Source organism: Arachis hypogaea, chromosome 10 (assembly GCF_003086295.3).
Source record: "Arachis hypogaea cultivar Tifrunner chromosome 10, arahy.Tifrunner.gnm2.J5K5, whole genome shotgun sequence".
In the NCBI taxonomy this organism is placed as follows: domain Eukaryota; kingdom Viridiplantae; phylum Streptophyta; class Magnoliopsida; order Fabales; family Fabaceae; genus Arachis; species Arachis hypogaea.
Window position 1 is genome coordinate 110,161,819 of NC_092045.1, and position 72,089 is coordinate 110,233,907.

At 34.5% G+C, this 72,089-nt stretch overlaps 3 protein-coding genes across 8 annotated transcripts; 2 read left to right on the forward strand and 1 right to left on the reverse strand.

Annotated features, from left to right (window-relative positions):
* Nucleotides 1-13,895: 13,895 nt before the first annotated feature.
* LOC112716505 (LRR receptor-like serine/threonine-protein kinase RPK2) lies at nucleotides 13,896-18,623 on the forward strand. Its single transcript, XM_025768427.3, has one exon. It carries the CDS (start codon nucleotides 14,215-14,217, stop codon nucleotides 17,644-17,646), a length of 3,432 nt encoding a protein of 1,143 aa, XP_025624212.1. The 5' UTR covers nucleotides 13,896-14,214; the 3' UTR covers nucleotides 17,647-18,623.
* Nucleotides 18,624-30,288: 11,665 nt separating this feature from the next.
* Nucleotides 30,289-48,101, reverse strand: LOC112716509 (malonyl-CoA:anthocyanidin 5-O-glucoside-6''-O-malonyltransferase-like). Of its 5 annotated transcripts, XM_072205423.1 has the most exons (4): nucleotides 47,964-48,101; nucleotides 36,834-36,967; nucleotides 34,038-34,171; nucleotides 30,289-31,977 (listed from the first exon to the last, which is right to left on the reverse strand). In XM_072205423.1, exon 4 carries the CDS (start codon nucleotides 31,888-31,890, stop codon nucleotides 30,511-30,513), a length of 1,380 nt encoding a protein of 459 aa, XP_072061524.1. In that variant the 5' UTR covers nucleotides 31,891-31,977; nucleotides 34,038-34,171; nucleotides 36,834-36,967; nucleotides 47,964-48,101; the 3' UTR covers nucleotides 30,289-30,510. The 5 variants fall into 5 exon arrangements, 1 of the variants encoding a protein (XP_072061524.1); XR_011866922.1 differs by lacking the exons at nucleotides 30,289-31,977; nucleotides 34,038-34,171; nucleotides 36,834-36,967 and adding exons at nucleotides 42,120-42,534; nucleotides 45,049-45,211 and having other exon boundaries at nucleotides 47,964-48,082; XR_011866924.1 differs by lacking the exons at nucleotides 30,289-31,977; nucleotides 34,038-34,171; nucleotides 36,834-36,967 and adding exons at nucleotides 42,120-42,487; nucleotides 45,049-45,211 and having other exon boundaries at nucleotides 47,964-48,069.
* A 3,206-nt stretch (nucleotides 48,102-51,307) lies between these two features.
* Nucleotides 51,308-55,225, forward strand: LOC112716510 (malonyl-CoA:anthocyanidin 5-O-glucoside-6''-O-malonyltransferase). 2 transcript variants are annotated; one of them, XM_025768431.3, is made up of 3 exons: nucleotides 51,308-54,041; nucleotides 54,163-54,308; nucleotides 54,817-55,225. In XM_025768431.3, the coding sequence occupies exon 1, from the start codon at nucleotides 51,688-51,690 to the stop codon at nucleotides 53,098-53,100; it is 1,413 nt and encodes a 470-aa protein (XP_025624216.1). In that variant the 5' UTR covers nucleotides 51,308-51,687; the 3' UTR covers nucleotides 53,101-54,041; nucleotides 54,163-54,308; nucleotides 54,817-55,225. The 2 variants fall into 2 exon arrangements, with proteins under 2 accessions (XP_025624216.1, XP_025624214.1); XM_025768429.3 differs by lacking the exon at nucleotides 54,163-54,308.
* Nucleotides 55,226-72,089: the final 16,864 nt, after the last annotated feature.

Genomic DNA, 72,089 nt, shown 5'->3' on the forward strand with positions numbered 1-72,089 from the left:
TCGTTGTCCTTTCGAAATAATTGTCAGGGATTGGATGAAATATTCACTCTAGTAGTTATTAATGACAAGCCATCATATGTATTGATTTTTTTGTAACAGTTCATTCACATTAATAACTTTTAAGATTAAATTAAAACAATAAATTTTATAAAATATGTTACGGATCTGGCACACGGATTCCACATTTAGAGCGGCTCCCAGCCCGACTATCCGAATTCGACCCGCTTTCTCTTTTTAGAATGTTCAAACCTATCTACTAGATTTTCTAACCAACATTCAAAACCAAATCCTCTTTTATTTTAGCCAAATAAAATAAGATAAAATAATTGTTATCACCTGTATAAAAGAGAACCCTAATTCATTCTGACTTAAATGTCGAAGTATTTTTGCAGGTTCCAAAAAATATGCCATGCAAGATTGATTTTAATTACCTTAATTACATGTTAACAGTTATTAATGACAAACTATCATATGTATAGATTTTTTTGTAACAATTTATTCACATTAATAACTTTTAAGATTAAATTAAAACAATAAATCTTATAAAACCAAATTGAATTATGTGATATCTTTGAAAAAACAATCTTATAAATAAGAGGCACTATTATATTTATGTACATAAAAAATTAACAATCAAATGAATCATACGACACACGTATAAAATATATATTAAAAATAAATTAAATATGACAGCATTTATATATATTAATTGATATATAATGATAATATCACTTTTATTTGATAATTAATATCACTTCTTTTTTTATAAGAAATACAGTAAAATTATATATATATATATATATATATGTTTAGTTAGGGTTATGATTTAATTAGAAATTAATAATCCATTTAACTTTTTATTGTTTTGGAAATTTTGTCAATGGTATATTACATTGTTTTGATATTTTTATACCTAATAATTATCCATACGAAAATTATGCTATTTAGATTTTAAAAAGATGTGCACAGAAAATTTTTTTTGTGTTAAACGGCACTCCTTTCAAATCCAACAAAAAACCATTTAAGGACTCATATTAGATGACAAAGAAAACCATGTAAGCCATAACCAGAAAAAGAAAATAAGAAAACCATGTAAGGGAAAAGAAAACGGAACAAGAAAAGAAGAATTAAAGAAGAATAATAATACAAAAGAAGAATAATAATACAAAGAAAAATCATATCATATCGTCATATTATGCTTAAGGTTAATGTTCATCTTAATTCTTAACAAAATTTATTTGTGGCATTTTGAGACAATATCCCACGTGGGATGGTTTTACAGAGCCATGTGTTTAACTTTTGTGGTATCTTTAAAGCCCTTTATCAACTTTAAGCCTACCAACCGATCGAGGGGCCATTAGCCCATTACAATAATAATACTAATATATATTAATATGAAACTTTTTAAGTTTGAACACATCATGCGTGTATCATCTGGGGTTGCACTTGTTTGACAAAATTAGAGAATGAGTCCACTTATGTACAAATTTTGTTAATTAACAAATATTAACATAAGTTGTTTATTCTGCATTACTTTCATTTCCGTGTAATATATGTTGGAGACATTAGGAGAGGTGAGGGGTAGAATAAAATATAATTTGGATTTAATTTTAATTTTAGGATTAAGTATAATTTTGGTTTTTAAGATATAAGTCGAAATTTTTTTTTGTTTTTAACTCTTTTTTTGTATACAAAATGGTTCTTAAAGTTTAACTTGATTTTAAAATCTTTCCTAAGGTTTAACTTGGTCTTAAATTTTTTGTGGCAAAAGCAGAGGTAAAGGTGGATTATAGACAGCTTCTTTTTCTTCTTCTCTTCTCTCTTTTTCTTTTTCCCTTTTCTCTTCGCAGGAGTAGAAACACTCTCCTTCTCTTTTTTTTCTGTTTTATATTTTTTGTTATGGATAATTTGGTCCAAAATTTTAAGATTTAAGTAAAAAGGACAATTTTAAAATTTGGTTTTAAACTTTAGAGACGATTTTGTATACAAAAAAAGGTTGGGGACAAAAAAAATTTTCGGTCTATACTTTAAGGACCAAATCGTACTTAACCCTTAATTCTATATGCGAATTAAAATTTTTATATAAAATTAACCTTACTCTATTTACAAGTTAAGAATACCCTAATCTTAATCCTAGCTGTTCTTAATATGCAAGAACCCGATTCTACTTGCAAATTACAAAAAAGATGTAACATTATTATATAACTTGACGATAATTTAGAGTGAACTACCAACTCGACTTCTGTCCATTTAAAATAGAACTAATTTTTATGTTAAAAAACGTATTAAATTATCAATTAATAATGATCTTATTTTAGTGAATAAGGATCTTTTGCATTTAGTGAGAGGTTTTTAATTAAACATCTATTTAAAATGTACTTTTATATAAGTATATTACTATATTATATAATATATGTGTATATAGGGTGCGGGTTAGTCGAGTAGAGTTGAGGTTCAACTCGCGCCCTATCCAATTCGCACAAAAATTCTACCCGTATTCTATCTTATCCACTGTGTATCAAATTGGCAACCTACTTCAATTGGATTAAATCCGAATAAGTAAGGTATATCTTGGGTCATAAAAATCTTAATATTTTTTGTTTTGTTTTCGAACAAATATTTTGAAACGAAAATAACATATATGATCTATTTTATTCTATAATTAAAAACATTAATTAAAAACTTTAAATTATTTTCAGATTATTCTTTTTCATAAATATTATATTTTAAAACTAAACATATAAACTTTAGTACTATACATTTTCTTATTTTTATAGTGTCTACTAGAAATGATAACATATGCGACTCCATTTTTTTGATATGGAAGGCTTGTGCGTGTCTTCGTTGGATATAAAATCATGGAATTTCATATCAATCTGTGGGATAGCTTTTTTGATAGTATTAGGTCCAAAAATTCGGACCGTTCGACTTGTTTGAGTTTTAGATTTGACTCAACAAATCGGTAGGTCTGATTTGGAGACGATGAAATTTTTGGATTTTCGGAGGGTGGTAATCGTACCCTCCAAATTGTTAGTAGTGTGTATTTTTTTTATGAATTGGGTTATGAAATCGGAGGGTGCAATTTTAGTATTTTATAATTTTTTTGAACGAACTAAACCTAATCGCAGGGTCCGAATTGTTTGTGACTTTAAATAAAAGTGGGTGAATGCTGGATCAGAACAAATCGCATCTTCTTCTCCTTCTTCAACGGTTCTTTCTTCTACGGTTCTTTCTTCTGATTTCTTGTTTCTCTATTTCTTACTTGCTTGACATGATAGCTAAAAATCTAGTACTCAAGTTTATGATCTTGTTTATGTGATTGAGAGAAATGAGTGACAGAGTTTTATTGAAAGTGTATTATTTTGGTCAGATTTTGTTACAAACATCTGAATGAGTAACATTTGTTTGTGAAAATTCGTTAGATGTTATGATTCCTTTCACAATCTCATTTGAAGAGTTCAAAGGTGTGATCTGTGAAAAGATTCATTCTGAGAGGGTAAGAAGAATATCCTGTATGTATTATATATAGATATCCTATAGAAGTGTTTGGTGGATTCATCCAGTTTCAAACCAAATATGTAACGAACGAAGCGAGCATGCAAGAGATGTTTTCAATGTATATTGAAAATCGGAGTCAACTCCCGTTCATCGAGCTGTATGTTGAGTTTGAGCAATCTGAGGCCGACCGGAATATTCTACGGAAAGATTACAATAGTGACAGTGAAGAAGAGTTTGAAAGCAACTACGAAGTTATTGGTCCAGATGGAGATGAAGATCAAGGTGACGAACCTATAGCTCCGGATGTGTCAGATGTGGCAAATACACTGGCAAACGAAGTGCCGTTTGAGGAGTCATCATTCATGCGAATTTTGGATTTGGAAGCCATGCATGTTCCGAAGTTTCTGGATTATATCAGTGCAGGTACGTAATTCTCTGTATTTATGAAAAAGGATTAGAATTTTTTAATAATTTATCTTGATAGTTGGACCAACTAGCTAAGTGAAGTATGAAAATATACTCGATTAGTATTTATTTTTGTTTACCTGTTTGTGTATTTATGTTTAAGATAGTAAATTTTTTAGGGAGTTATTGAATTAGTTGAATATAAATTAGAATTTATTGGTAAATTAGTAAATTAGTCAAATATCAATTAATATTTACGAGTTAATTTAGTAAATTAAGTAAATATAAATTAGTATATATTAGTAAATTAGTAAATTAGATTAATATAAATTAGTATTTATTAGTATAAAATAGTAAACTAGTAAATTAGTTAAATATAAATTAGTATCTGTTAGTAAATTACTTGAATATAAATAAGTATTTGTTAGTAAATTAGTAAATTAGTTAAATATAAATAGTTTGGATTTATATCATAATTGATGCAGTAAAAATTGATTTACCTTTATTTTTGATGTTTAAATATTTGTGTATTAAATATTTTTTGTATGGCTGTCCTGGTGGCAGAAATTTCTTTTATCGCAGATGGTGAATTTGCTGTTGGGATGGAATTCAGTTCTAGAGAAGCTGTTATTAAGGCGATAAAAGAGTATACCATACGAAGAAGCGTAGACTACCGGGTATATGAGTTTGAGCCGTTGACATTTTATGCGAAGTGTACACAGTATGGGTCAGGGTGTGATTGGCTTATCCAGGTTAGCATGATCAGCTGGAAGTACTGTTGGGTTATAAGGAGGTATAATGGCAGTCACACATATACCAGAGCCACAATTTCTCAGGATCATTCAAAGCTGGATTCGACCACAATTGCAGAAGTAATAAAGTTGTTGGTTGAGGCTGACCCCGCCTTAAAGATAAAATTGGTTATAGCAGAGGTGCAATCGAAGTTCAACTACACCGTTAGTTATCAAAAAGCATGATTGGCTAAGTAAAAGGCAATAGAAAAAATATTTGGAGGCTAGGAAGCATCATATGAAGCCTTGCCTATATGGTTTGAGGTTATGTGTCATAAGGAGCCATTAGCTGTTGTTCATTTTGAGACTATGCCTGCATATCAAGGCAATGACTTAGTGACTGATATTCGGGTATTGCATCGTGTCTTTTGGGAGTTATTACCCCTGCATTAGAGCATTCAGACATTGTAAGCCAGTTGTCCAAGTGGATGGGACTCACTTGTACGGAAAATACAAGGTTTGTCTACTAGTGGCAGTTTCACAGGATGACAACAATAATATCGTCCAATTGCGTTTGCTATTGTGGAGGGAGAGACTTCTGATGCGTGGCACTTTTTCCTTAGTAACCTTCGTCAGCATATTGTCACTCGGGATGGTGTGGGACTGATATCCGACCGTCACGAATCCATAAATGCAGCTGTGGAAAGGAGTAACGGGGCTTGGTCACCTCCTAGAGCTTTTCATATGTTTTGCATCAGACATATAGAGTCAAATTTTTTGAGAAAATTCAAGGCGCCGTACTTGCAGAAACTGGTCGTCAATATAGGTAACACTCAGTAAAGCTAATTAATTTAGTAACAGAGTTACCTTCAATAAGTGTTTTGACCTATTTTTTTCATTTGTTTCTTTTTATCCTGCAGGATATTCGAGGACGGTGCGGGAGTACGAAGTGCATTACCAGCGTTTACGAGAACGGGGCGAGGCCTAAACTAACTGGTTAAACCGAATTTTTCGCGAATAGTACGCGTTGGCTTTTGATGGTGGATATCGATGGGGTCATATGACGACGAATCTAGTGGAATGCATCAATTCAGTATTGAAGGATGCACGCAATCTCCCCGTTACTGCCCTTGTGAAGGCAACATTCTACAGGCTTAACGAGTTGTTCACCCGAAAAAGAGCCGAGGCAGAAGCCTGGATTAATGTTGGCCATGTGTTTTCTGATGTCGTGACCTCGAAGTTGCATGCAAACCAACTTGCATTAGGAAACATTCAGGTTAGTTGCTTTGACCAGCAAAATGAGGTCTTTGAGGTACGTGAGATGCCAAGTGAACTGGAGTTTGCAGTTGACCTACGTGGCCTTCGATGTGACTGTGGTGAGTTCCAGGTGGACCGGATCCTCTGTCGACATGTGTTCGCATGTTGTGTCAACTAGCGACTGGATTGGCAAGTGTATGTGTATGATGTGTATAAGATGGACCAAGTTCGGCGGGTATACCGAGCAAGGTTTAAGCCACTAGATAATCCCACTACATGGCCTGCTTACAACGGGCCTCGGTTCATGCCGAATCTGTTCCTTAGACGCATCACGAAAGGTCGCCCCAGAATGATGCGCTTCTTGAATGAGATGGACACGCGAATGACGTCACTACATAAATAAGTTTATTACACCACAACTACTTTCTCATTGCCAACTTTACATCCTTCACAAAGTTCTTGCATTTTTTTGCGGCCTTTTTGAACACAGAGAGAGTGTAGCGATTAGCGCTACGACGTGGCGGCTCAATCCTCAGATTGTAACCTTTGACTTTCTCATCCGGAGTGTATGCCTGAGCTGTATACAATTTAATAAAAACAATTAAATATAGCACATTAGGTAATCAAACCAACAGAGATACCACATATCATTTAGTCAAACCACACAGATATACCATTTATGAACACAAAATACACAACATAATACCATTTATGAACACAAAATAAATAACTAATCAAATATGTAAAGCAAAATACACAAAATAATACCATCATTGCAGGATTCTTCATCCTCATCGAACCCCTCTATTTCATCCTCCTCATCATCGTCCTCGTCATCCGGGTCATCTACTAGATATGCATTGGTCTCCTGCTCGAGTGTGTTAGCATCTTCTTCAAGAGGTCCCATGGAAACACGGTTAGGATTTTGACTATTAAGAACTCCGCGTCCACCTTCACTTCTACTAGAGCCAACAGATACAAACCCTCCAGAAGCAACCGATGAGGTATGGCACGGAAGCCTCACATCCAACGAATACCTACCTGTCATGAACTCAGGCTAATTGCCATATTGTGATTGTCCTACATCTACAGTCATGAACCCAAGCAATTGGCTAAAAGAATCTCCTTCTCCTGGTTCAAACTGTGACATACTCCAATATTGTTGATGTATTGGAAATGACAGGGTGAATTGTGTCTGAGGTACATACTGGCTTGAGGACTAAGGTTGTTCTTGTGGAAGCAGATTTGGATGTGATGGTGGCGGCGACTGTGGCTCCTATTCGTCATTGTCATCATCCGCATCCTGACTACCCTCATCCATATCCTGATTACCCTCATCATTCTCTTGAACCACAAGATTCGACAAGTTCAAGCGGTCCCCAACTTTTGATCAGTACCAGTACATGTAAGTATCCGTTAGATACTGTGAAGGCATGGGAAGCTCAGAAAGAACGTGGTTATACCTGTTTGTCCAATGCATCACCCAAAATGAATGACTCGGTGCCGTGACCTAGTTAATATTCTTAAGACTAGTCAGGACTTCTCCATGCGCTTTGTCCAGATTCCGTTCCTGATGAGGTACTCCCTAAATGAAACCAAACTATCGCCTAATCCTATCGGTAGCATGCCACTCGATACATTCGAATGACACCAACGGCGCTGTAGCGCTCCAGACAACCGACTGTATGTAGATTTCGACAGGAATTATGTTCGGATCCACGCGATTCACCGTATATGCAGCCCACATAAACTGCAAAAATAAATGAAACTCATAATTACAACCCACATAGCAGTTACAATAACAATGCTTCATAATATTTACCTAAACCCTAAACCCGAAACTAATACTTCTTTAATAAAAACAAACATGGCCTTCCTGAAGTTCAACAAAGGCCTTCCTAAAGTGACTTAGCGTCAGATATCTATATCATCGGTCACCATGCTCCCAGTTACGCCACCTAATATAATATATTTATTTAGTTCAACTGAATTCTAAATATCAAGATACGGGTACATTGTAACATAATATTACCTGTTTGCTAGCAGAAAACTGCGAAGTTTCCTAAGAAGCGGCGATAGATACGGTAGTCGGATCCAAGCCCATCCGAGCAGAAGTGTTAGTGGACCATCGATTTCCTTATAGTCAAAGCGGGATGCCCTGCATAATGCCTTGTAGAGGTGTGCTAGGCATGCCGATCCCCAACTGTACTATCCAATACTGCCGAAATCACGAAGCAAGGGTAGAAACTTCCAATGCACACCTACCCGAGATTTATCCCCAAACAAGATCAACCCGATCAGCAACATAATATGGCACTTCACATACCTCTGTATACTTATTTCATCAGTTAACTGAAAATTTTATTTTAGATTCCACAGTCACGTCAATTTTATGCAGCATCCTCTACAGTCCGACTTACGTAGTGCAACTCCAAATTGATGCAAATACTCCGCCTCCAAGGCTTCGAAACTACTCATTGTCATCCCTGTGACTGGAAGACCATTCGTCGGAAGACCAAGAATTAAAGCCACATCTTCAAGAGTCACGACACATTCACCAATGGAAAGGTGAAACGTATGTGTATCTGGGTGCCACTGTTCGATTAGAGCATTCACCAGTACTTTCTGACATTATACTACACCAATTTGAGATACATGATAAAAGCCAGTAACTCGTAAATGCTCCTCCACCCTATCGTTGTACCGATCCGGAGAAACTGGATGGTCACATGTCAACATTCTTAATTTCAACAAAAAACATAACAAATTATTAATCAACTCATTCATTAACTATTAATAACTTACTACTAAAAGGCAAAAAATTTTTAAGTGAAGCAACTCATTAACAAAATTTGCACAACTAACTCAACAACACATATTACTTAAAACCACACAACTGTCATAAATTATTTGACTAAATTCAACTAAAACAAATAATTATAACTTCTAAAATGAAATGAATTATTAATCCTTAAAATTTTTCAAAACTAACTATTAATAACATTAACTAATACATACATTCCTAATCAATTCTCAAGAATGTTACAACATTAGAGATGCTGTTTATTTATTTGCGGTAGAAAAGTTTTTCTAATATATAACATTATAATTTGTAATATTAATTATCTATTAACTATTACTTAAGTAAAATTAAACACATATTTCTAAATTTTAAAAAATACTAATAATCATTCTCATTATCTTCCTAAATTCATTTTCTAATAAAAATAATAATTAACTTCCTAACAATGATAACTATAATTAACAAAAATAAACTAACGTACTTTTAAAAATTAATACTAACCATTCAGTTTTTTTATTCCTAAATTCAATTACTCACAGGCATAATAATATTTAATTTTCTAACAATTATAACTAAAAATTTAAAAAAGATTTCAAAAAAATAAACGTTTATAAAAAAATTAATAATAATTCGGTTTACATTTTATAATTAATTTTCTAAATATTAATAATTTACTTCCTAACACTAATAATTATAATAAAAATATTAAACAAATTTAAAAAAAATATTGCGTTTGTTTTACATAAATATAACATCATTCTATTTATATTTTCAGATTTAATGTCTGACAACAATAATAATAATTAATCCCATAATAATAATATTTTTTATAAAAAAAATAGTGAAAAAATTTTAGAAAAAAATTAAAAACGTTGAAGAATAATCCTAACCATTCTATGTATATCTCTAACTTCAGATCCTAACAACAATAAGAATAACTAAATTTCTAACAATAATAATTATAATTATAAGAATTAAAAAATTTTAAACAAACTTACATAATCAGAATGACTGAGATAGTGCATAATATAAAACTCAGAGCGATCAACATCTTTAATTTTATGTTTCTTTGGCATTTTTTTTTACCATGCACACCCACTAGCAGCAGAGGAATGAAGAAGAAGAATGAAGTTTTGAGGTTGAGAGTAAATGCTGAAAGTGAAAGTGATAACTCGAATGGTGAGAGTCCTTATTGCATGATCAATGTTGGTATTCAGAGTACCGTTTGAGAAGTGAGTTTTGCGTGACGCTGTCCAGCATGCCACAAAACGGACCGTCTGTTTTGGGAGCTACTTCTCGAATCGTCCATATTGCAAATTGGATATCGCACGGTCCGATTTCCTTTCTATAATCGGGTGCAACACCAGCCAGGTTTCCATATACAAATTAAAAAGTGTTTTTAGTATGCGTATGTTTTAAATTATTATTTTATAAAAAATATTAAAAAAGTATTAAAATTTATTATTTTTTTTGTTATTAATTAATTATTAATATTTAAAAATATGAGATAAAATATATTATTAAATTATTAAATTAAAAAATTAAATTAATAACTAAATAATAATTAAAATAATGAATTTTGATGATTCTAATGTTATTTACTTTATTAAAACGGAGAGAGTAATCAATAGAAGTGATATCTATAGTTTGTATTTAATGTTACTGGCCTATTCACGATTTTAAAGGGAAGAGCAATAAAACTCTCCTTTAAACATATCAAAAAAACTTTATATACATATAAAATTCAGACATTAAAGAAATTATTATATATTTATATATATTATATAGATATATATTTTATATAAAAGATTAATTTTAAATAGACACATAACATAACTATATATATGTGTTTACCACTTTACCCATGCACACTTGTGTTGAATTTAAATTAAAAGAATCATATTATGATTAAAAAAATAGTAAATCATGTTACAATTTTGTCAAAAAACCCTAAAAATGTTTTAATTATAATTTTGGAGGTTAATGCCATTAATAAAAAGAGTTTAATTTTAATGTATTGATAATATAAAATATTTTATACAATTATATAATTATATTTATTTTTTTGAATAATCATTCAAGTGATCATTGTAAAATATAATTATTTTTGTTGATGTAAAACTACTTTATAATAATAATGTATCAAAATTAAATTCTAGTAAAAATATTAGTGTGACAGTTCTAACGTATTTATATTTTTAATTGTTATACCTCTAAATGTTGATAACATTATAGCATGATAATTCTACTCTAACATGACATCCTAGGACCTTTACAGTTTACATGTTAGTTTAAGATAACAACATTAAAATAAGTATTTTAGTCCAATCAATTCTCGTTACCATAGTTGTAAGAATCGGACCGAATCGGCCAGTTCGACCGAAAAATTGATGAACCGGTAATTCAGTCGGTTCGGTTTTAGTTTTAAATCGAAAAAAAAAGCAAACTGCTTAAACTTGGGCGGTTCGTCACAAACTGGACGAAACCGGTCAAAACTGGCCGGTTCGATGCAATTCGTGAACCGGCCGATCCTATGGTGCTCAAATATTCAAAAATGCATGCAGTGGGTTTCAAATCTGTGTCTCCTTGCTAGACAAGGATCAGAAATACCACCAAGCTAGCGTGTTCATTTGGGAATTTATGTGCTAATTATTTTATATATTATATACATACACAACTAAATTATTTTATATTTATTTAATTTAATTTTTGTTTTATACTATTTTTTTTAATTCTTTAAAATTTATAGAATTATTAAAATAAGTATCAAATATTTTAATATTTATATTTACATATTAAAATGTTAGTAAAGATATTTATTTTAAATTTTTTAGAGTATTGAGTTAGTAGGTCTTCGAAAATTTCGACTTAAGACTAATTAGTAGGGACATCTAAACATCACCACTAAATTTCACATGAAAAATTAATGGAGGGACGTAATGTGTTCATCGTTTGCTATCTTGAAGGACTAAATTGATATTTTATTTTTTTCAAGGGCTAATTAATTTGAAGTAAAAAATTTTAAGGATGGACCTAATTGTCACTTTATTCAATTTTTTTTATTTTATATTTTTTATTTACGTACGACCGATTCTATTGGTTCAACCAGTGACCCACCGGTTGAACCAGTGACCCAGTGACCCAGTAACCTGACCAGTTCGATTCTGATAACTATGCTCATAACTGCACATGCTGTTACACTAAGGATAATGTAAAGTTTGAAAAAGGTAGCCCGCAATCACAACCTTCTGTGTCCAAATAGACCTGGTACATTTGAGGAGTCCATCCTTCGCATGATTCTACCTCTTCTACATCAAATATTGAACAAGTTAGAAATCATGCACTATACCCAATAAATAATGTTCTATCATCATATTCAACAACCTTAGAAATTGGTTGTACGACTCTTTTCAATCTCTATAAAAATGAATAATTACTTGTTGTTTTATCATCCATATCTTCATGTACGATGTCTTAAACTTATATTATTCTTCCACAGCACCTTGTAGGATCCTTGTGATCTTATCGGGAACAAATAGATTACCTTATATCATGGGAACTTGCAGATGAGATTTCTATCGAGTTGAGCATGATCTTGAGACGTTGTTGTCAAATATGCATATTGTGCTTCATACTTAACGAATTTCTCAGTATCTAAAGTTCTATAAAAAAACAACCCAATTGTTCCAGCGACAACTAGTTGCATAATGCTTGTAATAGCAGTGGTACTTTAGCCAATCTAACTCAATTGCCCGATATTCAATATTCCTCCAATTGTTGTACTTATTGACGGGTAGGTTCATGGACTCTATTATAAAAGAGCAATGTTAGCCATCAACTAGCCATCAATGATGATTTAATGGTATGAGATTCGTATGAGATTTCATCCAATGATTCACCTTTTTCTGCTGGTTACATATTGGCTAAAATTCAATAAAACTGCTAGTCCCGTAGACTTTTCCATTATAAAATTTATGTCTAACTCACAACTCTACACTGTCGTCTGTATTGTAGTCGTCAAGGCACCCAGGATCAAAAGGCATCAAATCAATCTTCATAGCATAAAGGGCTAAATCAAGAATAGCGATTTGGAACTTGTGAACGACTAGGAAGAGAAGACAGTGGTAGAAGGATAAATCATGATTGTGGAAGCCCGAAAAGTTGGATTTTTGAAATGAACTTTATCTTTCGTCGCTATCACTATTAGAACCAATTTTAATCCACTCCTCATGCGTTTCTGAGTCTTCCAAAAATCCAACACTCATTGGTACAAAATCAAGTTCTAATGACACAATCCTCAGGCCACCGATATCAATTCTTCAATGTAAAGCTCTAGCACTTGTTGTCCTATAATCTTACTATGACAATTAAACATAGCACAAACATGCTTGCCATTTTTTTCTCAAAATACTTTATATCGCATACTTTGACTTTCATCCAGAAATAAAACCGATATCTAATTTTTTATATGTCTCATTCCTAATAAATTTATATTCAACAAAATAAAACTTTTAAATTCAATCAAAACGATTATAATCACTAAATGTACATTATAATTGAGTGGTAGGACATTTGTTACAGATGACTTCACGTATTTATAAGCGACATATTTAAACTTTACTGCTGCTATTTTCACAAGTACTGTATGAAAAAATAAACAACCTAAACTGCCACATTTTCACTGTTTGTGAGTACAAAAGTATTACTTTATTTTCGCAGTCAGCATTAAAAATGTTTGTTCATTTTCGCTATCAGCATTAGTGAAAATGTTGCTCATTTTCGTAGTTACTACTCACTAGCAACGAAAATGTCAAATTTTTTTTTTGCCAAATTTTTCATTGTTAATACAAACAAAAATCGTATAATGTTTATTTTCATAATCTTAGCCTGCAAAAAAAAAAAACGAACACCTTAAACCCTAAATGGGATAAACTTTTGTAGTCTAATTTATTTGAGTAACTATTTTTATTTAAATAAAAAAACGTGTACATCAAACATTTTTTTCTTTTGTATAATATGACGTAAGCCTGATGTATTCAGGAATTTGTATATAACGTGGCATCTTCATTTGTTGACTGTACATGGTCACCACCATATCCTACCTGGCACGTACTGTGGACCCTCTCACCATCCAATCCCAATTCCCAGACGCCACGAAACACTCCCTCACGAAAATCAAAATTAATTAAGAATCATTATCATTTATTTTTCCATTTTATTTTCTTATTTTTTATTTTTTTTTTTTTGGGAAAAAGAAAACACTGTTGCTTAGAGGAAGAAAAACGCGTTTTGTGAAAAAGAACACCGTTGAATCTTGTTTCTCTCCTCCTTCGTCTCCTCCTCCTCCTCTCTCTCATCCCCTTTTTTTTCTTTCTTGCAATTTTCCTTCAAAATCGGGATTAGGGTTTTCAGAAAAACCCTTTTCTCCCTTCTTTACTCACTCAAGGGAGAAACAAACAAAAATAAAAGAAGATTTTTGTTTTGTGTTTTGAATTCCAGTTTTGCATCTTCTTCTGTGAGATGTTTTCTTCTTCTTCTTCTTTTCGTTCCAGTTCAGTGATCAAATGGAGCACCTTCACTTCTCAGTTCCACTTTATGTTCCTCCTTTTCCTCCTCCTATTTTCGTTTCACAAAAACGACGCCGTTTCACCCTCTTCCGACAAATCCCTACTTCTCAAGCTCAAAGACTCTATCTCCGACCCCTCCGGCATGCTCTCCACGTGGATCCCCACCGCCGGCAACGACTCCGACCACTGTTCATGGCGCGGCGTGCTCTGCGACTTGGCCTCGCCGCCGCGCGTAGTAGCCATCAACCTCACCGGAAACGGCCGGAGCAGCCGAAGCTTCTGCTCCGATTTCGCTCAATTCCCTCTATACGGCTTCGGAATCAGGCGGAGCTGCAACGGCAGCGGCGGTTCCCTCTTCGGAAAGCTCCCGCCGGTTATCGGCGACCTTTCCGAGCTCAGGATCCTCTCTCTCCCCTTCAACGGCATTGACGGCGAGATTCCCGGCGAAATTTGGGGGTTGCGGAACTTGGAGGTGCTTGATCTAGAAGGGAACTTGGTGACCGGTCACCTACCGTTACGGTTCGAAGGTTTGAAGAAGCTGAGGGTTCTGAATTTAGGGTTCAACAGAATCATTGGAGAGATACCGAGCTCAATTGTATCACTCGAGAGCTTGGAGGTTCTGAATTTGGCTGCTAATGGTTTGAATGGTTCTGTTCCTGGTTTCTTAGGGAGGCTTAGAGGGGCGTATCTGTCATTTAACGAGCTCGTCGGCGTTATCCCGGAGGAGATAGGGGATAATTGTGGGAGCCTTGAGCATCTGGATTTGTCAGGGAACTTCTTGGTCCAGGGCATTCCGGTAAATTTAGGTAACTGTACCGGGTTGAAGACTCTGCTTCTGTATTCGAATCTTTTGGTAGATGCCATTCCCAGTGAAATCGGAAAGCTTAAGAGCCTTCAAGTGTTGGATGTTTCGAGGAACACGCTCAGTGGTCCGGTGCCACGCGAGCTAGGGAACTGCTCGGAGTTGTCTGTCCTTGTGCTCTCAAACCTCTTTGATCCCACCGGAGGTGCGGTGAGGGATTCCGGGGATGATTCTTCAGCAGGGCAGCCAGTTTCTGTGAACGACGAATTCAATTATTTTGAAGGTGCATTGCCTGCGGAGGTTGCACTGCTTCCAAAACTGAGATTGTTGTGGGCTCCCATGGTTAACCTGGAAAATGATTTTCCAAGAAATTGGGGCAGTTGTGACAGGTTGGAGGTGGTTAATTTGGCTCAGAATTACTTCACCGGGGAGTTCCCCAACCAGCTTAGGTCCTGCAAGAAGCTGCATTTCCTTGATTTGAGCTCAAATAACTTCACTGGTGAGCTTTCTGCTGAACTTGGTGTACCTTGTATGACTGTCTTTGATGTTAGTGGGAACATTTTGTCCGGTTCGATACCCGAGTTTGTTGGTGATATCTGTCCCCCTGTTCCTTCATATAATGGGAATCTCTTTGAATATGATGACTTGTCCCTGCCATACGCATTGTTTTTTATGTCAAATGTTAGGGATAGAACTTCCATTTTGCCATCATTAGGAGGATTTGGTCTATCTGTGTTCCATAATTTTGGGGTAAACAACTTAAGTGGCATTCGTTCTCTGCCAATAGCAACTGACCGGCTAGGGAAAGAAACTGTGTACACATTTAATGTTGGAGAAAACAAGATTTCCGGGCCGTTACCATCGAATCTGTTTGATAAATGTGACGGTGTAGATTCGCTGCTATTAAATGTCAGTTATAATAACTTGTCTGGTAAGATTCCTTCCAATGTTGGCGCGATATGCAAATCACTGAAATTTTTGGACGCATCCGGAAATCATATTTCGGGAGCAATTCCTGCCGGTTTTGGGGACGTGGTTTCTCTTGTTGCTCTTAACTTAAGTCGGAATCAATTACAAGGTCAAATTCCTTCCAGCCTTGGTCAATTGAAGGATCTAAGGTTTCTCTCTTTGGCACGCAATAATTTAAGTGGCTCGATTCCTTCAATCTTGGGGCAGTTGCACTACTTAGAAGTCTTGGACCTCTCTTCCAACTCGCTTACTGGTGAGATCCCTGAGGCTATTGTGAACATGAGAAACCTAACTGATGTGCTCCTCAACAACAACAAGCTTTCTGGCCACATACCTCCTGGTTTGGCTAGCCTCCGTACGCTCTCTGCATTTAATGTGTCTTTCAATAACTTATCTGGGTCCTTGCCATCACATAGCAGCTTAATTAAATGCAGCAGTGCTGTGGGGAATCCTCTTATACGTTCTTGTCGTGGATTTTCTCTCTCTGTGCAATCACCAGATCAACAAGGGCAAGCAACAGATAATTCTGAGAGTGCTGCACCAGAACAGGCTTCTAGCAGTAAGAGTGGGTTCAACTCCATTGAAATAGCATCCATAACTTCTGCATCAGCCATTGTTTCTGTTCTTATAGCGCTAGTGATTCTGTTCCTTTACACAAGGAAGTGGAAACCAATGTCCAGGGTTGCTGGGTCCACAAGAAAAGAGGTCATTGTCTTCACTGATATCGGGGTTCCATTGACATATGAAGATGTTGTCCGTGCCACTGGGAATTTCAATACAAGCAACTGTATTGGGAATGGAGGGTTTGGGACAACCTACAAGGCAGAGATATCACCAGGGACTTTGGTGGCAGTCAAACGCCTGGCAATTGGACGCTTTCAAGGTGCTCAACAATTCCATGCAGAGATTAAGACCCTTGCAAGGCTTCATCATCCAAATCTTGTCACACTCATCGGTTATCATGCTTGTGAGACAGAGATGTTTCTCATATACAACTATTTGCCAGGTGGCAATCTGGAAAAATTTATCCAGGAGAGGTCAACAAGAGCTGTGGATTGGAGAATTCTTCACAAGATTGCATTAGACATAGCCCGTGCACTTGCCTACCTGCATGATCAGTGTGTACCTCGAGTTCTCCATCGAGATGTCAAGCCCAGCAACATCTTGTTGGATGATGATTTCAATGCGTATCTGTCCGACTTTGGATTGGCCAGGCTTCTGGGTACTTCAGAGACCCATGCTACCACTGGTGTAGCAGGAACATTTGGTTATGTGGCTCCTGAATATGCCATGACATGCCGTGTTTCTGATAAGGCTGATGTGTATAGTTATGGTGTTGTGCTTCTAGAGCTGCTCTCAGACAAGAAAGCATTGGATCCTTCATTCTCCTCTTACGGGAATGGCTTCAACATAGTAGCATGGGCATGCATGTTACTGAGGCAAGGCAGGGCTAAGGAGTTCTTCACTGCCGGGTTGTGGGATGCAGGACCAGGAGATGATTTGGTAGAAGTCCTACACTTGGCAGTTGTGTGCACGGTGGACTCCCTCTCTACCAGACCGACGATGAAACAAGTTGTGAGACGGCTTAAACAACTTCAGCCCCCATCATGCTAGCCCCACCCCCATTTTGTGAGGTTGTTCTCGTTTGACATATAGTGATTTTAGAAATTTGCCACCTTGTTAATTTGTAATTTGGCATTTGATGCTTTTCTTTTTTCTTCCTTTTTTTTGTGTTTTTTCTTAGGTTGAGTTCCAAATTGTATGTAACACCCCCCATTGTATATTTTATTATAGTTGTGCCCCCAATTTTCCATGCTCTTTCCTTGATTAGGTTTTTAGGGGGCTTGGGGAAGATTCTGCAGAAGAATGCAGATATTTGATATCCACGACATGCCATGCGATGCCATACATGCCTATGCCATATGATGTATTTCTCCAAATAAAATCATAGCATACAATCAATTTCCTTAACTTATTTCGCATCTTTGGCAGAACTAGAGTGAGGAGAAAAAGAAAAGAAAAGAAAAAGAAAAAAAAACTATTCTTTTTCCTATTGGGTGTAAATGTAAGGGAAGGCATGTTCCCCCACATGATCCTAACAATGTCTTTGGTTCTGGTTGCATATGACAAGTTTACTGTAAGTTGTTTCTCAGGTGTATGTGTATTCTCCGGTAGAGATGCTATTATGTTTCTCATTGTTACAACAAGCAGCAATGTTGACCGGGTTTTCAGCAATTCTTGTTTCTGATGTGACTGATAAAAGTTCCTTTCACCTTTGGTAATGAGTTGGTGCCAACTGTGATTCTAGTATCCCCGGATTTTGCTCAAGGGTAGCAGAAATGGAAGATGATCGCATGAGCAATTATATGTTCTAGCTTTCTTTAAAAAGAAAGTGTAGTGTTTGCCCACTTGTTTGAACAGTGAGGAATAATATTAGAGAAAAAAAGTAGTTGTTAGAAGCTTGTAAATAGGCATAAATGAAATAGAATTGAGTAAGTTGCTTTAATTGGCATAGCTTGATTGACTGAATATCAAAATACTGTATTCCATTTTTCTGATCATGAGTAAACACATTGTTGAGTTGAGAACTATATTTGATTTGATTTAATATGATGTACAATGGCATGTGAAAATGAAGTGTTCAGAATTTTCTTGTTGCAGTTGGAACCAAACCATACGAAATGCATTTACTAGAAAATAATTATGAAAGCTCCACGGAAATTAAATCTTAAGCCACTTTTGCATATTGTCAAAGAGGTTTTCATAATATTCATATAATAATAGATTTTAGTGGCTGCAATAGCACCTTCGAAATTCGAATTGACTGGTAAGTAGATTTAGTCAGCAGGAACTTTTCAATGTTGTGTTCTGCCCAGAGACAAAATTTAGAGGAATCTAAGATAATGGTTAATGAACTATATAAAATCTCATTTTAGGGTATATTTGATTACGTGAGTATAAATGAGTTTACTATTTAAAATTGTATATAAAGTTCATCTTCTAATACATGTAATTTCCCTATGCGCAAATACCGAAGAATATATAGTAGTATATTGCATAAGCACTAAGCAACATGTTAGCTAATCTTGCTTAATTATGAGTACAATTCACTATCCCTATTGTACAATGACGATTTGCAAGTCATAATTAAGAAAAGTTATCTTGATGAGTTTCACATTTCTCTAAATTCTCTCTTGAAGGATTTTTCGCCTTAGAGAAGGAGAATGTTAGAAAAACGTGCTTCTCCGTGTATGGTACGTAGTATACAATTACACATGTAATACAATAACATCTTTATTATTTATTTAGAAAATTCAAATACATTAATATCTAAATTAAATTACATATACAATAGAAACTGGACTTCTTACAAACCTTGAGGGATTTCTTTTCGTTATTTTCTGCCTCACAACTACAGCTTTGGACCAGTAGTACCGTAAATGACAGATGAAGTTCACATATGATATCATTGAGTGTGTATGTTTTTTTTTTTTTTTTGGTTTTGGATTATTATTATGTTGAATTTAGAGTAAAATGATAATTAGATCTTTGACGATTTTATATTCGGACTATTTAGTCTCTAAAGTAAAAAAGTAACAATTACATTTTTCAGGATAGCAGGTCCTTCTTTTAGTTTTTATTTCCTTCCTAACATAAAACCTAATGTCATTTTTGACGTGTACTGTTAAAGTGAATGAAGTGTCCGTTAATACCAAAGTGAAATTATCCCAAATGATGAGAAAAAATTAGTCCTTCAATGCAATTTGATTTTAGTTTCTCTCAAATCCTAACTGTGCAAAATCTCCAATTAATCACCTTGAAAGTCTGCTGCAAAATCCTAACACAACGCATAATGAATAATATTGAAATTTCAACAAGCACAAAATGCCAAAGGAAAAAGAATGAAGGTAGCAATTAGAATGGTAGAAGTGACTCAACACACATAAGAGGGTTCAACAATAAAATAGTTTTTAAGTGTAACTGTAACTATATGCAACAATATACAAGTCTAAAATAATGAAAATCCAAATAGATTATTTTTAGGGTGTTCAAATTATAGAATAATTGTCGATTCAATTTATGTTTTGTGTTTGAGTGTTCCATTGAATTGTAATGCATACGTGTCATTGATAGTATATTTTTTTATTTTTTGTTTTTATTATAGGATAAGTTGTTATATTACAAGTTTTTTAAATTAAATGGTTGAACGAGATTATTGGAGATGTTGAAGTTCAAAATTCTAAATACGGAGTAAAAGATAGATTGATTGATTTGGAGGAGAAAATTGTGAAGTTGAAAATTAATTGTAGAAATAAAAAAACTCTAAATAAAAAGATTGACAGTAAATTTAAGAATATTATGTATTTTATGACTAGTTTTTAATTGTAATTATTGTGAATGTGTTGAATAAGGAGGCTCGGTGAATCAAATTAAATTACTGAAGCATGAATATAGTAGCTTTATGATTGTAGTATTATGAATGGAGTAAAAGACAAATCGTTTTGATCCAGTATATGATTTTATCATTAATGTTGGTCTTAATGAATCTGATTTTCATAATGACTACATAAAAATAAAAAAGTCATATAACGATATATCCAAAAGGGCATTTTTATATTATCAAAATCTCCAAAGGATAGTCACTAAAAAAAAAATCTCCAAAGGATTGTTTCCAATACGAAGGCTTAATCCAAAAAGAAACATAAAAGGATTGTTTCATCGTCTAACTCATTGTGAGCACGTGTTTTTTCAAAAAAAATCTAACAAAAGAATCATTTTCAGCCGTTTTAATATCTGATTTTTATCATATTTACCATCTCTATCATCTCCAATTTTAATTGGGTGCTCACTTGAGTTAGAATTATCGATATACCTGTTTTTCTCTTGTCGCAATCTTAAACTCATTTTCACCTTATATTCCTTCTTCTTTCTACATTTACTCCCATTTTTAATGGCATGACTCTCTTTATTAGTCACCTTCTTTTTTTTTTAAGATTGGTTTGGGTTTCCAAATTCAGTTGGTGGGACTTATACAACTCATTTTCAACACCTTCGTAACCATCATCATCAGTCTCATCATAAAAAAAAAAGGAGGATCACTAACTTCGTCATAGTCGATTGTACCTTTACCATCAAGAATAGGATACTTAAAATAGATATAGAACTCCTCACATTTTTTGTTTTGCATTTTGTACTCCTTTAAAGCATTGATCTCTAAGTCTCCAAAAAATAGGGTACAAACTAACTTCTGAATTAGCAGTATTCAGATAAATCACATCATTATTTTGTAATCATTGTATCCCAAACTTTTGAACAATTTCTTCAAGTCAAAGAAGTTGATAAGGTCCATATCCATCTTTAGAAATCTCTTAACCAACACATCTCGATTACTTAACTCCCCGCGTTTATTCCTCACAAATTTTCTTCAATGGTGGATGACAGGAACAACAAATTCCTCCATTTGATAAGTGAAAACACAATAATTACTTAGTGTTTGAATATATTGGGCCAACAATTGACTAAAGAATCAGGAACATATTTATTTTTTTTTGCTTATAACATAAACAATACTAAAAGTGATACTACTATCACTATTTTCAGAAATCATAAACAAATAAATCAAAGCCCCAAAAACTAATAGGAAATGCATTTCAAATTTTTAATGTTGCAAATATTGTTGTAATAAATAAAATAAGCTCAAAATTATGAATTGCATATGACAAAACAACTTGTTAACAAATATTTATAGCCTCAGAGTTATCATTGGGATCACAACGAAAGAAACTCACCAAAGGGTACACTAAAAATAGTAACATTTTTTACCTGGGTGAAAAAGGTCTTCGCTAACAGCTCTTTTCTTGACTACTTCTTCCTTCCTGGGGTGGTGATAGAAAGATTGTGACTTTTGTTACTGCTGGAATGGTGATAGAAAGATTCTTTGGCTTCAACTTCTTCCTTAGGGCTAATGGTAAAAACAAAGGGTTACTATGAGAGGTTATAAACCAAATTGGAAGAAAAATGAGGGAAGGAGTATTCGAAAACGACGTTGTCCAACTGCAAAAGTGGCAGATACGGACAAGTCATTTCACGTAATGGGACAACTAAGCAACTCTGTTCCGTTTCATTTCATGGGCTGACGGAAGGATGTAACAAGTCCAATGTTTGCTATCCTAGGGAATGTAATTGTTACTTTTTTTCTTTACAGGCTACATAGTCAGAATACAAGATATTCAGGGACCTGGAAATGTAATTGTTATTTTTTTCCTTTACAGGCTGAATAATCCAAATAAAAAATATTCAAGGATCTAATTATCACTTTACTTTTGAATATATATGTGTGTATATTTTTTCTTGCTCTTGAATTTATTATACATTAGTGAGTTGGGACTTTACCTGGGTATCAATTTAATTTTAACATTATCTTGGGCTTCAGCTTCTGTTTGAACTGAATACAAAAAATATCTAAGAATCTGGATAAAAAGTCCAAAAACTAACGCCTGTAGATAAATAAGCGAATGCCGTTGACCAAAAAATAATTAAAAAGTAGGGTATTATCGGTTCAGTTTGGTTTGGTTTTAGACCAAAAATCAACAGAACCGATCTGTTAGGTTTTTTAACAGCATCAACCAATCGGTTTGCTATTTTTGCAACAACCAAACTGAGTCGAACCGAACCAAAAATAATTTGGTTCGGTCGGTTTTTCAGTTTTAAATCTTAATTAATAGAATGTTAATCACATTAATTACAGTAAATGAGGTTCAAAATAACTGACCTCTGAAGAAGATGTTAAGTTGCAAGAGAGGGCTCAAACTTCTGCTATTGCTCGGTGCCAGCAAGGAGAGGGTTGCTTTGCGATGGCTCGAAAAAATGCGACTTTGGAGACAACGTGGGGTTCTTGGTGACAGCGCGAGCTTCTTGGCGATGGAGAGGGCTGCTCGATTTACGGCGGCGGTGCAGACTGGACGATGACATTCTCTGCTACGGCTGCGATGGAGATGAGCACTGTGGTTGGGACTTGCGACGGCGTGACGACGAACGCGCCACCGCCGTGGATTGCGTGAGAAATGAGAAGGATGGAGGGGAAGGAGAAAAGCGCCGTGGATGGAGGAGGAGGGAAGGCGGTGCTATGGTCTACGACATTACGGATGGAGGGAGCCCGGAGAAGGAGGCGCTATGGAGGGAGGGAGGGAAGGAGGAAGGCGCTGCGATCTGAGATTCAGAAGAAGAAAGACGAGGGGGGAGGCACTGCGTGTGCGAGTGAGCATTCACTTAGGGTTAGAGGTTTTTCTTGTTAGGTTAAATTATGGGTTAATACTTAAATTCATCCCTGAAAGATCACGCGATCTTCATTTTTGTCCCCGAATGATTTTTTTAATCAAATTAGTCCCTTAAAGAATTATTTTAAATCACGTTCGTACTTCCGTTAACCAAGTGATGTCGTCGTTAGAAATCTGCTGACATGGAATGTGAGCTGGCAGCCCACCCTAACACCTGGCATGGTGTGTGTATTGTTGATGAGATATGTTTAGGGTGTTGCATCAATTTAGTTCCTAAGTGTGAAATAAATAAACCCTAATTCCCAACCTTCGAAGAACACGATTGCCTTGCTTGAGCATTGTCGCAGACCTAACTGCTGTTCTTAGAGGAGGAAGTTGATCTCGGCGCCATGATGGGAAGCGGAAGTGGAGGGTCCGGTGGTGGGTTTCCGTCGCACTCACACGGTAGTTATACTTCGAGCTCGTCCATGTGAAGAAGAAGACAAAACCATGAGAAAACCTGTTTCTGCGGTTTAAAAACTTTGATTAAGAAATCTAGGACATCAAAGAATCCAGATCGATTGTTTCATACTTGTGCACGATATCGGGTGAGTTTAATTTTGTATGAATGATATCATCATGTTGGCTTTCACTCTTGTTTTGGGGTTAACAGTATTGTTCAATGTTTTCAGAAAGGGAACCATTGCAATTTTTTTAAATAGGTGGAAGAAAATGAAAATGTAGCTGTTGCAGAAGGTTCTAGGGGTGTCCCAGAAATCGAAGGAGAATTGGACATTGATTATGAAGATTGGAAGGTTAAATTAGCATGGACAATAGGTAGTTTAAAAGCAGAAGTCAGAGTATATAGAATGTTAATGTGCTTCATGTTCACTAGTGTGATGCTAGTTATCTTAGTAGGAGCTTTTCTTTGCATGTCATATATGTACAAGTAGGACTGAGTGAATGTGATATGGTGGTGTGATTTAGGGAGCTGGTTTCTTTGTTTCCAGTACCATGGCTAAAGTATTGTAATCTGAAACTAGAGGTTATAAATGGCAACTTGGATTTTGAATACACCTGTGATGAAAAGATAATATGTAAAGAAGCAAATGGCAAACCAAAGACATAACAAGATAATAAAGTTCCTTAAATTTCTTAATATAAAGTGTTAATATGAAGTTTCCAACATTGCGTTTGTCAACACAAAAGGTAGTAGAGTTCCTAAAGTGATTCATCAGAAACACTTCATACCAAGGCAAAACATGCACCCAAAATAAAGGCCTTACAAAATAGTGAGACTAGATAGTGTTTAACACAAACATATCTTTCCTCATCTATAGCCTAAAACAAAAAAATTGCATATGTTCCAATGAAGGTCTTCAGATGGCGTCATCTTTCTTCCTTGGTCGTTTGAACCCTGGAGTCGGCACAAAGGTCATGAGACTTGCAAGCTTCTTGGTTGTTGCAGCACTAGATCCTTTGATTGTTTCAGCAGAAATTGGAGTTGTTGCAGTTGTTGGAGCAGGTTGGGGAGGGACAGCTCTTTTTCCTTTTCCCTTAGAAACTTGAAACTTTGGTGCTCTTCCCCTCACCTTAGCCTGCATGACATGTGAAGTAAACACATAAATAGAGAGACACAGATGGAGTAACATGAAATTGAAATTAAAGTAGTTAATCAAACCACTGTTGATTCAGTGGGTGGTGATGGTGCTGTTACTTGGGTTGCTGGGATTCCTTCCGGTTGGGGCAAGACTATATGTTTGGCTGCATTCGATCGCTGTGGTGGTGGGAAAACAGACAATGGGACAGGATTATCTGGAGTAGCATCAGTTGGGAACTCATTTGGTGCATCTTTGTTAGGTTCCATTAATGGCAGTTGTAGTTGCATTAAACGTGCTTCTTCTTCAGCATCAGCTTGTTTCTTCAGTTTGCATGTTCTCTTGTTGTGTCCAAGCTTACCACAGAACATGCATCGGATAGGGTTATATTTTCTCTTCATTCTTGTCTTGGAACCAGATCCTCCTTCATCTTTGTCTTTTTTTCTGTTCTTTGTGGGTCTACCTGGTTTGGGCTTAATTGGAGGGGGAACTGGTGCAGGACGACCTATTTTTTTCTATAAGTCTTGGCCCTTGATTGGGTTAACATGGAAAGCACACGTTTTTCAGTATGATTCCATGGTTAACCACTCATGGCAATATTCCTCAACCGTCTTATCATTCTTATCTTGTATACATGATATGACATGCATACAAGGCATACCTGTGCATGCAGTTAATATTTCAGACCAAGTTTGCATTGTTCATACAGTACATTTGCCAGAATCTGTTTAAAGATTGAGTAAATATACCTGTCAATTGCCAGAATCTGCATGTGCAAGTTCGCTTTCCTAAGTCAACAACCATTGTGGTTGGCTAGCCATGAACCTCGTATAACTCCTCATTCTAATCACCACTCCATTGTGGGGACCAATGCTGGGAAAGCTTTGTCATTGCCTCAAGCCTGCTCTGTTGCACTGGAGGTAGCATACCCTGGTAGTTTGCCACTTTTTGCCTATTATCGATCATGGTCTTCATTATGATCCTCCTAACTTCCTCTGCCAATGTAAGGATAGGCTTAGTCCTATCATGCTTGGTCCTTGCATTAAACGACTCACAAGCATTGTTACAGATAGTGTCCATTTTTGGCCCTTCACAAAAATGAGATTTAGTCCATGATTCTTTCGGCCACTTATCCAGATAAGCCCATGCTCGTTCATTTATCACCTTGACCCTCTTCATGTTTCTTTCAAAGTCAATAATAGTCCTTGATCTAGCACATTCCCACACCAGCTCTTTCAGTTGTATACTCCCCCACTGTTTCAAAAAATTCCTTCAGAGATGCCAGACGCAAAATCGATGGTGAACTCTTGGCATCACCTCCTACATGGCTGGGGTAAATTCCTACAAAAACAGTTTACATCGACAAGATTTCGCATTGAATCAGTCCTCAAATGATATTTCATTAAATCAAATAAGTCCGAATAGATATTTCATTAATTCAATTTGGTCCTTAAAAATCTTTTCAAGAATCAAATACGTCTTTACCTTCTACATATCTGAGATGAAGGCCCATCCATTTTCCCTGTAGTAACCAAGGTCATTGTGCAGCATCTCAAGAAACCATTGCCAGTTATCTCCGTTCTCCACATCCACAAATGCATAAGCAATCACGAACACGTGATTGTTGGAATCCTGGCCACAAGTAGTCAGCAACTGCCCTCCATGCAAGCTCTTCAAAAAGGCTCCGTCCAAGCCAATCAATGGTCTACACCCGGCCTTGAATCCTTTCTTACACGCATCGAGACATACATAAAACCTTTGAAATTGTGGAGGACTCTCAGGCATGGGAATGACACCAACTTGGGCCGTTGAACCTGGGTTGTTGGTCTATAGTTGGTTAGCATAATCCCAGATAAGTGCATACTGTTCAACTTCATCTCCTTCCACTACTTTCTATGCTGCCTTTAAGGCCCTAGTAATGCAGGTCCTATTAAGCTTAATGCTGCACTTTCTCACAAACCAATCATATACCTCGCTATGCTTTATAGTTGGGTACTTTCTAAGCTTGGGAACCAGCTTACCCAAGGTCCACTCTTGTGTTGCAGCCCTGTTCTTTCTCTTTCTAGCACATGTGTGTTCATCAACTAGTGTCTTAATCTGCCATACCCCATTCTGCTTATTACATGCACAATAAACAACCCAGGGATATCCCTTTGTTTTGCATACAGCCCGTACTCTCACGTTATCATTTTTAGTAAAAATGATATTTTTACACCATTGTATGGTGTAATCCCTAGTTGCATTCATAAAGTGATGCTTGGGCTTAAAGATCATGCTAACCTCAAGCTTCAGATTTCCAAATTTCGCCTTTTAATTGTATGGTGGATACACAGTAGCCTTCTCTTCATCAGAGTCTAAGACCTTATCCATATCTTCCGAGTTCTAGGAGTCACAGTCAGATTCACCCTCAATTTCAGTTTCCTCTCCTGAGTCTGTCAATCCAATCACAACAAATTGCAGTTATCAAATCAACATGTGTGCATAAAAAATAACATCAGTAACATTGGTGGAAATACCAACCATGACTTACCAGAATCATATGGCTCGTCCTCTTTAATATCTTCGTAGCTAGAGTCATCGGTGTCAATAACCTTCTCATCCCTTCTAGAAGAAGTTGGTCTGTGCTTCTCTCTAAAATTAGTCTTTCTTGTCCTTCTACTTTCAAATTCATCACTCCCACTGTCAGTGTCACTGAGATCTCCCAAGCCTTTAGTCAGTTTATAGAGACTGTCCTCAGCACTCTCATTTGAGTCATGAGAGTCACTATCATTCTGAATTAGGGGTGGCTTAACAACTCGACCAGATCTTGTGCAATGCTGAGGTTCTTTGTTCTTATTTTGAGCATGTGACTTCTTTGGAGGTTGGTGGCTACTTCTTGGTTTAACAGCAGTGCTGGGATTTGCAAGTTGGGAGAAACTTTTTGGTTGGAACTTGGCTTGGGGTTTGGGCTTTTGAGTGGGATAAGAACTACACTTTCTGGTGGGCTGAGAATTGGGCTTCTCAGTGGGCTTTTCTGTGGGCTGGGAGGACCTTGTTTTGGGCTTAACATAGTCAATTTTCTTGGGGGTGAGGATTGGGTCCAGTAGAGTTGGGAGTGGCTTTGGCTTTATTTTTGAAAGTGGGATGCAGAGGGTTAATTGCCAATGGCTGTGAGTGGCTCTTTGTAGGCTGGGATGCAATTTTTATTGCTGGCATTGCAGGCTGTGTGCTGGGCAGCTTCAACAAAGATGCATTGGTTGGCAAAATTATATCATCTTCCTCACTCATGCATTCCACCACGTGTGGCTCTGAAACTCCATGTTCAAATAATATGTTCATCACATTGTGATTCCTTCTACAAGTCTAACACATTTTGAGCAGGTCTTTATCAGTCTCCAACTTCCTCAGCCCACTCTAAAGTGACAGCCAAGGAACCTTCCACCAACATATGTCTCCCCAGCATATCCCAGTTCCTTATAGTATCCTTTAACAAAAAACACATCAAGTGTATCCCCATCAACCCCCATCAACACTTCTGTATTATCTGGTTCGTAGATTCTACTTCCTTTCTCATCATTTTTAAAATTTTCACCATGATAAAATATGAATGTCATTGGAGGACCCTTTATCTAAGACTTGCAAGGCCTCCAAACCCTATAAAAAAAATTAAAACAGAACATAAAAAACACTAAATCATCACCAACACAGCAACTAAACCAGTAACTATTACTCCATTAACAAAAAAAATAGTTATCATTTTTCTAAGAAAAAAAAAACAGAGTCTTTTCTCAGTTATGCATTTAGCCGATCATAAACCAAACCCTGGGATGAAACCCTAGACCCTATGCACTAACAGATTCTTAACGATGACTCAATCATATAATGCGAAAACTAGGGGTTTATATAGTGTTACCAATTTTTTTTCATAAGATACAAAAAACTTTACCTCTCACTTTGAGCGCAGAAATAATGCTGTGTACTTGCCTTCAAGTTTCCCACCAAGCTCTAGAGCAGACGCATGAACAATGCTCCACAACTACTCTAATGGTTGCAGACAATGGGGCGGTCTTCTTCGTCTTCCTGGTGGTTGCTTACGGGTCAGAGAAATAGAGAGTCACGGTGAGAATGAAGAAGAACAAGTGAGATTAGACATCAAAGACTAAGTGTAAAACGCTACACTCTACCCTCAAAACGCACGTGTTTCACTGCAACACTCTCAAGTTGCCAAACAACGTCGTTTGGTTAGGGTGGGCTGCCAACTCACATTCCACGTCAGCAGATTTCTAACGGCGAAGTCACTTGGTTAACGGAAGGACGAACATGATTTATCTTTCAGGGACTAATTTGATTAAAAAAATTATTTGGGGACGAAAATGAAGATCGTGTGATCTTTCAGGGACGAATTTGAGTATTAACCCATTAAATTATAAAACAGTAAAAACATTTGACATTGTAGGTTAATCTTCGGTTTGGTTTGGTTTGGTTCGGTTTTTATTGAGTCAATCGAAAACCAAATCAAACCAAACCAATTGGTTTTATTAGGGAAAACCCGGTTTTTTCGGTTTTTAAATCGATTGTTGTAAATTTTGGTTCAACTTTACTATAAATTTCGATCCAATTCGATAACTTACACCCTATAAAGCACGGATACTTTGTTGAGTTGCCATGTCCGCGTGTCGGACACATTTCGGACACGACACTCACCAACACTCGTCCAACATGCATGTTTGCTGTGTCCAACCGTGTCTTAGTAAAATAAAAAATTCTTCTCCTGACACGCTTGGACACACCTAAACACAATCACATGTCAGCGTGTCCAATCTTATTTTTAACATATATTCTTAAAATAAATTTAGATATAGTATATATTATTATTTATTAAAATAAAAAATATTTAAAATACTTGATATAATTAAAATAAGACATTAAAAATAATTAAAAAATAATTTATATTTTAATATCAACAAAATATCAAAATATCATTACGATTTATCTAAAAAATACTTTATATTATATATATATATATATATATGCGTGTCGCTTTTAAAATTTGCATGTCGGTGTGTCCCATGACATATCGTATCCCGTATCCGTATCAGTGTCATCATAACTTACACCTCCTTTTAAAAAGAATAGTAAACGGTAGATGGTTGTTGTTTATGCCAAAAAAACTATTGTTGTCAACTCGGTGTCAAGAATGTTGACCCAATAAAAAATCTGCGTACACTATTTTGATAATTATTTTGGCCACAATATTCCATTCAAATCAAATTAACATATTACATGTGACTCGACATGGTAAGCAAAACTCTGAGACTCAGTAAAATCAATGGTGTTTAATGTTCTTTAACATGGCTTCCTGGTGGATATAATATAATTTTTCGTTGGATATAGTATAAAGAGTGGCATAGTAGGAGTTGATATTGGAAGAAAACTAACTATATTGATATAGAACATACAAAAGTACAAAACCATCCAATCTCATCATACATAGCTCTTCAGTGTTCCCATCTTAAAAAAAGAAAACTACAAAAATATACATTGCTTACATTTCATAAGTGCTGGTATGATTGCAGTACCTAGCTTACATTTCTGTTTGAATAAAAGATACAAATGCTATAGTTTTCTCAAACAAAAAGATAGCATTAAAAGGTTTCAATTTGTTGGTGAAAAAGAGCAGCAAAAGTCTCCATGTGATTTTGGGTGAGAGCCAAACCAATCTCAATTCCACCATCGACATTCCTACCTTCAGAAAGAGAAAACGAAGCTGTCTTATTAACAGAAGCAACATCAACTCTTGTAGGCTTTCCAAATCCAAAATCAACCCCATAAACCCCAAACCATGGTGAACCCGAAGGTGAGTACAATCTACTCCCTTCTCCAACAACAGATTGCACCATTAACATGTAATTTTCTGCCCCATTTAACACCCCATTATCATTATTCTCCAAATCATACAACATCTCTGTTATCATCTTCAGAGCATTTATGAACCCATCACTCCCTTCTATCCCCTCTTTCTCTACCGATATCAACGGAATCGCCACGCAGTTTCCAAAATATGTTGGCCGCAATGGAGGTTCCAAACGGGATCTACAATCCACGTTGAATAAAAATGCAACTTTCTTGGACTCTTGTTGCTCTGCTTTCACCAAGCAATTCAACAAATAAGCACTAGTAACCGCAAAAGTAGAAACCTTAGTTTCCAAGTTACTGCTTTTTGCATGTTTCTTGAGCTTTTGAATTTGTGAAGTCTTCAATTCAAACACCCCTTTAACTACATCGGTTCTTGATTCCGTGGCTGTCTCCAAGATCTTAAGACTCCTATTGTTTTCTCCACCGAAGTTCAACCATGTCTTCGCGAACAACTCGGCGATTCGCTTTGGGTCCTTTACGACTGATCTGTCAAAGAACGGTGTTAGATTCTCGGGAAGTGACATCGATGGCGTATGTGAGATCTGGGAGCACGTATAGGCCCATGCTTTCATGAACATGGTTGAGCAGTTTCCATCGAAAGCGGCATGGTGAGTAGTTATTCCGATGCAAAAGCCAGAGTTCGGGAACACGGTTACTTGCAACGCAAGCAAAGAAGCTCTGTGATCTGAAATACTCAAGCGAGGTACTAATTGTTGGAACTTGGAAACTTGGCAAAGATTGGAACAAAGGTGGTTGAAATCTTCGTTGGATTCGGATACGACGAGAGGAACGGAATCTTGACCGGGGACGTAGGTGATGGTAGGAATGAGAGAATGTTGCGGCCAAGTGATGTTACCGGCGAGGGGGAAGAAGTGTTGAAGAGTGAGTTGAAGGGAGTGTTTGAGATTGGGAAGAAGAGAGTCAAAGAATGAAGAAGTTGGGTTTGGGAATTCGTAGAAGTAAAGACGCTCTGTGGAGGGAAGCCTTAGCCATAGCAGGTCGAAGAAGGTTAAGGGAAGGGTGGTGGTTGTGGTGGTGGTGGTTCCTTGTGGCGGCGCAACTTTGTAAACTTCATGGACTTTGAAGAATGCTGGAGGAGATTGCGCCATCACGTGCGCGAGAGCGTGTTAGAAGAAAGAATGGGGAATTAATTGTTAATTGGTTTTTCAAGGTTGCCCTGGTATCCTCCTTCCTTGCTATTTATAAACAAAAACATTAAAAAAATAATTTTAAAAAATTCTCTCTCTAATACTAGTGCCTATTTTTTTTTAAAAAAAAAAGAATTTATATTAGAGTGCATTTTTTCTCTATAAATAAGAGAAGCAAAGAATAAAGAATAAAAAAAATTTTAATTTAATATTATAAATCTCACTAAAATTTTGCAAAATTCCAGTCATATTTATCTCTTTTTGTATTTTCAATATCTTAGCATATTTCATTCCTTTCTTTTAGTTCCGCATTTAAGTTTGTTTAATCCAATTTGTGTTTTTTTAATTCATGTTAAACATCCGTTTGTATCAATGTGTTATTAATAACACAAAATTTTCATTACTTTTTCACTACTTGCAAAGTAATAAACATCAATATTAAAAGTCCTTAAATTTTGGATTGAGTTTAATTTTTAGAGGAAATCGTATCTATTTCTCGAATTAAGATCATTGAAACAAAATTAATCAATATATGTATTAAAGTCGAACGAAAATCCAGCAAAATAATACCATATTTATAGACACACTCCACCAATCTTTTCTTGTCATGTGTGGAATTTCAAAGTTCAAACCCTTTAAGAATAACTGTTCCCACTAGAACCTGTAGTAATTTTATCAACATAATGTTGTTTAGTCTTTCCATCGACATCCTTTTTGCCGATACTATTTTCATCGAATAATTCATAGCATGGTTAAATAAAAGAACTAGAAGATTTTTGAAACGAGAAAGGTTATTAGAAGGTCATTAAAATTAATTGTTTTTAGCCATTAATATTTAAAAATATAAGATAAAGTATATTGTTAAATTACTAGATTAAAAAATTAGATTAAAAAATTAAATTAATAATTAAATGATGTCTAAAAATAATAAATTTCGATAATCTTCTATTATTTCTCTTTTAAGACTGACATTATGTGTTTTTTTGTTTAGATAATACTTATGATATATTATTTTAAGTAATTTAAGATGATATAATATTTAAAGTTACGTTTTTTTTTCTTTCTAATCATTAGCACTCCCGGAAATTTAAACTTGTGTCTTTGTTTTGGGACTAAGTTGGCATTATAATATTTTATGTAGTTGAGCAATATTTTGTTGATACACTGTATTATTGGTTTATTTTCCTTTATTATTAAATAAGTCAAGGTGTACAATTCATTCTGATTACATTTTATTTTATTCCATAGTGGAACCTATGAAGTATTGATATCTTTGTCGTATTTGTATATCAAATATATTTTAGATATAATATTTATTGATATTCGTTTGATATACGTGTCTATTATGTCTAACTGTATTTTAATAAAAAATAAAATTTTTTTAAATATATTTCAATACATCTAAATATTATTACGTGTTAGTTTCAGTTTTTTTTTAACATATACTCTTAAAATAAATTTAAAAATAATATATATTATTATTTATTAAAACAAAAAATATTTTAAATACTTTATATAATTAAAATAAAATATTAAAAATAATTAAAAAATAATTTATATTTTAATATTAATAAAATATCAAAATATTATTACGATTTATTTAAAAAATATTTTATATTATATATATGTGTATTTTCATATTTTCTAATATTTTAAAATTTATATATCCACAAATTTCATATTATGTTTCGTATTTGTGTTAATGTCCTTACATTATTGAGTAAAATATTAAAATTAATAAAAGAAACTACGATCACGACAAAACTTATTAGAATTTAGAAAAGATCAAAAGAACGAGAATTTCCTAAGAAATGACACAAGCAACACAATAGACACAATTTTCTCCAAGTCCAAAATTCAAACTTTGCAATCGATCACCCACAAGGTTCCTTCCACTTTGGCGTCTGTGTATATTTATATCCCCGTCAAAGATATTTTACAATAATTAGAAAAAAAAAATTATCATTATGTTTTATGTGCTATTTTTAATGGATATAATAGTTAAGCGTAGGGTGTTCATAAAAAAAATTAAAATATAGTTAATCGGTTAAAAATTATAATTACTAGTTTAATAAAATAATTTTTAAAATTATTTTTGTATGACTAACCTGGATGTAACTCGGTGTCTAAGAGTCAACGTTGAGTTGTTTTCTTTAATGCCAAACTATAGACTTGAAAGATTTGAGCTCTTCGTCCAGAGAAATATCACGTCACAGAGAGTATGAACAAAGGAGGAGTGTACCTGCAAAAGACACTCCAATGTTTAAGTGAGTACTGTGAATTAAGTGTATCCTTTGAAGATAAAATATCATACTTTTATAGGTGAGATAAAACAGGTCGGTTACGTTTCTATTGATCATCTGAATAGGTTTTAATAAATGATAATGTCTGGTCAGACGTTTTTATTCCAAGATGTAGTCCATTGAGTCTGATTGTAACGTATAACGCCGAGTTATAACGTAAAGTGTCGAGTTATAGTGCACAATGTCGAGTTATTGTATATAATGCCGAATTATGATATCAGATTTATAACGGCCGTATCATAGCCCCCAAGCTTAGCCTGGCTATATTTTAATAAAGCAGGTTGAGCTTTTTTAGTTATAACTCGGCGATTTGAGTTATAGGTATGGATCCCCCAGATCAATTTACTTTATTAAAATAATGAATAATTTGAATTTCAGACGTGATTTGAAGTTAACGTGTATTGAAAAGTGTAGTAGTCTTGTCATTGATTGTGCCTTTGATTTTTCCAATGTAATTTTGAACGGTTGATTTAATAGATGCAACGGTTAGGTTTTTTTCATGGAACTGAATAGTTAAATTTGAATAGTTGCTGAGACGATTTTGATAAAAGTGAATTTGGTTGGGCGAGAATATTGAGTTAGTTCACCTTTGTTTGGTGATTTGATTGAGTTTGATTGCGCATGTGTAAACGATGTGACTTTGAATTGAAGAGTTGTTGCGAATGGATAAGTGTTTGTACTTGTATGATGTGATTGAGTTTATTGACTGTTGATAGTCATAGTTCGGAATTGAAGATTGAATTTGATTGCGCATGTGTAAACGATGCGACTTTGAAGTGAAGAATTATCGCGAATGGATAATTGATTGAAGATTGTGTTTGATTGTGCATGTGTAAACGATGCGACTTTGAATTGAAGAATTATCGCGAATGGATAATTGATTGAAGATCTTTGATATAGATCTTATGATAATTGATATAGATTTGACAATGACTGATAATGATTGATATAGAAACGATAATGATTGATATAGCTCGGATAATGATTGATATAAATATGAAAACATAGATAATAGATATAGATTTGAAAATAGAAAAACAGATATAGGTCGGCGAATAGAGATAACATATATAGGTCGGCAAATAGAGATGACAGATATAGATCGACAAATAGAGATAACAGATGTAGATCGACAAATAGAGATAACAGATATAGATTTGCAAATAGAGATGATAGATATGGATTGAAAAATAGATATAACAGATATAGATTGGCAAATAGAGATAACAGATATAAATCGATAGAGATGACAGATATAGATCATATATATAACAGATGTAGATCGAAAAATCAAATATAGATCGGTAAATAGAGATATCAAATATAATTTGGCAAATAGAGATATCATATATAAATTGGCAACTAGAGATAACTGATAAAGATCGATAAATAGAAATAACAGATATAAATCGAAAAGTAGAAATGACAGATATAGATTGGCAAAAAGATATAACAAATGTAGATCGAAAAATCAGATATAGATCGACAAATAGAGATATCAGATATAAATTGGCAAATAGAGAGATCAGATATAAATTGGCAACTAGAGATAACTGATAAAGATCGGCAAATAGATATATCAGATATAAATTGAAAAATAGAGATGACAAATATAGATTGAAAAAATAGAGATAACAGATATAAGTTGAAAAATAGAGATGACAGATATAGATCAGAAAACAGATATAGATCGGAAAATAGATATACCAGGTATGATTTGAAAAATAAAGATGACAGATATTGATCGGAAAAACATATAGATCGGCAAATAAATATACCAGAGATGATTTGAAAAATAGAGATGACAGATATAGATGGGAAAAACAGATATAGATCAGCGAATAGATATACCAGAGTTGAATTGAAAAATAGAGATGACAGATATTGATCGGAAAAACAGATATCGATCGGCAAATAAATATAACATATATAAATTGGGAAATCAGATATAACAGATATAAGTTGAAAATAGAGATAACATATATAAATCGAAAATAGAGATGATTGATATAAATTGAAAGATAGAGATGACTGATATAAATCGGCAAATAGAGATGATTGTTATAAATTAGAAAATAGATATGACAAATATAGATCAGAAAAACAGATATATATCGGCAAATAGATATAACAGATATAGATTGGCAAATAGGGATAACAGATATAAATCGGAATATAGAGATGATTGATATAAATTGGAAAATAGGATGATTGATATAAATCGAAAAATAGATATAGATCGGCAAATAGAGATAATTGATATAAATCGGCAAATAGAGATGGTTGATATAAATCGGAAAATAGATATAACAGATATAAATTGGCAAATAGAGATAACAGATATAAATCAGAAAATAGAGATGATTGATATAAATCGAAAAATAGAGATGACTGATATAAATTAGAAAATAGAGATGATTGATATAAATTGGAAAATAGATATAGATCGGCCTTTTTCGGGCCTTAATGATTTACTATATGACCTTTGTTTACAAAGGTGCAAGTAAGTTTAAAGCCATGGGAAGGAAATTGGGCCTATAGAAAGAAAGGTGTTTATTTCGAGGCCCCACGGTGGGCGCCAATCGTTCTTGTGTGACTAACCTGGACGTAACTCGGTGTCTGAGAGTCAACGCCGAGTTGTTTCCTTCAACACCGAGCTATAGACTTGAAAGATCCGAGCTCTTCGTCCAGAGAGATATCACGTCACGGAGAGTATGAACAAAGGAGGAGTGTATCTGCAAAAAGACACTCCAATGCTTAAGTTAGTACTGTGAATTCAGTGTATCGTTTGAAGTTAAAATATCATACCTTTATAGGTGAGATAAAATAGATCAGTTATGTTTCTATTGATCATCTGAATTAAAGAGCAATTAATAGATTTTAATAAATGATAATGTCTGGTCGGAAGTTTTTATTCCAAGATGTAGTCCATTGAGTCTGATTGTAACATATAACGCCGAGTTATAACGTAAAGTGCCGAGTTATGGTGCATAATGTCGAGTTATTGTATATAATGCCAAATTATGACATCGGATTTGTAACGGCCGTATAAAAAATTATATCCATAGCTTTTAAAATTAGATAACCAAAATTAAATTTAAAAAACCAGTTTTTAACTGATTAACCAAAACCAAAACTAAAATCAAAAGCTAATTTCAAAATGACAACATTCTTCTCCTCTTCGACAAAACCAAATTCACTCTTCGCCGCCGTCAACCGTTCTTCTCCTCTGCCTCTCGCGGAGCTCGCCGGTGGTTCGTCGGACCTCTACCTCTTCAAGTCTTCACTTTGACTCGAGACTTTGTCTCTCTGCCTCGACCCCCCATTCGCGTCTCTATCTTCACTTTGATTCGTCGGAGTATCTCTCTTTTTCGATTCTCTTCTTCTTTCATTGGTGGCTCACCGGAGCTCATCAATTGAAGTAAACTTCCTCCTTGCCCTTGGTTCTGAGTTCTGAGTTTCATTTCAACGGATTGAAAATGTACTAATTTTAAAATCTCTCAGTATTGAACTCTTCATTTCAATGGATCCTGCTGTAAGTTTCTTCTTCACTGTGGTTCATTTTTTGATTAGTTAGGACTTAATTAATTTGTATGAATTGAATGAAAAATAGTTGTTCTAATTATCTGTCTCATTGAATGGAGAATTGTTGTTCTAGCTGCTGCATTATGCTGTGTTTCTGCAACATTAAACTATAGTAATTTGGCCACTAATTTCAATTAAAGGGGATTATAGGATAACTTTGAATAATAATAAATTTGATACCATGATTCCACCAATAATCAAATCACCCTTTCTAACAGTAAAAGAGGGTTATGCCTAATCTTAATCTTTTGTTCTGTAAATTATGCAATATTTAATTTAATCTAATTTGATGTTTTTGTGATCATAACCTATTGGTTTATCCAAAATTATAAATAAATGAAAATTTAAACTGAATTATACAATGTGTTAATCTATTGAAACCATTTATTACGTGCATGACATGTAATTTGTGTAGTTTAAATATTTGTCTTATGAATATATATGTTATATGTTAGATATTAGGAGTGGCAGAAGGGTGAACTTTTTGACTACAAACTTATGTGTAATTGTGTTTATTTAATTTTTTCTTGATCTTTTGTTGCTTTGTATTGTGAAGATTATATTATAATGAATATGAAAAAGGGTAGAGAAGTTAGAGATAATATTTTTGAATCCAGATATGGGTTTGGAGATTTTGGATTCAGTAGAAGTATGATGATGTGTTTGGAAGCAGAGATCCATTTGATGATCCTTTTTTCAGTGACCCTTTTAATAGCTCAACTAACTACTTTAAATTACTTTTCTGCATTAGTTTATATAATTGCACTTAATGTACAATTTTAGTCTGGTGTTTAATTGGATATGCCATTTGCTTCGGCCCCTAGCTCACTGGATGAACATTTAAGTTCTGGCACCTAATTAGAGACTTCATCTATAAGCCTAGCAATTAGAATTATATATAAATTTTTTTGGTAGGTCCAATTATTTAGATAGTAATTTGATTACGAAGCAATAATTACACCTATATAGTTGCCTCACAACACTACTTGCTGATAAAATTCACATCATATTCTTAAAAAGTGGGATGATTATTATTATTCAACCACTTCCTAGCTCTTGTTCCCTAAAATAGTAACATCATGTAATCTAATTATTATATATTACATAATATATATTTCTTAACTTCTTATAATTGATAACACTTCCTAGCTCTTATTACCTAAAATCTTGCCTGCTAATTAGTAATTAAACATGGTAATAACTGATGACACTCAACTTTTGGTGCTTGACTTTCAAACTCTAACAAGTTCTCAATAGTTATCTGATTCAACATTTCATATGGCAAGTGGTCATTTCTTAAATAAATCGGATTGGAGGCAACATGGCAGATAACTAGTGTTAATCTTATTACCTTTAACTGAATTTGAATCGGTTTCAAGTATATGTATATATTGTTTAAACTTTTCTTTGTGTTTGATAACTAGTCCATTCTATAAAAAGCTAATGTTATATGAATTAATTTGTTTTTGGTGCTGGTATACTATATGATATTTACATTTTAATTTGTATATATTTACATATTTAATATTGTTGAAGTATTTAATAGTTAGATTTTATGGCTTCTTATTCAGAATGAGGTAGCCGATCATGATGTTCCCATGTCAGAGTCTGCAGAACATTCGACTTCTACATTATCTCCTCTCCCAACCACATCATCTGAGTGCAAAAATCGATCAACATTTTGGGACCACTTCAAGAGAACCCGTGATGATGAAAATAAGGCTCAATGTCAACGCTGTTTGAAAGTGATCAAGTGCGTGAATGAAACAAGTGCAATGAGATCACATTTAAAGATTTGCATAAGCAATCCCGGTTCAAATATAGGCAAACAATAGAAAACAGGCACATCGCCTAGCCCAGAAGCACAAGTGTGTAGGTTTGATGTAGAATATGCTCGGAAAAAATTGATATCAATGTTTGTTCGCGAGGAGCTTCCTTTTCGATTCGTAGAAAGTCAAGGTTTTAAAGAATATTCGGCAGCTTTGCAACCAGGATTCAACAATCTTTCACGTATTACGTTGGCACGTGACATCTTGATGCTTTATGAAACAAAGAAAGTTCAACTTCAAAAATACTTTCCAAATACGGAGGAAGAGTTTGTCTTACAACTGATAACTGGGGTTCATGTCAGAATATGGCGTATATGTATTTGACTGCTCATTTCATCGATGTAGACTGGAAGTTGCAAAAGAAAATACTAAATTTTTGCGAAGTCATCGGCCACACGAGAGAGATTATGGCTCAAAATATTGAAGCTTACTTGAATAGCTGGAAGTTGAACAAGATCTTGAGTTTGACAATTGATAACGCATCGTCTAACGATGTAGGAGTTATGTATTTACAAAGAAGGCTGATTTCTTGGAAGAGTTCAGTTTTGAATGGAGAGTATCTCCATATGCGGTGTTGTGTGCATATTTTAAACCTGATTGTGAAGAGTGGATTGAAGGAGATTAATGATTTGGTCGCCAAAATTCGAGATGCTGTGAAGTATGTTAGATCTTCAAATTCAACATTAACTAAGTTCAAAGCATGTATTGCACAAGAGAATATTCCACATAAGAGTTTTGTTTGCCTAGATGTTGAAACGCGATGGAACTCTACATACTTAATGTTATTAGAGATGGAAGACAAACAATTTGTTGAAAAATTAAACAAGGGAAGAGGGATACCTTCAATTCAAGATTGAGATTATACTAAGTCCGTCTTACCATTTTTAGAGATGTTTTACGATGCTACACTTCGCATCTCTGGATCTTCTTATGTCACTAATAACTTATATATGAAAGAAGTGTTTGCTCTTGGAAGGAGGATTCAACAATATCGTTATGATGATTATTTGAGCACAAGTCTTATGACAAGATGAAAGCAAAATACAAGTATTGGGGAAATGCAAAAACTATTAACATGTTGTTAATTGTCGTAATTCTAGATCTTTGCCATAAATTGGATTATGTTGAGTGGTGCCTAGTTAATTCTTTTGGTGCGGAAGTGGGCGGTGAATTGAAGTCAAAGTTGTCTTCTTGTCTTCGTTCACTTTACAATTTATATCAAGATGCAGATGAAGGAAACTAAGACAGTCGGGTGCAAGTAATAAAGCCAAAGACATTTATGATATGGGGTTATATCGTCGATCAACCGGTCGCAATTCCAATATCTTAAGATTTAAGATCGGATTTGCGACCGATTGATCGGCGATATAACCTCATGTCATAAATGTCATTGGCTTTATCACTTGCACTCGGTTGGAAGAGGGTATCATCTTGGTTTCCTTCATCTGCACCTTGATATAAATTATAAAGCAAATGAAGACAAGAAAACAACGAAGCACTACTCAACATAATCCAATTTATGGCCAGGATCTAGAACTACGGCAATTAACATGATAATAGTTTTTGCATTTTCCCAATACTTGTTGTATTTTGCTTTCATCTTACCATAAAACTTATGCTTAAATCATCATCATCACGATATTGTTGAATTCTCATTCCAAGAGCAAACACTTCTTTCATGTATAAGTTACTAGTGACATAAGAAGATCCAAAGATGCGAAATGTAGCATCGTAAAACATCTCTAAAAACGGTAAGACGGACTTAACATAATCTCAATCTTGAATTGAATATACCCCTCTTCCCTGGTTTAATTTTTCAACAAATTTTTTTGTCTTGCATCACTAATAGTTCAAATACCTTATGATGCTTTAAGACTGCTACTAACATTAAGTATGTAGAGTTTCATGTTTCAACATCTAGGCAAACAAGACTCTTATGTGGAATATTCTCTTGTACAATACATGTCTTGAACCTAGTTAATCTTGAATTTGAAGATCTAACATTTCACAGCATCTCGAATTTCGGCGACCGAATCATCAATCTCCTTTAATCCGTCCTTCACAATCAGGTTTAAAATATGCGCACAACATCGCATATGGAGATACTTCCATTCCTGAAGTCATCCAAAAATCAGTCTTCTTTGTAAATATATAACTCCTACATCATTAGATGATGCATTATCAATTGTCATGCTCAAGATCTTGTTCAACTTCCAGCTATTCAAACAAGCTTTAACATTTTGAGCCATAATCTCTCCGATGTGGCCGATGACTTGGCAAAAATTTAGTATTTTCTTTTGCAACTTCCAGTCCACATCAATGAAATGAGCCATCAAACACATATACGCCATATTCTGACACGAACTTCAGTTATCAGTTGAAAGACAAACCCTTCCTCCATATTTGGAAAAGTATTTTTGAAATTGAACCTTCTTTGTTTCATAAAGTATCAAGATGTCACGTACCAACATAATACGTAAAAGAGTGTTTAATACGTAAAAGAGTGTTAAATCCTGGTTGCAAAGCCGCCAAATATTCTTTAAAACCTTGATTTTTTACAAATTGAAAAGGAAACTCCTCACAAACAAATATCGATATCAATTTTTCCCGAGCATATTCTGCATCAAACCTACCCGAGATTGTTTATGCAAATCTTTAAATGTGATCTCATTACTTTTGTTCCATTTCCGCACTTGATCACTTTCAAACAGTGTTGACATTGAACCTTATTTTCATCATTAGATGTTCTCTTGAAGTGGTCCCAAACTGTTGATTGATTTTTGTGTTCAGATGATGTGGTTGGGAGTGAAGGTAATGTAGAAGTCGAATCCTCTACAGACTCTGACACGAGAACATCACGATCGACTATCTCATTCTGAATAAGAAGCCTTAAAATCTAAATCTAATTATTAAATACTTCAACAATATTAAATCTCTAAATATATACAAATTAAAATGTAAATATTCATATAGTATACTAGCACACAAAAAAATTAATTCATGTAACATTAGCTTCTTACAAAATGGATTAGTTATCACACACAAAGTAAAGTTCAAACAATATATACATATACTTAAAATCGATTCAAGTTCAGTTAAAGATAATAAGATTAACATTAATTATCTGCCATGTTGCATCCAATCTAATTTATTTAAGAATTGACCACTTACCATATCAAATGTTGAATCAAATAACCATTGAGAACTTAAGAACTTGTTAGAGTTTGAAAGTCAAGCACCAAAGGTTGAGTGTTATCAATTATTACCATGCTTAATTACTAATTAGCAAATAAGATTTTAGGGAACAAGAGCTAAGAAGTGTCATCAATTATAATCATTTAAGAAGTTAAGAAATATATATTATGTAATATATAATAATTAGATTATATGATGTTACTATGGGCCGCTATAACTATTCAAGAAGACACTCGAAACTGGAAGGATACAATATATATATATATATACGCCGCCCACCCCCCACAAGGTACATCTCGCGCCTATGGGCCGCTATAACTATCCAAGAAGACACTCGAAACTGGAAGAATACAAAACCCCACCCGGTGGTATACTTAGTGTAAGCGAGCTACAAGTCCCACGACACAGGAGCGGGATTCTCTAAAAAGCCAAGGTCGCTCTCCTTTTGATGCCCCTACTATTGCTGCCTAATGGCTTGATTGCTCCCCCCAATCACTTGGGAATGCTCGAATATAGGAGAATCTGCTGTTCTCATGTAAGCCGACACAGCCCTGAATTCGGTAATTGAGTTCAGTGCCAGTAGCCGGCTCCTCACCCTGGAATGGGGTATGAACCGCCAATTGACCTGTTCCAAAACTGGACCGCTATGCGGCAACTGAGACTCCTCTAGATGAGTCAAATCTTTCCGTGTAACCGGTATGACCAAGGAAGTTAGCTTATCCCAGTTTCTCACGCTGTAAGGGAGAGGCCCCTCTCACTGAACACCAACCCAATCTAGAAGAACCTTCTTGTCCTCTTCGGTCAATCGACATTCATCTGAGCTTGCTTTTTCAAAAAGATGAGGTTCTCACTACCAGCCCCTCATTCATCTGCGTGGGACCCCTATGATCACCTCCACAAGAAAGTGAGGGATTCCTAATTCTTCCTTACGAGATATCCCCGGGGATTAAGAACCTCTATCAAATAGGGGGCCAGCTTTCTATCACTTTATTACTTGGGACTTCCTGACTCATCACCTTCCTCTAGTGCTCAAAGTCCTACTGGATATATATAATTCTAATTGCTAGGCTTATAGATGGAGTCCCTAATTAGGTTCCAGAACTTAAACGTTCATCCAGTGAGCTAGGGGCCAAAGCAAATGGCATATCCAATTAAATACCAGACTAAAATTGTACATTAAGTGCAACTGTATAAACTAATGCAGAAAAGTAATTAGAGAACACAGAAAAGTAATTTAAAGCAGTTAGTTGAGCTATTAAAATGGTCACTGAAAAAAGGATCATCAAATGGATCTCTGCTTCCAAACACACTTGGCATCATCATCATACTTCTACCGAATCCAAAATCTCAAAACCCATTTCTGGATTCAATAATATTATTTCCAACTTCTCTACCCTTCTTCATACTCATTATAATCTAATCTTTACAATACAAATCAACAAAAGACCAAGAAAAAAAATTAAATAAACACAATCACACACAAGTTTGTAGCCAAAAAGTTCACCCTTCTACCACTCCTTCTAATATCTAACATCTAACATATATATTCATAAGACAAATATTTAAACTACACAAATTGCATGTCATGCACGTAATAAATGGTTTCAATAGATTAACACATTGTATAATTCAGTTTAAAATCTCATTTATTTATAATTTTGGATAAACCAATAGGTTATGATCACAAAACATCAAATTAGATTAAATTAAATATTGCATAATTTACAGAACAAGAGATTAGGATTAGACATAACCCTCTTTTACTGTTAGAAAGGGTGATTTAATTATTGGTGAAATCATGGTATCAAATTTATGATTATTCAAAGTGATCCTACAATCCCTTTTAATTGATATCAGTGGCCAAATTACTATAGTTTAATGTTGCAGAAACACAGCATAATGCAGCAACTAGAATAACAATTTTCCATTCAATGAGACAGATAATTAGAACAACACATACAAATTAATTTAAGTCCTAACCAATCAAAAAGTGAACCACAGTGAAGAAGAAACTTAAAGTAGGATCCATTGAAATGAAGAGTTCAATACTGGCAGATTTTAAAATTTGCACATTTTCAATCCATTGAAATGAAGAAGTCAGAAGTATACCAAACAAAACAGAACAAATCATCAAGATAGAAAAAACCCAGATAACAAATTCAAGATAAAACTCAGAACTCGAAACCAAGGGCAAGGAGGAGGCTTACCTCGATGAGCTCCGACGAGCCACCAACAAAAGAAGAAGAGAACCCAAAAAGAGAGATACTCCGGCGAATCAAAGTGAAGACAGAGTCGCGAATCTCGAATCAAAGTGATGACTCGAAGAGGTAGAGGTCCGACGAACCACCGACGAGAGGCAGAGGAGAAGAACTGTTGACAGGCGAAAAAGAGTGAATTTGGTTTTGTCAAAGAGGTTTTGTCGAAGAGGAGAAGAACCGTTGTCATTTTGAAATTAGGTTTTGATTTTAATTTGGTTTTAGTTTTGGTTAATAGGTTAAAATTTGGTTTTTTTTTAATTTGGTTTTGATTAACCAATTTTAAAAAATATGGATATGGTTTTTAAAATTATTATTAAACAGGTTAACCAAAATGTGGTTATAGTTTTTTAACCAATTAACCACATTTTGATTTTTTTTATGAACACCCTGATATAAATTCTATCAGTCCTAACTAAACCCTCTTTCTCCATTGCTTTGAAAGCTTCAAAAGTTATTGCTTTTGTGTGCTTCATCTTGGTTTGGCCTTCTTTGTCACCATGGTGTTTTGTCTTGAAGCTAGTACATTGGTAGTTTCTTATGATAACAATAATTTTTGGTTATTAATACTAAACTAAACATTTACATATTTAAACTCACATGATATAGGCTAGTAATAGAAATTCAAACTCACACTTGGAAGTCTTTGTGGACATCCCATCTTATTATGTCCAATTACACCACATCCGGAGCATTTTTGTTGCTTCCCCAGGTCTAGACATAGTTGAACCACCTGGCTCTTCATCTTGTCCCCGGGTTTTCTTTTTGGTAGGCCGGCCTATAGGCTTTCTATATGTTGAGGGCATCAAATCTGGATGCTCGATCAGTTCTTTCCGACAATTGCTCTCCATTGCAAGAACTAATTACATGTTGGTAAAATGCAACATATGCATCTCTTTTATAACAGTTATCAACGTAATTTCTAACATCATTCTTGGCACGATTTATGGCACTAACTGCATGAGGACAAGGAAAACCAGTTAACTGAAATTTTCTACAAAAGCATTCGTGCTTAACCCTCTTGGGACGGTAGGACTTTTAGTTAGTGCCTCTGGAGGTAGTTGAACTTGAAGCTTTACTGAGGATCCAGAATTTGACATCAAGAGCTCGTGCCAATGGTAATATAGCCTCCGCCATTGTACCTCAAAGCTGTCATTGATGTCCACCAACTTCTTTACCCTTAAAGATTTTGGGTTTGACAATTGCACCTTGACATGTTCCACTTGTTTTGTGCCCTTTCTTTAATCCTTCAAATTCAGTCTTGGATTCGCTTCAACCTTCCTCTTAAACACCTTGTCCAACCACTTAGATTTCATCACTCGGATGTTAAATAATGAGCTGCAACTGTGACGGTTTTCTTTCTTAGTTTGGTCTTTTGTTTGTATGTGTGTAGCCTTCTCTCTTGAAGGTTGGTTCAGTGAGGAAACTATCAAAAAAAAAAAACAATTATCCTCGGTCGGCATCTTCACTCCATATACAAACCATCCACAACCATCCTTACATTTAGCTCTCATTCAACCCTTATCGACAACTGGAAACTTACCATTTCTGCTACTATGCACTTGAATTCCTCTCTTGTAGCAAATAATGTTCTAACCTCCCACCCATAAGCACTCATGTCCTTCAACTCATTATACACCGGAAATGTTTTGTATTCTTTGTCCCCTTCAGTAGGCAAATCTTCTAATTCATTACTATCCAGCCCCTCATCCTCACTAAGCCCACTGCTTTGCACCACGCCAGCCTTTTTCTTCTTCTTTGACTCAATGTTTCTTTTCTTTTCTTTTTCTTAATTTCTTGATACAGTTCTTCCAAAGTGATGTCAACGTCAAAGAGAGCATCATCCCCATAGAAATCATCTTCATTGTCATTGAAGTAAAGATCTTCATCATCCTGTGTCTCATATTCTTCATCTTCCTCACTTGAAGAATCAGCATTGTTGGCATGGGCTTCTTCTTCTCCATGTATTTAAATTTTATCCAAACCAACATCCTTAACAACTTGGACCTCAACTATATTAGGAACTTAGGCCTCCACATCCACACTTTGGGCATCCACTTCCACATCAACATCATTACTTCATTAGTGTTACCACCACCAACATCTAAATAACCAATCTCATAGGGAAAATCATCAGGCTCAGATGTCTTATCCATCACAAACAAGTTGACAACACCCTTTTCAACTCCAACATTCGCCATGGCCATTGCATCTACATCAGTCTTCAACTGTCTCAACCCTTCGTCTATACTCAACCCACAATCTTTGTACCACAACACAGCACTGTTGTCTTCAAAATATCCTAACTTCTCTAAAATGTCATAAACCTACATTATCCCCAATTGATCACGATTTGTCCACCATTGTGTTTTCATCCTTTAAATACTGTCAGACTCCCTCTTTATTATTAAAGGTTCCTCTATGATGGAACTTAATGTTAAAATAGTCCATATCTGATATGCATTTCAAATTCCATGTTTAGAACATGAACTAGAAAACCTAACAGGAACAAATTAATGAAATTTTCAAGTATAAAAAACAGAGCAACAACATTTCAAAAGGGTTAAAAACAAAATAGAGCACACTCTTTCAGGGAAAAAAAAACAGTATTTGAAACGAAAAATAATCATTTCAAAGAAACAAAAACAACACTTCGAAATACACAGGATTTGAAAAAATAGAGCATCAATGATGGTTGCTAAACCTAAAAATTACAGCTCTTCACAACCTTTTCAACACTAGGAGTCAAACACACACGGAAAATCCTAAACCTTGTCATCAACAATCCCAAACCCGAAAAAAAAAAGAATCGAAAATCTAAAAAAAAAAATGAAACGCTGCAAACGAGAACCAGGAGAGATGCTTACCCCCGATCGTGTTGCCTCCGTCGGGGAACACATGTTGTCGCGGGTCCAACTGAAGCCGCTAGTGTGCCTGGAGCCGCCGTTCGTGCTTCAACGATTAAGTGTGTGTTTGGGAGAACCGGAGAAGTAACGTTTAATTAGAGGGGTAAATTAGTAATTCCCCAACTTTCGTATCACTCAGCTCCGTTAATGGTTCAACGCTGTTAACGACTAAGCGTATTTTTTTATCAAATTTAAAAATCTTTAAATAAGATGTATTAAAAGGATAGAAAATGAAATTAATAAATTTTAAATTTAGTCATTAGGTAGAATTGAAAATTTAAGGAATTACTAATTTAAAATAAAAATAAATTGCAATCATCGTGCAATAGAATGTTTAAAAATTTAAATAAAAATTTACATATAATTATATTTATGTAGAGGTAATACTTGATAGTTAAAATTTAAAAATTATTAAATAATAATTAAAAAAATTAAATATGTCAAATTATTATATAATTTTTAATTAATAATTTTATATATAAAAATCACCGTCAATACTTCGGTGTAGGTTTGGGATACTTCCTTGTTCCATAGTTCGAAACTATTTAAACTAACCAATTCAAAATTTTTCGATGTACTAATATTAGCAATAGCAAATACATCTTTGATGCAGTCATCAATTCTCCCGAGAGGCTATAATTGTCGCGAACAAACATATTAATGACGAAGAAGACATTTTTGCTATGCTACAAATACTTTACTTATTCTTTCGTTTTCTTTTCGTTTGTTTGGAGAGATATATTGATCACTTCCAATTCTTTTTCTATTGATTTTTTTCGATCGAGATATATGGATCCAGCATGTGCTTCTACAAAAAAAATTAATCTAATGAAAAAATTATTACCCATAAAAAAACCAATGATTATCATAATTATTTTTTTGTTTTTAGTAATAGCAAAATGAATTTGTCAATTCACATGAAGAAAATAATTTATCCCAAGAAAAAAAAACAACGAGTCGGAGTCATTTTTGGTTTAGGTTGATGCAGTGCCGTGACAACGATCCACACAATTGACCGGCACTGCTGGGTATTTGCCGGTGTAGACGGCGGCATCGACACAAACGAATTGCGGTGAGAAAAGACAAAAAAAAAATGTACCACCGTTAAAAAAGAAAGTCTTTATTTTTTTGTTAATACCGTTAGAAAAAGATTGTTTTGGTTTTTGTTTTCTATAACTAACGACAATTAATTTTAATTTATTTCAAATTTTAAATTAACAAAAATTTAAATTTAAATTTAATTCTATTGTATATATTGTATAGTGTATACTAATACATTGTACACTAATGATATTGACTTTTTATACTTTTCTTTTGGATATTTATACAGAGAGAACAGATTCCCAAACTCAAATTTATTGAATCACGTAACCATGTTTATGGGTGCAAATAATGCTTAATAAAGACAAACTATGGCCCACTTTTTGGAGAGCAACGTGTCATCTACAATATTCAAAAAGAAAAATAAAACAATTAATACGTATAGAATAATAAAAAATCAACTTAAATTTATTTATTTAATATTTATTTATTTAAAAATAAATAAATATTAAATAAAAAAATTTAAATTAATTTTTTATTATTTATATAATATTAAAAAATATTTTTATATATTAAAATTAATTATTATATATTTATAAATAAATATATTTATAAATTAATTTATTTATATTTATTTTATATTTTAATATATATTTTATATTAATAATTAATTTAAATAATTAATTTTGATTAAAACTTTAAAAAATAAATAATATTATATTATTTGTAAATATTAAATTATCAGTTTTGACTTTTATATTCATATTTATATATATTTTGTATATAAAAATATAATTTATACTTATATTTATTAAAAGTTTTTATATATAAATTAATATAATTTACGTTGATGTTTTTAAAATTTATATACATAAAATAAAAAATTATTTATTAAAAATAATTTAATATTTATATAATTAAATAATAACTAAAAATAATAAAAATTGTTCATCTCAAGAATTTTTCAAAAAAAATCTATATTATATTCTCTGTGTAAATTTTGCCCAGAGAAATTGCTGTGTGCGGGCTGGACCCACACTGGCGCCAAAGTGCCATCCAGATACATAAACAGTTCAACTAAGTATCCTTTAAAAGTTGTATAATATTCAGCCTTTCATTACAATAATTTAAAAAAAATAAAATAAATATATCTAAAAAATTTAAATAGATTTAGTGTCTTTTTAAAATTAAATACACATTCAAAATATAAACTAAATAAAACTGAAATTTAAATTTTAAATTTCTATTTCAAATTTAATATATTTAATTATTAATATATTATAATTACAATTTAAATACACATCCAAAAATCAAATTAGTTATAATTCAAAATTTTGAATTTAAAATTTTAAAATAAATCTTAAACCGTCTTAAAATTTTGGATGTGTTTCAAACATGTTTTGTATATAAGTCAATAATTTTAGATGTGTAATAAATGAAAAATAACCAATATTTACAAACATACATTTTAATAATTTTAAAAGCATTAATGTTCAAATAAGTAACGATAAAATTCAACAAATAATAAAAAAAATGAGAAATATTTACAAACATACATTTTAATAATAAGCATTAATTTTATATTTAATGTTTAAATTTAAATTTATGATTTATGATTTTGGATGTGTTTTAGAAATATTTTTTGTATCATTTAATAATTTTAGATGTGTTACAATTGAAAACAAAATCGAATTTTTACAAACAAGCATTTTAATACTTTTAAAAGCATTAATATTAAAATAAGTAACGAAAAAATCTAACTATTAAAAAAAGAGAAATATTATATGAGTTTTTCTTGAATAAGATATAAAAAATTAATTTTATTTTTAATGCTTAAATTTAAATTTTAGATTTATAATTTTGGATGTGTTTTAAAAATATTTTATGTATAATTTAATAATTTTAGATGTGTTACAATTGAAAAAAAATTAATTTTTACGAACATACATTTTAATAATTTTAAAAGCGTTAATATTCAAATAAGCAATGAAAAAATTCAAAAAAAAAATAAAAGAAAGAAAGAAAGAAAGAAAAAAATAAAAAAGAAGAAAAGAATATTGATATATACACTGATTATTTATTATTTAATTCAAATGTTGATATAATCTTATTAAAATAATGATGAATGAGTTTTGAGTTAGTATGTAAGTCACTCGAAATAGAAACAAAATAGCACGACTCATCTAATAATAATAATAATAATAATAATAATAATAATAATAATAATAATAATAATAATAATAATAATAAAATGTTAAATATGAAATAATAAATTTACCTCTAGAGAAATAATACTCTTCTATGAAAATTTTTGTAAAAGAACAGTGAGAGAGAAGAAAAAAAAAAGAAGAGAGGGGAGGGGGACGTGCAAATAAATAAAAAACTAATAAAATAACTATTTTATAAAGTGGGTAGGAAGTTAGAGAAATTATAGTATTTGAAATTTAAATTAATTTTAATTACCAACATGTTTAACTACAAAATAAGAATGTCTTTTAACTAAAATTTATTTAAATAATATTATTTAAATTTAAAGGCTGAATAAAGGCTGAATTTTAAAGGGCACGTAGCATTTTCCTTACATAATTTGCAACGAAAAAAATAAAATCTAATAACTTGCATCTGTCTTTTTTTTTTTTTTTAAATGATGGCGCAAACACCACGACCGATCAAAGTCCATGAAGTTTACAGGGTATCGCCGTCACAAACCACCACCACCACAACCACCACCTTACCCCTCACCTTCTTCGACATAAGATGGCTAAGGCTTCAACCAGTTGAGCGTCTCTTCTTCTACGCATTCCCAAACCCAACCATTTCTTTCTTTGACTCTCTTCTTCCCAATCTCAAACGCTCCCTTGAACTCACTCTCCAACACTTCTTCCCCCTCGCCGGTAACATCACTTGGCCACAAGATTCTCCGATTCCTATCATCACCTACGTCCCCGGACATGACTCCGTTTCTCTCATTGTTTCAGAGTCAAACGATGGCTTTGACCACATTTCCTCTGACTTCTGTGAGGTTTCCAAACGACGCCGTTTGGTACCTAGCTTGACTGTTTCCGACGACAAAGCCTCTTTGCTCGCATTACAGGTTACTCTCTTTCCAAACTCCGGCTTCGTCATCGGAATAACAACTCACCATGCAGGTGTCGATGGAAACTGTTCAACGGTTTTTGTAAAAGCGTGGGCGTACGCGTGCTCCAAGATCATGGAACATCCATCTCTCTCAACTTTGCCAACGATATCGTTACCTGAAAATCTAACACCGTTTCTTGATAGATCCGTTATAAAGGACGCGAAAGGACTCGCCCAATTGTTTTCTGACACGTGGATGAACTTCTCTGGACCAAACAATAGGATCGTCAGGCTCCGGGAAAACAAAAACAACCGTGAAGAAGTCCAGCTCGATAATAATGAATCGGTTAAAGGCGTGTTTGAATTGAAGCCCTCGCATATTCAGAAGCTCAAGAATTATGTGAAATCCAAAACCGGCATCGTTAAGGTTTCAACTTTTTCTGTTACAGTTGCTTATTCATTATCATGCTTAGTGAAAGCAGAACAACCAGAGCAGGAGCAAGTTGCTCTTGTGTTCCCTGTGGATTGTAGATCAAGATTGGAACCAGTGGTTTCTCCAACTTATTTTGGTAACTGCCTCTTAGGGCGTTTGGTTTCGGAAGAGACAGAGAAGGTGATGGCAAGCGAGGGGTTCGTTACCGTGCTGAAAGGGATAAGCGAGGTTTTGAATGGGTTGGAGAGTGGAGTTTTGAATGACGTAGAGAAATGGAAGAGGAAGATTGAATCTGTTTTTTTGGAAGGAAAGAGAGCGTACTCCGTTGCTGGTTCAACCCGGTTCGGGGTTTATGGGGTTGATTTTGGATATGGAAGGCCTAAGAAAGTTGATGTTGCTTCGGTGGATAAAACCGGAGCTTTTGCACTTTCTGAGAGTAGAGATGGTGATGGTGGTGTTGAGATTGCTTTGGCTTTGAAGAAGGAACAAATGGAGGTTTTTTCATCTCTTTTTTATGGTCAATTTGAATTTTTTGATATATCTTGAAACTTGAATAGTAAATTCTAGTAAGTTTATATTTTTTGGTGACCGTTCCGATTGTGATGGTCTTGCCCAGCTATACCAACTTCTATACCTAAAGAGCTGTTTTTGTTGGATGGGCTACACATCAACTTTATTCAAACATCGTAAGTGAAATACCTGCAAAAGATGCTTCGATCTTCAAGTCATAAGTAAATCTTTAACTATAAAAAAAAAAGAAAAGCAAAATAAATAAAGAATATGAGTGTATTGTGATGTGTTGTTTTTGTTTTTTATATAGAGTAAGAATTTATTGTGTTAGTTATAAGGTTCTGAAAATCGGATCGGACCGGCCGGTTCGATTGGTTTAACTGCAAACTGGCAATGTAAGCGGTCCGATCCTCCTTTAATAACCGTTAGGGGAAAAATCGGGAGAAAACCGGTGAACCGGTCTAAAACCGGCCGGTTGGGCCGGATCGGTGATCGGCCGGTTTTTATAAAACAGGAGAACGGCACCGTTTTTAGTTGTAGAAAAAAAAAAAAAGGTAACCCCAACCCGGTTACCACTCGAGAACACCCCCCATTTCTTCCCCCATGCCCATTCACTCTTCTCAGTCTCACACCCTCACAGTGAAGTAGTGAACCCTAGCTTCCCAAATCCCAGCCCAGTAGCCACCGCCGTCGCCGCAGTACTCAGCTCGTCATCGCCACCACTCGAGAACCCCCTTTCTTCCCCCATTCACTCATCTCAGTCTCACATTCACACTCTCACAGCGAACCCTAGCATTCGGAAATCCCAGCCCAGTAGCCACTGCCGTCGCCGGGGTTCTCAGCTCGTCATCACCACCGCCGTCGCCTGGCCTCTCGCTTCATCTTCGCCTGGCTCAGCACCGCCGCTTCGTCTTCGCTAGCCTCTCGTCTCAGCTCATCATCAGCCCGTCGCTGGTCTTCGCTTCGTCAGCACCCAGGTGAGTGATTCCTCTGTTTCATCTTCTCTGTTTCATCGTCTATGTTAGAATGTATGGTTCTGATTCAGTGATTCCAGAACGCCTAATGTTGATGAATACTTGTATTTGAATTCTGTTTCAGTGATTCCAGAACGCCTAATTTGTTAGAATGTTGATGAATACTTATATTTGAATGGCTGAATTCTGCTTTGTATTTGAATACTTGAATGGCTGAATGCTGAAGGCTGTAGGCAGAATTGCCTTGTGTTGAATGGATGAATGCCTGAGGTAGATATGGCTGAATTGAACTGTGAACTGTGAAGGAATCCTGTGTTCTAATGCTACTTTACTTCTTGGTGTTTTTCTCATTCTTGTACTGCTGCATATTTGTTCATTTCACTGCTTCATGTTTTAGGAATGGCTTTTATTTTTAATAATTTGTTCATATCTTATGATATGCTTTCAGATCTCTAAGTTAAGGTAATTGGACATTGTTTGTGTTATAATTCCTTAATACATTTCAGGCTGATATAGAAGAAATTATGCTTAGATTGTAATTGATAAAAAAAGAAAATATGAACTTATAAGTGATTGAATATGAATCTAAGTTCAATGAATTGTTGATTTATATTTCATTTAAGTTCAATGAATTGTTGATTATTCTGAATTCTGATAGATAGATAGATGCCACACTGAGACTTGAGCTGTGAAGGATACCCTGTGTTATAACTTCTAATTCTACTTTACTTCATATCAAGTTGTTAAGAGAATGTCTCTGATGTCTAGTTGTTTATAGGGAGTGGAAATGGCATGTTTCCTCAAAGAAGAATGCTGGCAGTCCCAAGAATGGCAAGTAAAGGAGCTTGATGAGGCTTGTCACCCTTCATTGGCCCTTTTCGCGGATGAGATCAAGATTGGATGAAATCAATATTAACAACATCAACGGCAAGAGTTCTTTGCCTTCTGATTCAATGATGACTTGGTATCTTCCCATTGAGACTGGAAATTTCTGGTTACATTATTGGTTGTTGCTGATTTGTCATGCTATGATGCTGAGCTTAGTTATGAGTAGATGATCGAATATTTGTTATTGATTTAGTTAATTCGGTGATTTTTTGTGTGACTATTTTAATAAGTTCAATAGTGACATATAATGACTAATGAATGATAAATTGTTAATAATTATGAAATCAAAGGTTATATTAGATTTTGGTTGATGTAATACTTTATATTTGGAAGACATTAAAATTTATATTAGACTATAATTATATTCTAAGATATTTATTTATAATTTATTTATTATTCTATTTTAAAACGGTTTTTTTGGTTGAACCACCGGTTGGACCGGTTAGACCAATGAACCAGTGAACCAGTGATTAGAACGGTTTGATGACCGGTCCGGTTTTTCGAACCTTGGTTAGTTATGAGATTTCTCGAGATCCTTGGTCAGTCAAACATATCGTTAGACCATCTCCAGTAGGGAACTCATCCCAGTTCCTGTTTATGGCCCACCTGTCATAAAAAGTAACTCCACATCAGCTTTTGCGTCATAAACAGTAAATAGGAACTCAAAGCATATCTCTCTTCTCCATTAGGAGGAACTAACTTTAGTCCCTGTTGTGGTCCCACCTAATTAATTAATTAATTAAAATACTTGAAATTAATGTAATTAATTTTTTTAATAATATAATTTAAATATTTAAATTTAAAAATAATTCACTATTAAAAGATATTAATATTAAATAAATTTATACATAACAACAATACACAATATATGATTCGGGATTACACAAATTTGTAAAATTACTTAATACAAAAAAAACATAATTAAATTCTACAATTGATGACAAGCATTGTGAAATTGCCATATGTGTTCAATCAAGTCCTCTTTCAATTGTCTATGTTGCTGCCTATTTCGAAGTTGGGCATTTCTTTGGAGAAATTGATGGTATGGTGCAAAATCTTCTTCTCCCAGTTGAGGTTGTGATAATCCATTTTCAACATCATCATACTCTAAGCCTTGAGCAAAATTTCCTGCATAAGTGTCTCTTTCATCCTCAACAATCATATTATGCAATATAATACAAGCTCTCATTATGTTGGCAAGCTTCTTCTTTTCCCAAAAACGAGCTGGACCACGTATAATTGCAAAGCGTGCTTGCAACACTCCAAATGCTCGTTCCACATCTTTTCTTTGCCCTTCTTGGTATTGTGCAAATAACTTGTGTTTCTCCCCTTGTGGCTTTGAGATTGATTTGACAAATGTGGCCCATTCAAGATAAATACCATCTGCTAAGTAGTATCCCATTGTATAATTATTACCATTAATAGTATAGTTTACCTCCGGAGCACGATCATTTAGAATGTCATCAAATACTGGAGAACGATCTAACACGTTGATATCGTTGTTTGAACCAAAAACTCCAAAGAATGCATGCCATATCCAAAGGTTTGAAGATGCTACAACCTCAAGTACAATGGTTGCAACCCCACGATAACCACTCATATACATACCTTTTCACGCCTTTGGACAATTTTTCCATTGCCAATGCATGCAGTCAATGCTACCCAACATGCCAGGGAAGCCACGACCCTCCGCCATTTGTAGCAGGCGGTGTACGTCATTTGGATTGGGTTTTCGCAAGTATTCATCCTGGAACACAGAAATGACACCTTCAACAAATTTTTCCAAGCATTCAATTGTAGTGCTCTCGCCTATGCGCACATAATCATCAACAGCATCAGCTGCTACGCCGTATGCTAACATCTGTATCGCAGCGGTACATTTCTGAAGTGGCGACAAGCCTCTTCTTCCAGTTGCATCAACCCTCTGGTGGAAATACGGATAGACGTTTGAGAGAGCGTCTACTATCCGAAGGAACACATCTCTTCTCATTCGAAATCTCCGTCGAAAAATGTCAGCATTATACACCGGTTCATCTGCAAAGTAATCTTGAAAAAGGTGATCATGTCCTGCTTCTCGATCTCTGTTGATCCATCTACGAGTAATTGGGATAGGGCTTCTATCGATATCTTCTTCTTCTGAATATTCGAGTAAATACTCATCGATCCAATTATCTATCAGTGTGTTATCTTGCCGTCTTCTTTTGCCATACAAAGCCTCATTAAACATATCATCAAAATTTTTAGCCATATGGAGAAATGTAATTTTTAGTTCTCTGTCGAGGTGAGAAAGAAGAGTTGAAGTAGAGTTGTGGAGTCATTGATAGTTGATATTTATAAGTGGAGAAACTAGTTTTGTAACGGTTAGTTTTGCAACGGCTACTTTTGCAACGGCTACTTTTGCAACGGCTAGTTTTCCTTAACGGCTACTTTTGCAACGGCTACTTAACGGCTAGTTTTGCAACGGTCACTTTCATGAACAATAACGGCACAATAATATTGACTAATTTAAAAACTTACATCTGTAAATAAAACAAACTACATCACATAGCAGTAATACGCAATAAATAAATAAGAACATACTACATAACACTACGAATACAAGGAACCATTAAGTAAACCACTTGGCCATTATTTTCTCACATGCAATCTCATGAAGAGCTCGTCGTTTCTCACTCATTGTAGACGTGTCAGCATTAAGTATTTGCATATCCATTTCCCTTTCTTTTGCTTTTATCTCCATTTCTTTAATATACCTCTGAGTTTGTAATTCTTGTTCTTTCATTGCCGCTTGAATTTGTAACTCCTTCTCTTTGATTGCAATCATCTTTGCTCTATGTTCCTTCTCCTCTTCTCTTTCTTTTTCCCTTTCCATTAGTTCCTTTTCTCTAACATTCTTAATATCTTCCATGAGAGATAATTTTTTGACAACCGATGATTTTCTTTCGCTAAAATCTTCAGACATCTGTGCTTTTCCCTTACCTCTTCGCTTGCTCTTCTTTGATCCTTGTGGGCGAACGGGAGAGTCCACACCGGGTTCGTCAGCCAACGGTGTTTCTGGGTTTGATGAGGATGAGTATGCTCCAGTTGCACTAACCTTGGTTCTCTTTGAGCCGCCACTCTGTGTAGGTAGTTGGCTTCTCCATTTTTGCTCCAACCGAAGCATGTTCCAATGCCTCTCAAAAGTGAACTTTTGACCATAATTTGTGGAATAAAGTTTATAAGCCAACTCCTTTATATCATCAGCGTTCGAACCACTCCTTATGTTTCGACTAGCTTGATCGTAGCAACCAGCAAATTGTGCAACAGCCTTGTTGATCTTATACCATCGTTTCTTACATGCAACTACCCCCCTTGTCATGTCGGTGCAAAATTCTACACAGTAGCTATGAATTCGACTCCAAAATGTTTCTCCCTTTTGATCGGTACCAACTACAAGGTCAGTTGAAACATTTAACCACGCACTGATCAACATCTCATCCTCTTCCCAATGCCAGTGTTGAATACTATCTTGCCTCCGAACTTCAATATCATCATCATTGAGGTCGATAGCATCTAATCCACGAGGGTTGGCAAAATCGGAATATTGCGAATTTGGACTAGATTGTATAGGAGTCTGAGAGGATGGGTTAGAAGAGCCACCAACACCAGATGAGTTATGTCTTGATGCACTGAATTGAGTTGGAAACGGCAAGGAAGTTGGAGTAACATTTCCGATAGAAGGGTTAAATATGGATGAAAATACAAAATGAGGTGTTTGTGAATTTTGATTTTGCGGTTGGAATATAGGAAACTGATTATTATAAGGAGCTTGAAAATTGAAATTAGAAAGATTTTGTGGATTTGGATTTTGAAATGTATTTGGTAGTGTGATGTTTTGATTTGGAACTTGAGTGTTTGAGGTTTGAGATTGTTGGGTATTTAGAATTTGAGGAAAGTTTTGTAAGTAATTGAAGAAAGAGTTGAGTTGGTTTGGATCCATTTTTTCGAACAAAAAATAATAGTAGTAGAACTTTGATTTTGTAAACTTGGAAGAAAATGAGGAAGAGTAGTAGAGAGTGTGAGAATAGAAGTGTATCTAAGTGGTATATATAAAGTAACAAAATATTAATTTATTAATAATAACAGTAATATAGTAACGACTAGTTTTCAACAGCTAATTTTACAACGGCTAGTTTTGCAACGGCTAATTTAATGTAATAATATAAATTATTAATTAAATAAAAATTTAATTATTTAATTAATTAATTATTATAATTATTAATAAATTAAATATGATTTAATTATTTAATATAATTATTAAATCATATTTAATTTATTAATAATTATAATAATTAATTAATTATATAAAGTATACTATATATATATATATATATATATATATATATATATATATATATATATATATATAAAATTTTAATTTTATTAATAAAATATCATTTTCTTTGAGAGAGACCGAGTCCCTCTGAGCAGGGATTCACCTGCTTCGAAATTTGTGAAGGACCTCATTATTTATTTGCTCCAATGGTAGAGCCTCCTTTTTTACTGACACACAGTAAATGAGGTTCATAATTTTTGAACCGTTGGAGTTGCTCTTATATGAGTTCTGAAATTAAACCGTTCGAGATTTTAGATACACATCATAGCTCCCAAGCTTGACTTATGTCAAAGAAAACAGAGCAAGTTTTGTTACTTTTATACCTCCGTAATGTCTTGTGGTGTGTAATAGAGTGCCCTAGTCTCAAATTCATTCTAATTCATTTGAAGAATGTGAAAAGTTTAGTTATTAATTATATTTTAAATGTTACCTACTTTCATGCGCTCCTAAATTGATTGATGTTCGGTGAATTCTTAATCGTTTGATCAATTTATTTTGAATATTTTTTATAAATGATTCAGATTGAAGACAGTTAAGTATACATAACCGTAGTTTTTACTATTGTCTTAAGGTAATGCTATTGTGCAGAAGTTTCTTTTTTTTTTTAGTAGGTGCTGAAATAAATTGGTTGTACTTAGAAAGGGACGCCTGTTACTGCTGCCAGAAGCAGAGACAAGACCTCAATTAAGTCAACCATGACAGGAACCTGTTCGAACAAATGCAGTATGTTTATGTTATGAAATGGCGTAATTAGCATGGATTAATTTGTTCTTAATTATGCTAACAATTGGATTAGCTTTTTTTGTTGGGACTGGGCTCTTATTTTTTTAAAATAGTCTGGATTGAAAATGTGTATACTTGATCCAAGCAATTTTGGCATAAGACTTTTTAATAATAATAATAATAATAATAATAATAATAATTGAAGATGTGATGATTGCTAAGACTTTGTCACTCACATCCAGGAGTGTCCCACCTTTATATGAAGTGGGCCAAAAAAATGAAATGAAATTTTTTATCACTTCTCCTCTAAAAGAATTTGTCATCATGTCTATTTTTAGTTTTTTACCCATTATTTTACACATCATTTTTAACATATAGATATTTAATGTTTATACAAAATTTTGATTCCAAAATATATATTTTTAAATTAATAATATAAATAATAAATTTTATGTTTTATTATTTCCATTTTTTATATTCATAAAACTAAATATTAAGTTGTTAACTATGTATATTCATATAAATATGTAAATTATTATTATAAATCCGAAATATAAATTTTTATGTTAATAAATACATTAAAATTTTTTAATGTATGAATTAAAATAAAAATTTAATTATAATAAATTTTTTTATTTTAATCCATACTTATTTATTATGTATATATTCGATTTACTGTGTATATCTTGTGCATAATAAATCGAATCAATCTAATTTAATTTATATATAAATGCCTAAAAATTAAATTTGACTGATTTAATTTATATAGATCTATTTGGAATATGTATGTAATCAATTTTTATTCAAGACATCTATGTAATTTTGGCTTCCAATCAATTTATTAACATAAATTATCCTTATTTTTAAATCTAATATATATATTTTTTTGTTTTATTTTCTCATAAATTCACTATTCTTTTAAACTTTTAATGATTCATTAATTACTTTATATTTACTGTGCTCTTCAAATTTTTTATAAAAAATAAAAGATCAAAATCATAAAATTATAAAATACTAACAAAAATTATTTTTTTTTAATTCCTGAATATTATTTAACCTTAATTACGATAGTATATTTTATACAAACAAAATAAAACATATCAGATAATAATATTTTAATTTTTTAATATAATTTAATTCCTTATTAACATGAAAATTTATATTTAAGATTTATAATAATAATTTACATATTATATGAATATACATCGTTAACAACTTAATATTTAGTTGTATGAATATAAAAAATGACAATAGTAAAACATAAAAATTATTATTTATATTACAAATTTAAAAATATATATTTGGGATCAAATTTTTGTATAGACATTAAATATCTATATGTTAAAAATGATGTGTAAAATAATGGGTAAAAAACTAAAAATAGGCATGATGACAAATTCTTGAGGGGAGAAGTGATAATAAATTTCATTTCATTTTTTTTTGTCCACTTCATAAAAAGAAGGTGGGACACTCCTGGATGTGAGTTTTGTTTCAAACAAAGTCTTAGTACTCACCACATCTTCAATTATTATTATTCTTAAAAAGTCTTATGCCAAAATTGCTTGGATCAAGTATACACATTTTCAGTCCAGACCACTTGAAAAAAATAAGAGCACATCCCTAATCAAAAAAATCCAACCCAATTCTTAGCATAATTAAGAATAAATTAATCCATACTAATTATGCCACTCCATAACGCAAACACACTGCATCAGTTCGGACAGGTTCCTGCCACTGCCGATTTGATTGAGATCTTGTCTTTGCGTCTGGCGCAGCAGCAACATACGTCCTTTTTTAAGCACAGCTAACTCATTTCAGCACCTATTGAAAAAAAGAAGCTTCAGCACAGTAGCATTGCCCTTATCTTAAAGCTTTGTTCTTTTTTCCAAGATGATACTTGTGGAAGTTTCGGAGAAAAGACAAAAAAGTATAACTTCTCTTTTATCCCAACATGAGTGAAAAAAGCAAGTCTTGGATTCTTTGATTATTTTCTTCTTTAGGTTTTTCTTAGTGGTAGGATAATGGAGAAGTCAAAAGTAGAGATTGATCTAAGTGACCCTTGCTCTTGGGTAGACGAAAGCGTCAAGAGTCATGTCTCTTGTTTTGACAGTGTCGAATCTATAGAGGTGATAGGTTCAAATGTTTCGGTCAGGAAAGGTAGCCAAATACATACAGAGGTGTTGCTGTGTAGGGAGAATGACCGTGTGTGTGAGAAGTTGAGCGATTGACCTTACTTTTATTTGTATTGCTGTTTGTCGACGGAGTTAGGTGTTAGGTTGTCATTTTCATATTTTTAATGTGGGATTTTGTATTGGTTGGATTGTGCTCTAACGTAATTGCATCCAAATTTCTAGGCTTTGTTAGGGCTTTCGAGATATTGATGGAGTTGCTCGAGCAACCTCCGTCTCCGAGACTATTCTTTTCGCTTTTTCAAGCGAAAGGTGTTGGTAGTGGCTTGTGGGTGAACCTAAGTAGTCACCATGGTAAATCAATTTTGTACTGTATAAATTATCATTTAAAGATTTTAAAATGATGTTTGTTAAGATTAGGAGTGCTTTAGACGAATTTTCTTTTTATCTGAATGAATACTTGGAAGAGAGATTCCCTCTCGTGGTCCCCTGAGTTTGTACAGATATTAGATGTCGAGAATAGATGTGCTGATGACGATATAATTATGAAACTTTTGATTGACGGGATGGAATCCAAAGAGCTATTATCTGTTGTTGAGTTATTAAAATGGGATGTGGATAAATAAGCTGTTTTGAACTATATAGGTAACTGTAGTTTTGGTAAGAATGTTCTTGTTTTTCTAAATGTGTGTACTAATAATAGCTTGGCTATTTTGTCGTAGGGCAGAAGGCTTCGACAATAACCACAACCAGTCTCACGTCATTTTTCAGCCAGAGGAAGAAAAATGAAAAAGAGGGGTCAACAACAAATATGGACAATGACACTAGTATGGGTGTCGTTCAATTTGAGCTAAAATCAAGACCAAAACGAAAGAGAGGGCAGCTAGTGATTAAAGAAAAGGCGACATAAGTTATCGATTTGAAGGACGAGGATGATGTTAATTTGCAATTGGTGGAGTCGACCTATGAATCGCAGAAAAGGCTGTATGAATACCTTAAAGATGTTTATGCGAAGTCTCTTTGGTCTAATTTATTTCCTTTTTTGGTCCTTGCTGACCAATTCGGCCAATTTTCCCGATGATATTAAAATGATTAACGAAATTGGCCATATAGGGGCTAGCCATTTTCTGCAGGTACATGTATTAATGGTTCTTGTTATAATGACTTTTTCTGGTTCATTTCTAACTTGTGTATTTTCTAGGTTATTAGTACTCGCCTTGTGTCAATTGGACATACACAGGAGGTGTCTTTTGAAAAGGAGAAGAAGGATGCTGCAACCATTGAGAAGCTGACAAAGTTTGTGAATGAAAAAGAACAGAAGGTGATTGAACTTTCTTCTTCTCTGAAGTAGAACTCGGAGCTTGTTGGTGTAAAGAGTCACCAGTTGTCCACAGAGGAAGAATTGAAAAAATTGAAAGTCGAGAATCAACAGTTAGGTGACCAGGTAAAAGAGTCAGAGACTGAGGTATATAAGGCCTTTGCCCAGGGATTTGACCGAGCAGTTTCTCAGGTTAGAGTTGTATTCCCAAAAACGGATGTTGAGAAGTTGGATGCGACAAAGGTGGTTATGAATGGGGAGCTGGTTGATGATGATGCTATGGGCGAAAAGGGAAGTGATAGTATTAGCATTGGTGAAAAAGAAGACTAACTTTATTTAGTAGTAATGTTTTTAGCTTTTGTCTAGATTTTTTGAACTTGTCTTTGCCGATCTTTTATGATTGGCTTGGTTTTTTTGTTGGATGGACAAAATCCGAGTGTGAAGCTCGGTTTTGAATTACCTACTTTATAAACATTTTGAGTGTTTTGGTATTTATATGTTAATATGTCTTTTGAAAGTATATAAAGAAGAAAATGTATTCATAACTCCTTTATTATATTTACAAAATACATCAGTATGATTGGCGTCCGTCCTTATTAAAACCCTCTCGGTGTAAAACCCAATATGGGAAAAAATCTCATGAGTGGAAAAAAGAGTACCGTCATTCATCGATGTCATTAGACCTATGATTGATATAGCTTCAATGATGAAACATTCAATGAAATAGAAATCAGGTTCCCATTTAGCATTTGTAGCAAGCAATCCCCTATGCCGAGCACTTTTATGACGTGGTAGGTGATGCGTGAGTATCTTTTCTATCTTTTTCTAGTGAATTTGTATCTAAATTGTTGAGTTTAATAAAGAATTAATTATTTTTTAGCCAATATGGATGCTACTTTGAGTCTTTTGCAATTTTGTTTATTTTAGGTAGCATTCGGCAGAATTTGATGGAGTTTCTGCAGCACAATAATCAAAGGAGATGGCAGCGAGGAGCGACGCATACGCGTGACTGACGCGTACACGTGATTTAGAGCTTTCCATGGCGACGCATGTGCGTGACTGACGCGTACGCGTGATTTGAAGATTTGCTCAGCGATGCATGCGCGTGACCGACGCGTCCGCGTGACTTGCGAAAAATATTATCAACGCGTACGTGTGACTGACGCGTACGTGTGACCTGCGCCACGTGCAGAAAACGCAAAAAACACTGGGAGGTGATTTCTGGTCCCCATTTTAGCACCCAAGTTAGGCGCGGATCCAGTGAAGCCAAGTGGTCCCCACGTTACAAGACACGGAGTAGTTAGTTAATTCTGATTTAAATTCAAATTTGATTTTAAAATAGGAAAAGATATTATCTTAATTTTAGATATTAGATTTTAAATTAATTAGGATTAGTTATAAAAAGGGGAGACTTCTCTTCTATTGGAGAGATTGCATTAGGGGGATTCCGTTAGGGAATTCTATACAAATTTACATTTCACATTCCATGAGCAACTAATCTTTCATTGTTAAAGTTAGGAGCTCTGTTTATTTGTATGGATTGATTCATGTGCTCTTTCTAATTTAATTCATGTTTTAATTTATATTTCAATAATTATTTTCGTTCTTTATTTTATGAATTTAGGTGGAACGGAAGTATGACCCATGTTCTAATGGAGTTCTTGTATAACTTGGAAAAGCTCTATACTTGAACAACAGCTTGAAAACATATTATCCTGAATTTCTAATTGTTTGTATTTAACGGGATACGTGACATATAATCCCCTTATTTTTGGATAATTAGGATTCTTGTGGCATATAAACTGGAATTTGATCATCACCTTCTAATTGGAATTAATTGACCAAGGAATTGGCAGTTAATAAATTTTAGAGGAGACTAGGAAGGTCTAAGGAATTAGGGTCTAGTCACATATAGTTTGCCATGAATTAAATCTTGCATGATTAAAATAGTTAGTAAGAAAAATCAATCCGGAAAATAGATAACTCTAAAGCCTTAACTATTTTCTCCCATATTTTATTTTCAACTTATTTACTTGCGTGCCTGCCTTCTGATATTTTCAATTTAAACCTTTTGAATATCTCAAAACCATTTTCTGCTTGCCTAACTAAGCCAATCAATCAATCATTGTTGCTTGATCCATCAATCCTCGTGGGATCGACCCTTACTCACGTAAGGTATTACTTGGTACGACTCGGTGTACTTGTCGGTTAGTTTGTGGGTTATAAAATACCGCACCAGTAAGGGCCTTCCCAAGTTGTGGCTAACTTACCGTGGCCTAGCGGTCTCCGAGCTTCTTCTGTTCATTGAAGGACAATATCTCCTGGTTGGAAAACTCGAGGAACTACCTTTTTATTGTGTTTTCATTTTATTAGTTGTTGCATTGCTCTTGTTTGAGCTCGGCAATCTGTCTATCTTCTTCGACAATGTCTAGCTCGACATATCTTGCAATTATGTTGCTACTGTCATTGTACAGCTCGGTCCTTAAAGTGGGATGAGCAATTTCCATAGGTATCATTGCGTCTGCTCCATAAACCAATCTGAAAGGGATTTCTCCCATGGCAGATTGAATTGTGGTGTTATAGCTCCATAGTATTTCAGGGATAAGCTCAATCCATTCCCCTATTGCATCATTAAGCTTTCTCTTCATGGCCTGCAATATAACTCGGTTAGTTGCCTCGGCCTGGCCATTTGTTTGAGGGTGCTCGACTGAGTTAAAATGATGTTTGATATTAAAATTTTGTAAAAAAGATGCAAGATTAAGGTCAGTAAATTGTTTACCATTATCGGTTACTATCTAACCAGGAATACCATATCTACAAATGACATGTTTCCATAAGAATGATTGTACCTTAACTGCCGTTATGCGTGCTAGTGGTTGTGCTTCAATCTACTTTGAGAAGTAGTCTATTGAAACTAAAAGGAATTTTACCTGTCCTGGCATATTTGAAAAAGGTCCGAGGATATCTAAACCCCATCTATAGAACGCCTAGCTTACCTTGGTGCTGTGTAATAGCTCGGCTGGAGTATGTATGACAATTGCATGCTTCTGGAAATTGTCACATTTTTGTACTTTAAGTATGCAGTCTCTTTTTATCGTTGGCCAGTGGTGACCTGCTAAGAGCAACTTGAATGCTAAGCTTTGGCCTCCGATATGATTTTCACAAACTCATTCATAAACCTCTGTCATGGTTGATATCGCTTCTTCTTTGCTGAGACATTTAAGCAGGGGTTGTGAAATTCGCGTCTGTATAAATCGGCCCTAATCAAGGTGTAGAAGCTCGCTTTTCTTTTGAATAGTCGTAGATTTGTTTCATTTGGTGGAATGACCCCCTCTTTGATGTACTTTATAATGGGAAAGCTCTAGTCTTCTACCTGAGTGATACTTAATATGCATATTAGATCTACTCTAGGTTTCTCTAGCGTTATTTGTGATAAGTTTGGTGCGTGTGTGCCTTTTCTGGTGGTCGGTAGTTTGGATAAAATATCAGCCCAGGAATTATGCTCCTTAGGTATATGAATGATTTCAATTTTAATGAATTTCAAAATGAGATCCTTTGCTATGAGCCAATATTGCTCTAGCAGAGGATCTCGTACCTATAAAGATACGTTGATCTGTTGTACGATCAAAGGTGAATTGCAGTACACTGTGAGCTGTAGTATGTGCAAGTTGTATGCATGTCGTATCCCAACAATCACAGCTTCAAATTCGGCCTAGTTGTTGCTTATTTTGAAAGAAAATTACAATGATTGTTCAGCTATTATCATGTTTCCATCTTCTAGGAGAATTCTAGCTCCGCTGCCTTCATTGTTAGATGCGCCGTCCACGTACATCTTCCAAGTTGGTTCTTGGTGTTGTGGGTCAAGGTTAATGAACTTTGATATAAAGTTAGCCAGTGCTTGCGACTTTAAAGATGATCTTGATTGGTATTGAATATCAAATTTAGAAAGTTTTATAGACCATTTAACCAAACTTCCAATGACTTCTAGCCTAGTTAAAATCTATCGAAGTGGATGATTAGTTCGTGTAATGATGGTGTAGCTTTGGAAATAGTGTCTCAATCTTCTGGCAGTAGTCACCAGGGCGAGAGCTAGTTGCTCTATCTTTGGGTATTGTCGCTCGGCCGGTTGCAGGATCTTGCGGAAGAAGTATACCGGCTTTTATGTTTTTCCTGTTTCAACAACGAGAGCCGAACTTATAGCATGGTTAGAAACAGATAGGTATAAATATAACGGTTTACCAACTTCCGATCTTTGTAGTATGGGAGGTGATGATAAGATAGTCTTTAACTCCAAGAATGACCCCTCACTTGCTTGTTCTTGGATATAGTTTGAAAAAAGTAGTAAGATCGGTTTGCAATTGTGGGCAAGAATTGTGATAGTGCTGCTAGTCGTCCTGATAACTCTTGGACTTTCTTTATTGTTTTTGGACTAGTCATGTTGAGGATAGCGCTACATTTCTTATAATTTGCCTTAATTCCTTTGGAGGTCAACATGAATTTAAGGAACTTGCCTCTTTGGACCCCAAAAGCACATTTTTTCTAGATTTAGTCTCATGTTATAATAAGTTTGAATCTGGTTGAAGATCTCAACTAGTTTGGCACAATGTGAACCATCTTAAGGAGCCTTTGCTATCATATCGTCGATGTAGACCTCCATGTTTTGGCCTAGTTGTCATTCAAATACTTTATTCATCAACCTTTGGTATGTGATACTTGCATTCTTAAGAACAAATGACATTACTGTGCAACAAAAGTTGCAAAATTCTGTAATAAAGACCGTCTTACTCTGGTTCTCAAGATATATTAAAATCTGATTATAACCAAAATATGCCTCCATGAAGCTTAAACTACCAAAACCAGAGGTATTATCAACTAGTTTGTCAACGCAAGGTAGTGGATAGGCATCTTTAGGGATGCTTTATTAAGATTTGTAAAGTCGACGCATATGTGCCATTTACCTGAATTTTTTTACCATTATCACGTTTGATAGCCATGTTGTAAATTGCAGTTCTTTGATGAAACTAGCAGCAAGCTATTTCTTGCTTTCTTCTAGGGATGCCGCCATTTTTTTCAGTTCCGAGGTTGCGTTTCTTCTGAGCTATAGGTCGAGCGGCAAGGTCAATTGCCAACTTGTGACACATGGCATTGGGGGTGATTCCTGGCATGTCGACAGGTGTCCATGCAAATAGGTCAGCATTATATTGTAGTACGATTATTAGCCAAGATCGCTCTTCAACTGAAAGTGCACCCCCTATATATGTAAATTCATTTTCATTTTTAGTTAAGATTACCTTCTCAAGATCTTCCATTGGTTAAGGTCTTTAATTTTCAGAAATCTTCCCTGGGATCGAGTTCAGATAGCAGAGGTAATTTCTCTGAGTTCCTGCATACGTGCTAGCGGCATTATCTTAGCAGAGCTTTGTTTTAGGCTTGCGTTGTAACATTGCCATGCTTCTTTATGGTTGTCCCTTCTATTGCTAGCATAGCCCAATAACTTATTTTCCGAGCTGAGCATGTAGTTCCTCCTCCCAGCATAGCCTCCTGAAATGCAATTTATAATTCCTATTGGTTGGTTGGAATTCGTCCATTTACCTTTTTCTTTTTCTATTGAAGTTTGGTTGTTGATGTCTTGAGTGGAGCTGCCGTCTTTGTGTAGTCGTTCGTCTACATATTTGTCAAGGAGGTCTTGTCGGGCTAATCTTTCTAGGAGATCCTTTGCCATTATGCATGCATCTGTAGTGTGGCCAAATTTCTGGTGAAAGGTGAAATATTTTATTTGTCCACAAACCTTTGGTCTTGGTAGATGCCTGCTCTGCTTGGAGGTTTAATAATCTTGGCGTGGAGGATTTCTTCTATGATATCTTCTCTTGGTGTTGAACCAGGTATAAGTGACAAATTTTGGAGTGAGTTTAAATGGTTTTTTAACTTCCTTGTTATTTTGCGACTTGGGAGTTTTCTCCTTATCACGCCGAGGTTGTTGTTTGTCCACCCTCCGAGCTTCGCGGAGCTCTTCAATCTCCATTTGTCCAACAGCTTTCTCCCAAAAATCGGCTAACGTCTTTGGCTTTATTACTACTATAATCTCTTGAAATTTACCGGGACGAAAGCCACTTTTGATTGTATGTAAATGTACATCCGGACTGAGGTTTGGAATTTCCGTGGTTGCTTTGGCAAAGTGTGTCATATAATCTTTGAGACTTTTGTGCTACCTTTATTTGATGGTACTAAAATAGTCTGATCCATGCACGTATATTTTTGAAGCGGCAAAGTGGTTAGTAAAGCCTTCGCCAATCCTCAAAATTTGAAATAGACTCTACATGCAACTTAGAGAACCAAAGCAAAACAACATCATCTAAAAAAGTTAGAAAAGAACAACAAAGTATAGGGTTAGAAGCACCATTAGAAAATATCATCGTCTATAATTTAGAAATGTGGATGTGTGGGTCTCTGAGCCCCTCGTACGGTTTGAGGGTGGTAGGCAACGTAAAGTTCTTTGGCATCTGAAACTTCATAATGTCCTCTAAAAAAGTATCGGATGTTGTCTTTTTCTCCATCGGGAGTGGTTGTTTTTTCTTAACAAACTTTCAACACATGTTCGTCATTTGAATTTTTGTTTTTGGGATTTCCGTTGTCTTTCTTCTCGTTCTGGTTTTGGGCTAGTAGGTCGGTCACCCTTTGAACCTCTGCTTGGAATTCCGCATTTTGAGCCAGTAGGCACCAAATATTCTGTTTGTGATAGTCCTGCCGAACTATAGCGACTTCTATACCCAAAGAACTGTTTTTGCTGGGAGAGCTATACGTCAACTTGATTCAAACACTGTGGGTGGAACACCTGCAAAAGATATTCTGACGCTCAGGTCATCAGAAGTGAATCTTTAACTATAAAGGAAAGACAAGCAAAGTAAGTAAAGAGTATGAGTGTGTTATGATGCGTTGCTTTTTGTTTCTTATATAGAGTAAGAGTTTGTTCTGTCAATTTTGAGATTTGCCGAGATCCTTGGTCAATTCGAGCATATCGCTATGTGAGTTCTGGAATTAAACCGTTATGCTGATCGTGATTGATTTGCATCCTACATGTTTGAGCTTTTCAATTTTTTTTGATTGCCGAAATTTTAGATACACACCAGTAACTATGAAGTGTTTAATTTTAACAATAATTTTTAAAATATTATAATTATTGTAGTATAAACATCTTATAATAATAACCCATCTTGAAACCGTTGTTTACATAACTACTGTGTTTGTGAAAACGAAAGGTTATTGTGCTAATAAAACCAATGTTCTAAAAATCAGACAGGACCGACTAGTCGAATCAGTTCAATCGAAAATTGGCGTGTAAAATGGTCCGGTCTCCCTCCTAAAACCGCTGACCCTCAAACCATTCTAAAACCATTGAATCAGCTAGTAGAGAACTATCCAGTTTGTGTGAAATGACGTTGTTTTCCCTAATTTAAAAAAAAATCCCCCTCCCGGTTAACCACCCCCACCCCCCACACACACCAAACACCCCTTCCTTTGAAACAACTAGCCCTAAAGATCCTCATACCAAAAACCCACCTTCGTCGCTGGAATCGCCGCCGCCATCCGTGGTTGTCGGCGCCTTCATGACGTCCTCCTTTCCCTGTCCCAAACGCATATGGCCAGAGCTTCTCTTCTAGCTCGGCACGTCATCCATTCTGCCGGTGAAGTCGCTGTTTGAGGCTTCCAGCTGCTGAGCCGTCGTCTCGCTGTCGTGTCGCCATTGACGTCCTGCTGTAGTGGAAGGTTAATGGCACTGTAATTTCTGTTGGGTACTTAGATTATTGAATTTGAATGTCTCTGAAGTCTGAATGAGTGATTTGTGATTTTGAATGTGTCTGATTACTTGATTAGTGATTTGTGTTTTGAATCTGAAATTTGTGATAACTGATAAGTGATTGATTTGTTCCGCTGCTATTGCCGATTTTAAATTTATGTTAGTTCTTAGTAAACTCGTAACCATTCAACTGTGGCATTTTCCCTCAAATTAATTTTGGTTCATGTGAGGTAATTGGTGTTTAGGGTACAAAGTGGAAACTTGCGACCTCCAAGGTGGAAACCTATTTTTACTTTTTAATTGGATTTGTTTGTTGATTTTTGGTTCTGTTAAGTTCTGCTTTTCATTTGGTAATGGTGTTTATGATTGGGTTTATCTATTTTTCATTCTTTTTTATTTTTGATTTAATTTAGTAATGGTGTTTATGATTGGATTTATCTGTTTTTCATTCTTTTTTATTTTTGATTTATTTATTTATGTTTATTTATAATTTATTTATTATTTTATTCTAAAACGATTCTTCTGATTGAACTATCGGTTGAATTGGTTGGACCAATAAACTAATAAACTAATAGTTAGAGCGATTTGATGACTAGTCCAATTTTTCAAACCTTGAATAAAATAGGTTTAATTACTCTGCAGGTCCCTATAGTTTCACCGACTTTTCAATTAGGTCCCTATACTTTTTTCCTTTTCAATTGGGTCCTTATACATGATTTTTTTTTTTCAATTTAGTTCCTATTAACGTTAAACATCAAAAAAAATATTAGTGTATTGTGAAATTACTTGTATACCCTTGAAATGAAAAAATAATATATAGAGA

Coding starts and splice junctions, on each gene's coding strand:
- LOC112716509 (XM_072205423.1), bottom strand. CDS start 31,890: ATGGCGCAATCTCCTCCAGCATTCTTCAAAGTCCATGAAGTTTACAAA.
- LOC112716510 (XM_025768431.3), top strand. CDS start 51,688: ATGATGGCGCAAACACCACGACCGATCAAAGTCCATGAAGTTTACAGG.
- LOC112716505 (XM_025768427.3), top strand. CDS start 14,215: ATGTTTTCTTCTTCTTCTTCTTTTCGTTCCAGTTCAGTGATCAAATGG.